Below are 71,485 nucleotides of genomic sequence, written 5' to 3'. Positions count from 1 at the left end.
GAGGACAATGGCCCCGGTCCGCGGGACTCGCTCGCCTCGAGCCTCGCGCACCGGGCTGCAGTTGGTGGCATCCGGTGACGCGCGCGCTCCGTGGGGACCGTCGGGGACAGCGGGGATGGCTCCCGGGAAGCGGGCCGGCCTCCTGGGCGTCTGGCTCCGGACAGCCGCCTGGCATCGGGGCCCTGCGTCTTCCGTTCTCTCCCTCGGGTCCCCGAGGGCAGTACCGGTCGCCCGGAGTACCGGGGCCGCCACCGTCTGAGCGAGAAGCTGACTCAGGGGGCAGTGCCGGATACAGCCTGATGCCGGGGAAGGTGGGGGGCGCGGGCCCGGGGACTGGGGGACCCAGGGCTCCAGGGAGGCGGTGGCAGGGGCAGTGCCCGGGGTGCGGGGCGGGGGCTGGGGGCGGGGCGGTGTAGCGGGACACAGTAGCGGGCGCGAGGGCCGCCAGCCGCGTCCTTCCAACCGCCAAGGACGACAGCGGTTATGCCAGGTCCTCGCCGCCGCCCTCGGGGAGCGCAGGGCCTGGGGCCCCGACGTCTGAGAGCCTCTCTGGAGACGTCTGGCCGCCTCCTTGGCGGCCGCCCTGGGAAGGCCGGAGCCCGCAGTAGGAGCAGCGCCCCTGGGCTGGCTGGTTTCCCAGGCAGCACCCCGAGGCTGAGCCCCACATCACCCTTTCCTGGTGGCCAGAGCCTCTTCTCTTAGCTTTACAGATTTGGCCAAACCATATGGGAGGCCTAGAACCTTCCTCAGCTCACACAGGCAGTAGTGGCCCTGCCAGGGCTTGACCCAAGCTGTCTGATTCTACAGATCAGCCTGGACCCACCAGACCCTGGTGATCCCCATCACTTACATCCAGGTAGTTCTTTTTTTTTTTTTTTCCTAGTTCTTAAGGTACTTGGCTAGGGGGCACAACTCCTAAGTGGGCCTTGACCAACGGGGGCCTCAGGCTATGCAAGCATGTGGGCAGGGACCACATCTGTCAGCACATCTCCATGGCAGAGCTCTCTTGTGATTTCTTCTTGCAGCAAACCACACGGCTGGCTGGGAGCTGTCTTCCCCCAGGGCCGGGATGGGGAGGCCCACCAGGTGGGCACAGGATCCCCTGCCCTGAAAACTCTTATGCCCCAAGGGCACCAACATTTCGCAGAATAACCCCATAGATCAGGTTTCAGAGTCCTAGTCAAAATGGACAATTGACCAGTATTAACTTCTCTAGGCCACAAACATGGTATGCATCTCCATATATGAGGTCTTTCTAAGTATCTCTGGGCAATTTTTTGCACTAGCGGCTAACACCGACGCCTCTGGGTGAGATTCAACTCATAGCCTGTTTTTGTAAGATGAGAGAGCGAAGAACCATGCCTTGAATTTCTCATTCTTTTCCCTCTGCAGAGAGTAACAGCGGTCAGCATAGCACCGTCGGGCATTTCTTGTCTCGGGAAGACTTGGCAGCGGACTACACAGCTGTCTGTGAATGATCTCCCAGGTCCAAGGTCAGGAGACACACACCAGGTGGGTGCAGGATCTAGTCTGGCTTAAGAGCTTTACCCAAAGACAACCCACATCCCTTATAATAATTCCACGGCCCATCGTTCAGGGTCCTGACTGAAATGGACAACGTAGCAGTGTGACCTTTTCCCGTGCACAAGTAGGATATATGGATCTGTACATGTATTATACGTATGCATTACACACGTGTTGGTGTTTGGTAGCGCACAGACAGAGCAGTTGCCTTTTGTATATCGACCTTGACACGGGAAACTGGCTCACTTCATTTCTTCCTTCTTGGAGCTTCTTTGTAAACGTGTAGATTGGGTTTTCTACAAGCACAGTCACATTCTCTATAAGAAAGGCACTTTTGTCTGTCTTTGAGTAGTTCCCTTTGCCTTTGACATTAGCTCCAAGATCCAGGAAAATACTGAGTGGAGACAAACGGAGACAAAGGACATCTTTTCCAGTTTCTGATCAGAGGGTAAAAACATTCATTGTGCCGTTAATTGGAGTTTTTTGGTAGATGGGCTTTATCACGCAAGTGAAACTCTCCCATTCCTACCTTGCTGAGCCTTTTCCTCTGAAAGGGGAGTCAGTTTTGTCGATTGCTTTCCCCACAGCCATTGAGAGGATCCTATGACTTTCCCCCTTAGTCTCTTAATATGATGATCGTACATTAATGTATTATTAATCACTCAAACCAACCGTACATTCTTGAGAAAAAGCCCACTTAATCATGCTAGATCATCCTTGTATATTTGGGAGGATTTGACTTCTGAGAAGGTTATCCAAGATTTGTAGGGCCATCAGAGGCCTTCTCCTGTCCTTTTGTTTCTGGTGAGTTTTGGGCTGAGGGGAACTAACACTGGGTTCCCAGAGTGGGTTGGCAAGAGTTGCCTCCTTGTCTATTTTCTGAAAGAATTTGTGTAGCACTGTTAAATAATGTCATTAGAGGTTTTCTAGAGTTCATCAGGGAAAAACACAAAACACTTGGAGGCAGAAATGTCATCCTTGCAAGGGGCTTGTGGTCCTTTGTTACCATTTTCCTGTCTTCCAGTTGGGTTGTCCTAACCCCTCTGATGTTCCTAAAATTTGAATTCTCTTTTTATTTCTCCTTCAGTCACAGTAGGGGTTTGTGAGTTTTATCAATCTTCTAAAAATTCCTCTCTCAGCTTAATTTTCAGTGCTGTGTGATTTCAGTTTCTTATTTTGGATCTTATTTAAACCAATGGCTCTTGTCTAAGGATGGAAACTTGAACCACTATTTTTCATTCATTCTTTTTTTTTAAAGATTTTATTGATTTATTTGACAGACAGAGATCACAAGTAGGCAGAGAGGCAGGCAGAGAGAGAAAGGAGGAAGCAGGCTCCCCGCTGAGCAGAGAGCCCGATGCGGGATCGATCCCAGGACCTCAGGATCATGACCCGAGCTGAAGGCAGAGGCTTTAACTCACTGAGCCACCCAGGCGCCCCTTTTAAATTCTTTCTTATTTTTTCATATAAACACATGAAACTACAAAGTTTCCTGACACACTTCACCTTAGCTGTATCTCACTAATTTTTACTTTCTCGTTTTAATGATCATTTACTTTATTTTCCCAATTTTTTCTTATTCCCCTTTGACTCATTGGTTCTGAAAGAGTATGTTTTGCTTTATTTCTGGGTATTTGAGGGAGTTCTACTTGTCTTATTATTGATTCTACTTTCATCCTATTGTGGTCAGAGAGAATATTCTTCGTGGTGGGCACTGGGTTGTGACTGCTCTTCCCTCCCTGCCTTTTCACGTGGTATTTCCCTGACTTGAAAAGAGCCCTTCTCTCTCAGGCCACTTGGTTCTTCTTCAATGTAATTAAAGTTCCATCCCTCCCACCCTTGGTTTTACGTCCTTCCTACCAGCTTCGAAATCCCCAGCCAAGCTTGAGTGACGTTCTAACTCTTGCAGTTTGACATATCAGAGGGTTCGACGGGAGGAAGGCTTGCTTTGAAAATAGAACCTACCCAGCTGTTGACTGCATTAATGTACAATCACCATATTAAGAGACTAAGGGGGAAAGCCATAGGATCCTCTCTTGGTTGCGGGAAAAACAATTGACAAAATTGACTCCCTTACAGAGGAAAATGCTCAGTCAGATGCTTTAAAGCAGCACGAGAACCATATCTATATATTGATCCTTGACTGAAATTTTTCAAAAGTTACAAAACAGACTCGAGTTTTTCCTTTTCCCCAACAAGCCAGTCCTCCCTGGGTGGCGTGTGAATGTGTGTGTGGATGCTTGGCCTAGTCCAAAGGAACGAGGACACTGAGCTACTTTCCACAGACTACAGTGGTACAGCGTGGTTGGCTTACACAGCAAGGCTGGTGTGGCCTCCACGGAAGCCGGGCAGCCGGGGAGAAGCGCAGGAGGAGGAGGCGAGGGAGAGCCATGCCCTGTGTCCGCCCCCGCACCTCGCTTCCCCCGGGCTGCTGCCCCTGACACAGCAGACTGCAGAGGTCAGCTCCTGCTGCCCTTAGCGGCACTGCCTCCGCAGCCTACTTCCTGGGCCACGGAAGCTTTGCACGGTGAAGTCTGGCTCAACACGTTGCCACTTGTACAGGTCAGTTCTGCTTCCCTCATCGAGTTGAAGAAGCCAAACACGTGAGCAGAGGCCCGAGTAACAAGAACAACGTATGTCCGTGTGTGTTCTGTCTGGGAACGGAAGGTCAGGGCCCAGTGAAGCCAAGAGGGAGGAGGCCCGGGGCAGCTGTAGGCAGCAGTGGGTGTCCTGCCAGTTCTAAGACTAGAGGAAAACCGGCCTAGAGCTCGAGTCTTCCAGGCCAAGAGTGGAAAGCAGAGTGTTGCACGGTTGGTATTTACGGATCTCTCCCTTCTCTCCACAGTGCACCGAAAGGTGCAAGCCAGTGTGACCTCCGACCAGTGCCATCGGACCCACAGGCACGGAAACGTGCACAAACACCCCGAGCTGTTGGGCCTCCGGCTTGCTCTAGGAAAACAGAAAACAGCTTAGGTTTGTTTGACGGAACTAGACGCACCTGAGCCTGTGTCCATGCGAGCAAACACATGAGTGAGGGCCCGTGAGTGCCGCCATGTGCAGAGGAGGCTTTTGCTTCCTAGTGGCCGAGATCCTGGTTCTTGCAGGAGAAGATGACCAGCGTGTTGGTGGTCCCACCCTCGTGTCCACAAAGAGTCCCCGCACAGATGACAAGGCTGCCGCAAGGCAAGGCTGCTCCTTGCTGGACCCGCTGAAGAGGCACCTGTGACCTGGTTGACGGGAGGGGAACGAGGCCCCGAAGCTCAGGTATTTTCTCAGTCGTGTGGGCTCCTACAAAGTCAAGGGGGACATCCCAGGCCGGAAGGCCCCAGTGGACTGAATGAAGGCCAGGCCCCAGGTGTCATCCTAAAAGTGACGTTGTCCCATCTGACTGCAGCCACGTGCTCTGGCCATGAGCCTCCCCAGCCGCTGCGAATGCTGGTGGAGCGGGAAGTGTGCCCAACCACAGCTCACGTGGTGTCGCCTCCCACGGCGCTCCCTGTCCCCTGCCCGCACGGACCCCAGGTGCCCAGAATGTGTTCACGGACAGTCTCTTCTCCAGCCACACCCGTGGTGCCAGCCCCTCTGACGGCAACAGAGGTGCCCTGGCCCGGTGGCCCGGAGGCGTCTGGCAGAAGCATGAAGGACGGTGTCCTCAGGCCCAGCTTTTCCCCTTTTGTGGTAGCTTTTCTACCTGGAACAGTTTGGCTCTGGCCAGACAGGTCCCCAGCAGACATAGAAAGGGAACGCAGCTTCTCCACCCCAGTTCTCGTCCTGGCCCCTCTCACTGGAACTCTCCCTGTGCCCTGGACGAGTGGAGGGCGGGGGCCGGGCTGCAGGTGGGCAGAGACGGAGCTCCGAGCACAGGTGTGGTGTGGCCGCTCTCACTGCGGCTGAGGGGAGTCGGCCGATGGCTTCCAGGTGGCGGGAACTCGAGGACCAGCGCAAATGTCTTCTGTCGTGTCTGTTGTCAGCGATGATTTCTCTGCTGGAGGGACCAGTGTGCTTGGCCTGGGGATTCCCGCTGGTGTGACTTTGGACAGGAAGGACTGTGTCTCCCAGGGGAAGTTCTCTGTCTCCAGGTGGAACGGAGGCTCTGCAGGCTGGCAGGACTCTGGGGTTCAGGTCTCAGCCTCCCCTGGCATGAGCTTAGGTCTGGAGTGTCCCCCTCGGCCCTGCACGAAGGCAGAGTGCTTCAGTCCTGGAGCTGGGGCCTGGGGGGACACCCTGGCCCTAGAACAGTCTTTACCCAAAGGACCCCCAGATGCCTTGAAAGCAAATGGTCTGGAGTCATGTTAGCAAAGCCGAGCCTTGCCTAGTGCCGGGCACCCCGATGATGGCCCCACTTCTGCAGATGAGGCTGGCTGCCGAGATGCTAAAGGTGGGACGTGGCAGTGTCCCATGTGCGGAAACTGACCGAGCTCTGCTCCCCCTGGGTGCCTGGGTTTCCGCAGAGGTTCAGACTGCCGCTTGTGCTGCGAGGCCAGGTTTCCCAAAGGGTGAGAGGTAGCAAAGCAGCCGGGTGCGGGGGGCCGTCAGGAGGAGCCTGGGAAGGGGCCTGGTAGCCATATCAATTTCATCAGAGGCAAAGTCAGGCCTGGATGCCCAGTTGGCTGCCATTCTGCCGGCCGGAAAGCAGGCTCCTGCAACGGCAGGGAGGGACCAGCTAGTAAAGTCGGGGGCACTGGGGAGGGTGACTCTGCTCCTGCCCATCAGGGACCCCACATGTGACGGAAGCGTGGCTCCCGGACTCAGGCAGAGGTTCAGAGTTGGGGTCGGGCTCCTGATTCTACGGCAGATGGACTGGTGGAGACTGGACAGGTTTCACACTGGCGGGTCCCGGTTAATGAGGAGGTAACAACAGTGGATCCTTGGGCAAAGCAGAAGGCAAAAGCCTGGGAATGGGGAGCTGAGCCCATGTGGTGACACCCAGTTCCAGAACACGCGGGGAGGTCACCTGTACGGAGGTGCTGACTGCCCCAGAGTAAGAGATGGGAAGCAGGGATGGTTGGGCCAGTGAAAACGGAGGCACTGGTGGAAGTGGAGGAGGGACACGGGTCCGGATGATCGGGTGGATGACCCCGGCTTGGGGGAAGGAGCTGGTCAGGAAGGGAAGCTTGCTTTACATTGCCCATGAAGAGCTGTGTTTGCCCTCTGATCCCGGGCACCCGGTATGTTGTTTGGACGTGCCACTGAGTGCCTACTCTTCCCCGGAAACCTGCGCTGTGGAGTCGGATGCTTGTGACTCATCACTGGAATGTGTGACAGGAGAGGACTGTCCAGTAAAGAGGAGGAAGCAAGGGCACCAGAGGGCAAAGCGTGGGGCTGATGGCCCTTCTCCAGTCCCTTTGGGATTTCTGCCCCTGGTTGTAGGGCTTGGGGACTGGCCTTACTCCCCCCCTCCCCACCCCTCCCCACCCCTTCCCTCCCCCCCTCCCCTCCTGCATGTGGGCACACTCAGGACTGCTGATGCTTGTTGCCACCAGCAGGGGGACCACTGGGGCTCCGGGTCTGCAGTCTCCTCTGCACCTGGCCTGGGGCTGTAGGTGACATACTCTGTGCCTCTTAGGTCCACTAGCCATTGCTCCCGGAGTCAGAGGAAGCAGAGCCAGGCCCCAGAGCACCCCACATCTGGATGGTCTGGGGGCCTGGCTCGCTCTAGGTCAGTGTGCGAGAAACGCCACTGGACAGGTTGAGGTTGGTCCCTGTTTCTGACGGGGACAGGTGCACCCAGAATCTGGGGATGGCTTCGCTGGATGGGTGCTAAGGGGGACAAGGTGTGACCCAGCAACACAGGGAGTGATTTTTCCGGGCCTCTTCCCTTCAGGCGGCCACCACAGGCAACACCCATTTCCCCTCACATCCTACCTTTCCCCCGTGATGGTGGGTCTGGTTTCTGGAACATCTGCTTACAAGGGAGCTGTCTGTGGTCTGTTCTAGTCCTGGAGCAAGACAAGGACAGCCTTGTTGCGGCCCTGGAAAGTGTGAGTCCCAAGCGTCGCCACCTGGGCTGTAATGTTTTCTGCAATGGGGGCCATTGGGGTGCCCTAGCCTGCCCAGGTGCTGTACCCCACCACATCCCTCTAGGCAGCTGGCTTCTCTTCACTTCCTTTTACACATTTGACAAATGACAAACAGCACGAACCCTTGGGGTCTTCAGGAGGTCCCACGTGGGAGGGAAGGCGGGGTCTGAAGCTGGTCTGTCTGATTCCAGAGCTCACGCATGCACCCCCCGACTGGAGCCCCCTCATCATGCAGGCATCATGGATGACCATTGCTCCAGTCCCGATGCCCAGCTCCCCGGCTCCCTGTGAGGATCCCACGCCGCGCACTGGGTCTGAGTTGGCTGCTCTCCCAAGGCCCATACAGGCCACCCTGGGCTCCAGGCTGCTCAGAAGGTGGAGGACAGAGGCCGTAGTCGCCTGAATCATCCTATGATGCATGTGTTGTAGCCTGTGGCCAACCACACAGCTGGCTCGTGGGAACTCTTCTCCCAGATGCAAGGACACGAGAGGCGCTGCAGCTGGGGGCAGATCCGCTCAGCTCTTACGGCCTCAGGTCCCAAGCGCAACCTCTCCTGGTCACTTAACCTTGCTCTGCCTTCGGGAGAAGGAAATTGCCTCCAATTCCTACTTTACCAGAGACCTTTTGGAAAGTTGTGGTCAACTTCATCAATTACTTCCCCTACAGCTTTGAGAATGCAGATGGCTTTTCTCCTTTAGTCTCTTACTAGGGTAAATTGCACTGACTGCTTTTACACAGGAAACCAACCTTGTAGTTTCTGTTGCAAATTCCACTTGGTCATTCTAGAGGATCTTTTAAAATTTGGTTAGGATTGATTTTCTAGTATGTTAATGATAGCCATATCTGTGTTTATGACGTATAGTAATCCGTACATTTATTATTATATTTTGGTAGGAAGGTCGTGTTAACCTCATAGAATGGATTTGGAGAATGTGCCTCTATTGTCTGAGAGTTTGTAGGACCCTGGTAACATATCTTCTATGTGTGGTGAAATTCACCAGGAGAAATCTTTGAACCTGCAATTTTCTTCCTAAAAAGGTGTTTAAAATCACCTTATCCTTTGAATGTCTTCTAATCTGTAGCAATGTCCTCCCTTTTTCCGGATATTGATAATTTGAAATTTCACTTTTTATTTCTTGATTAATCTTAGTAGACATTTATCAATTGTATCCGTCTTCTACAAATCTCACTTTTGCTTTGTTAATTTTCTGTGCTGTCTATTTTCATTTCCATACCTGTATTTGTTATCTATTTCTATTTTGTAACTAATGTGCTTTCACTTCTCTGTTTTTAGGATGGAAACTTAAATTCCTGTTTTTAGATCTTTCTTATTTTTTAATCTAAACACTTAAAGATGCAACATTCTTTTACAACTGCTTTAACCACATTCTATAAATTTTGATTTATAGACACTGGGTGGCTCAGTCTGTTAAGCATCTGCCTTCAGCTCAGGTCATGATCCTGGGGTCCTGGGATCAAGCCCAGAGTCAGATTTGGACTCCCTACTCAGTGAGGAGTGTGCTTCTCCCTCTACCTGCCGCTCCCCCTGCTTGTGCTCTCTCTCTCAGTCAAATAAATGAATAAAATCTTTTAAAAATTTTTTATTTGCTCTGTTTCAGTTATCATTCAGTTTAAATTATTTCTAACTTTTTATTGTTCCTTCTTTGACCCATTGGTTATGTGAACATATGTTTTCCTTTATTTCTAAATATTTGCAGATTTTCTAGATATTTTAGTTATTGAGTTTCTGCTTTAATCCTGTCATGTTCAGAGAAAAGGCTATGTATGATGCTCAACTTTGGAAATTTGTCGAGACATCATTTTTGACCCAATAAATGCCTAACTCATGAACATTCCAGATTCACTTAAGAAAGAAGTACGTTCAACCCAGCAGTTGCACTACAAGGTATTTATCCAAAGGATATAAACATAGTGATCTGAAGGGGCACATGCACCCCAATGTTTATAGCAGCAATGTCCACAGTAGCCATACTATGGATACTATGTCCATACTATGGACATACAGATGTCCATCAACGGAGGAACGGATAAAGAAGAGGTGGTATATATACACAATGGAATAATATCCAGCCATCAAAAAGAATGAAATCTAGCTATTTGCAATGACGTGGATGGACCTAGAGGGTATTACACTAAGCGAAATAAGTCAGAGAAAGACGAGTACTATATGATTTCACCCCTATGGGAAATTAAAGAACTAAACCACATGAACATAGGGGGAAGGGAAGGAAAACTAAAATAAGATAAAAACAAAGAGGGGGTGCCTGGGTGGCTCAGTGGGTTAAGCCTCTGCCTTTGGCTCAGGTCATGATCTTAGGGTCCTGGGATCGAGCCCCACATCGGGCTCTCTGCTCAGCGGGGAGCCTGCTTCCCCCTCTCTCTCTGCCTGCCTCTCTGCCTACTTGTGATCTCTCTATCAAATAAATAAATAAAAATCTTTAAAAAGAAAAGAAAAAAGAAAAAATCTGCTCCAGAACCCATACATAGGCATAGATATTTGGATATAAATAAACTGGTAAAAGGGAACATGGTGGACTGAAATTTGGAACCCATTACTGGGTGTGACTACCATGAATACGTGGTTTAGGAGACTTTGTGTATGTAAGCAAAGTTACTAACCAGTTGATCTTCAAATAGGATAATCCTGAACTATCTGGGTGGATCTAGTCTACTCTCAGGAACCCTTAGATGCAGATTAATTTCTTTGGCTGGTTTGTAAAAAGGAAGGAGAAGCACTCAACCCACTGTCACTGGGTCAAAAGTCAAGGAGGACACATGGAAATCGTAAGCAGGAAATGAATTCTGAAAAAATACAAAACCAAAATCAAACTGATTATAAAAGAGGGCCCAGCGCTCCAGATGAAAACTGTAACCCTGGCCAATACCTTTGAGTTTGTCCCTGCAGATTTTTTATTCAGAACACCCAGCAGAGCCCTCGAACTTTTGATCTGAAGTTCAAGTGTTAACGGAACCTGGCAGCACTCGGAGACTTTAGAGGATTGGAGGTTTATTTAACACCAGCGGGCTCAGAGGAGAGTGATCTCCAAAGGTCTGAGCCCCGAGCATAATCAGGGAGGGTAACTTATACCCTTCTACTTCCGCATACTTGGTACTTTTGGCACATGTGGGGAAACGAGGTAGGGAAGAAGAACCTGGAAGGGTTTTGAGAAGGGGACTGGAATTCCCTTGCTGGTTTGGTCTGCCATCTAAAATACAGTTTTTCCCTTATCACAAGGGCTCAGGGACTTCAAGATGATAAATCAGTTATGGTTTTCAACCAGTGATATTGTTTTCAACCAGTGATTTTTTTAGAGCACTGATAGAAAACAAATACAGGGACAGACATGCAAGAAGAGGAAAGAATTGAGACAGAAAAATGTCTGATACAGGGTGGGATCAACGTGGATAAGGAAACTGCTTCACTTTCTGTGGCTTCTTTATATACATTAGGCGGAATCAGGTTAAGTAAGGTATCATTTATACATGATGCCTCATTATAATATCGCTCAGTTGTGAACTAGGCCAGCTACAACATCAACACATAGCCAATAATCTATACCATAGCCAGCATCCTGGCATTAAGACGCTTTTCTTTCAGCCCATATATTTTTGGTTAGTGTATGGGTTTGCTGCAGACTTCTGTACCTATCACTGAACAGTGGGACTCTGGGTGTTTCTAGTACACGGGACTTTCAGGGCTAAAACCAAGACAGTCTGGTCAAACTGGTGAGGGAGGCTTCTGCAGGGTGTCGGCTTGTGCTTTGTCTTCAGCTGGACTTCTGCTCCCTCATCAGATGGGACCGAGAACTTGCATTTTTAACAAATTCTCAGGTGATCCTAAAGTTCTACATGAGTACTTAGATGACGGTGATGATGACATGAAAAAGTTTCATACCGTTTTGGCCATGGAGTTATTAGATTTTCACAGACATACACAACAGATGAATTTATTACCTATAAAGCATGACCATTCTTAACTATTCACTAAGTGGAATTGGATCAGCATAAAGGACTCCATCCTCATCGTCTTCATTCTGAGTGGGATGAGGAGAGGAGAAGGAAGAGGAGAGGGAAGGTCTCGCTGGCCCAGGGGCGGCAGACATGGAAAAGGTGGACGGGGAGGCAGGAGAGACAGGCACACTTGATAGAACTTTGTGGAACTACATCATAATTTTTGTGTGACTTTTTTGGTTTCTCATTTCTCTGAAAATGTTTCTACACCAATCCTTCTTCCCATTTGCTTTGGTTTCATTGCCCATATCATAGAAGAGTCCCTGTCAGAAAGGAAGTCAAAAGCGTCTTGCATAAGGCTTCTGCCTGATTTGAGTGTATTATGTAAAAATTTTAAATGCTATTTAGGAGGCTCCTTATTGGGTCAAAGCATTATATATTTTGACAAATGTCCCCAATGTCTCCGCAAACAAGTATCAGACTTCCTGTATCACAGGAGTGTATGCCAGATCCTCGGATGACATTGCCAGTGATACTAACGTAAAATAATAATCATAACCATAATGATGGCCCTAGCTCTTCTGTACTTACCATTATGTTCCAGGTCTGCTACTAAGCTCTTTTTAGTCATCTCCCACAAAAGAGGTGGTTTTAGCTCATCTATTCACTGGATTTTAAAGAGGCTGGTCCTCACCTGTTTTGGAGCATTAAAATCCTCTGGAGGGCTTATTAAAGCAAAGACGTGGGGCCCTAGCCCAGAGTTCCTGATTCAGTAGGAGTGAAGGGAGGCCTGTACTTGTAACAAATTCCCAGGCAATGCTGTACTGGTCTGCAGGTTGGAAACTGCTGATTGGAGGAACTTTAAAAATCACTACATTCAAGAATTATCTTCATTTTTCATTGTGAATACTGGCTCGGAAAGAAGAAGTGAGTTATCCCACTCCCCTACACAGGGAGGAAGGTCAAGGTATGCGTCACCTGTTTGAGGTGAAGGGTTGCTTGAAGAGCCACTGAAATCTGTGAGCTTCTCCTTGGAACTCTTAAAAGCCACACCCCTGTCTTTGGAACTTTAACACCAGGTGTCTCAGAGAACAGAACGCGTGCTGCCTAGATGCAGTCAGAAACTACATTACCCAGAAAGCGTCCGACGTCGGTGGACGCTCAGCCAATGACAGAGAGCGGAGAGGGGTATTTCCGCCGCACGGTGGACCGGCCTTCTAGCGTCTTCCTTGCGGCGACTTTTGGTCCGAACGGGGCTGTGTAGAGTCGCGCTTCTGCTTCCAGCGCTGCGGAGAGGCCGCTCTCAGAAGGGCCTTCCAGACTGAGCAAAGGACAGTGAGAAGGATAGGACCTAAATCCACGGTTTTGTATGAGCCCGACAGCACCTGTAACGGGGCTGTTCCCCTCGCCTGTCCGGCGCCTCGGCACTAGCCCTTCGTTCCCGAGGCACCCGCTGGGGACCCTGTTGAGGCTTTGCACAGCGGAGACCGAGGTGCCTGGTCACCGGGCCCAGGGCTGGGGTGAAGGGTCGGCTGAGCCCGCTGGATGCGCTTTAGTCCCTGCTTCTCGCGGTCTCGCTCCGCCCGTGGGCCTCATGGCGGCGCCGGCGCTGGTGAGTGGAGGGTCGCGCAGGCTCACGCGCTGGGGTCCTCACGGTTCAGCCCGCAGTGATATTGACCCTGGGACTCTCTGATGAAGTTTTAGAATATAAATTAGGTTCGGTGGGGGTGGGGTCCAGAGCCAACCACGAAGAAAGAATTCTTGAGACATCTTTGGTGCAAAATGGGGGTTTGTTAAAGCACAGGGACAGGACCTGTGGGCAGAAAGAGCTGTTGCCCCGGGGTTGTGAGGGGTGACAGGTTTTATTTGATGGGGTTGTGGGACGTAAGGAAAAAGGGAGGTTTCAATAAAACTTTCATGCTCAAAGGACTTACAGTATACCTGAGGCCTTGAGGCCTTCCCATTGTCTGGTTAAGGTTGTTTTTCCTCTCTAGCAAGGTATTTATAGAAGGTTGGGAGATTCCTGGAAGAATGTCACACATGTCCCACCCAGAAGTGAGGGGTGGGAGGGAGGTTGCAGGGTGTCAGCTTCTGCTTTGTCCTCAGCTTGCTTTCTCTTCCCTCATCATCTTCACCATTCCTTCTTAGTGCTCTTGGATTTGAAGGTTATGGAGGAATACAGTGGTGGGGGGAGGGGGTAGATTTAATCACTTCTAACCCAGGGTTCTGAACCCTGGCCAGAGGTTAGAAGGGGAGGCCTGCATTTCTGCCTCTGACCTCAGCTTGCCTTTTCACGGCCATTGACCTCTATTCCTCTGGGTCTAAAATTGGAATACTGTGTGTATTAACGATTATTCTCTCAGTTGAGGGAACCAGAGAGGGTATGTGTGTGACATGTGTCCTTCATTGCTCAGAGAGCAATCACCCTGGGTGCGATTCTGAGAGGGACCAAGCTGGTCCTGCTCTGCTCTTAGGCTCACACCAGGGACAGTCTGGCCTTTGGGCCTCCTTGCCACAGACCTCTACCCAGCTGGAAGCTGGGAGAGGGGATGGGAGCTGCGTTTTTTGAATTGCTGCTTCTCCGATTGGTGTAGAAGGGTCCTAGGTCAAGTGGGGGACACAAGACAGGCACCGATTTGAAGTTTGCAGTTGCCATCTCTGTATTACAAGTGAAGCTGGTTTCCAGCTTGCAGCAGTGAATCCATTTTCCTGTAGAACACATTTTCTTACTCAGGTTCCCCCACTTTCCAAAGGTTTGGATTTTGCCACTAGCTTTTAGGAGAGACTACATTAGTAAGTATAAACAAAAACCCTCTTGGAGTTTCTTTTGGTTGGTGAGAACAGGTGCTAATGTAAGTTTTTCCTAAAAGCAAAGTTAGCAGTAAGAAGGACCTTGAGAAAGTTGGGGGATACTTTTCACTTTACTGCATTTTGTCTTAGGGAAGTTTTCCTAGGAACGCTGTGCTTTCAGATAGTAGGGGAGACCTGTGCTTGAAGAGTGAGTCCAATATTCATTAGTGACAATATACAGGAATGCTGTGTCTCTTGGGTTGTAAACACAACAGGCCTGAAGTTACTCTCTAGCAAGTCCTCCCGTTCACTTGTCCTAGCTCCGACCACCTTTGGGACTTATGTTAGTTATTGATCTTTCCTTGCCTGGCCTGCTCCCCAACTTCACTCCAGCCTCATTCCAGTGTCCCCTGAGAGAGGCCTTCCCTGGTTGCCCCAGCTAAAGTCCCCTAATGTTCGCAAGCATTTCATTCTCTTTTGTTGTTTTTCGAGGTCTTAGGGCCATATGAGTTGATCTTGGTCATTTCTTTAATTTCTTGTCGGGGACCCTTCCCCAGCCCCAGAGTGTGAGCTTTTGTTCTCTGCGCCATCTCCAGGCCTCGAACAGTGCTGGACCTGACCAGTGCCCAATAAGGGATTGAAGAATGAAAGATTTTTCCCTCTGGGACAATGTCATACTTAGATTAAATCTAAACCCCCCACCATGGCTGGACCCAAGGGACTGTGTTCAAATCTTGCCCCTTCTCATGAGACATACAACTCTGTTCCACTTGGCTTTGAGCCTCTGTTTGCTACTTGTGAATGGAGATGATGGCGCTTACCTCATGGGCTTCCTCTCTGCTCCTTACCGCCTACATGAGGCGATCACGGTTTTGTGTCTTTCTCCAGTGGCTTCCTGCACAGGAGGCTTTGCTCTCCCACATCTTTTATTCTGTCAGAGGCACCATGTGCCTCCCTCCTGAGCTTAGCACAGAGCTAGGTTCTCAGGAGATACTCGGGGGTTCAGGCCTCAGGTCTTTCTGGACTTCTGCCGGAGGCCAACCAATAGGTTCTCATCTCATCTAATAATGTCTGGCCACCCACCATCTCTGTTTGATGTTCCAGGCTTTGGTGTCCTTCCAAGACGTGGCCGTGACCTTCACTGGGGAGGAATGGAGACATCTGGACCTGGCTCAGGGGACCTTATACCGGGAGGTGATGTTGGAGACTTGTGGGCTCCTGGTCTCACTGGGTAAGGATTCAGTGCTCTCCTGAGTGGTACCTACAGGCTTTCATTCCATTTTTTCTCTCTTAGCATGGTTGATGAAGGTCTCTGGGACCCACCTTCTTATCTCCCCACAGCCTCAGCATATTCTGTTCTAACCTCTTATTGGCCTCCCTGTGTGTGCAACAGGGATTATTGTATAAGAAACATAATTCTCAACATTTTTACCCAAGTGTCCAGCATAAGCTGGCCTCAATCTGATGTCCTTATTCCAAATCTCCATAAGAGCTAAAGTGATTAGTTCAGTTTGGTTGGGTCAAATGTCCTCACAGCCCAGTTAGGACCTGTGGGTAATGGGAGGTTCTCCAAGAAGTGGGTGAATCAGACAAACAGGAAGATATTTGACATCAGTGCTCATGGTATTTTTCTAAGTGGCACAATCTCAGCTAAATGACTTTGGCCCTTGGTACCTGCACAATTGTCCCTTATTTTCTAAGGTCTGCGCCTTGCTTCTCTGCTGCTGAGGGAGATCATTTTAGAGGGTGTACAGACATGTCATCAGATGGTGTTGATGGGCATCTAAGAAAGCTCTTCCTTTTTCCTTCCTCTTTCCTGTCTTCTGATTGTTGTTGGAAGAGTCTGGGCTTGGTGCTGCATCTTTAGCTCTCCTGTGTCTGTTGGGTCGTGCGGGTGAATAGCCAGTGCGCTTATACCGTTGTGTTTTTCACTTTCAGTGCAGTATTCAATACATGCATGAGATATCCAACACTTTATTATGAAATAGTCTGTGTTTGATGATTTTGCCCAGCTGTAGGCTAATGTAAGTGTATGGAGCACGTTTCAGGTGGTTCAGGCTAAGCTCTGTCGTGGGGTGGCTTAGGTGTACTAAACGCATTTGATGGATTTATCAGGATGGAACCCCCCCCGTCATAAGTCAAGGAAGAGCTGTAGTCCTATCCACTCACACATATACCTCACTTCCATTCACGTTCCATTGATAAGAACTGGGCATTAGCCTGCATGTTGTGTCAAACTGGGAAATGAATCAGTTTTAGCAGTTTTTTAGTGGAGTCTCTCGGGTTTTCTGTAGTATCATGGTATCTGCAAATAGTGAAAGTTTTCCTTCTACCTTACTGACTTGGATTCTTTTCATTTCTTTTGTTATCTGATTACTGTGGCTAGGACTTCCAGTCTATGTTGAATGAAAGTGGTGAGAGTGGACATCCCTGCCGTGTTCCTGACATTAGAGGAAAAGTTCTCAGTTTTTCCCCCATAAAGGATGATATTAGCTCTGGTTTCTTATAGACGACCTTTATTGTGTTGAGGTATGTTCCCTCTAAATATATTTTGTTGAGGGTTTTTATCAAGAATAGGTGGTGTACTTTGTCAAAGGCTTTTTCTGTCTCTATTGAAATGATCATACGCTTCTCATCCTTTCTCTTATTGATGTGATGTATCAGTGTGATCATTGAACCAAGTAAGAGAAAAGCTCTAAATGCTTGGCCACTTCCCATCACATTGATTGATTTACAAATGTTGAATGACTCTTGCAACCTAGGAATAAATCCCACTTAATCATGGTGTTTTTTTTTAAATGAGAAATTGAATTAGTAATTTATTTTTTAATCTTTTTTTCTTCCACGTTTTTATTTAAATTCCAGTTAATCTAGAGTGTAATATTAGTTTCAGGTGTAGAATTTAGTGATTCATCACTTTACATACAACACCCAGTGCTCATCACAAGTGCCCGTTGGTTTTTTGGTTTTGGGTTTTTTATTTTATTTTATTTTTATTTATTTATTTGACAGAGAGAGAGATCACAAGCAGGCAGAGAGGCAGGCAGAGAGAGAGGAGGAAGCAGGCTCCCTGCTGAGCAGAGAGCCTGATATGGGGCTCGATCCCAGGACCCTGAGACCATGACCTGAGCCAAAGGCAGAGGCTTAGCCCACTGAGCCACCCAGGCGCCCCCAAAGTACCCTTTGTAATACCCATCCCCTATTTAACCCATTCTTACGGCCCACCTCCCTTCCAGTAACCATCCATTTGTTCTCTATAGCTAAGAGTCTGCTTCTTGGTGTTCCTTCTTTTCCCCCCATGCTCATTTGTCTTGTTTCTTAAATTCCACATGAGTGAAATCATATGGTATTTGTCTTTCTCTGACTAGTTCACTTAGCATTATACTCTCTAGCTCCATCCATGTCATTGCAAATGGCAAGATTTCATTCTTTTTTATGGTTGAGTAAAATTCCGTTGCATATATACACCACATCTTCTTTATCTATTCCTCAGGTAATGGACATACAGGTTCTTTCCATAATTTGGCTGTTGTCGTCCCCTGCCAGTGTTGTGTTATTATTGATTAGTTCCTTTATGATTGTTACGAACTGTTTCGTGTGTTTGGGTGCTCCTATGTTGATTGCATAAGCATTTACGATTGTTACATTTTCTTCTTGGACTGTCCCCCTTGTTATTATATAGTGTCCATCTTTGTCATACGTTAGTCTTTGTTTTAACGTGTCCAAAATAAGTATTGCTGCTCCGGCTTTCCTTTGACATCCATTGGTATGATAGATGTTTCTCTGTCCTCTCATTTTCTCTTCTTCCTCCCTCCCTTTCTTTCTTTCATTCTCTCCTTCTTTCTTTTTCTCCTTCCTTCCTTCTCACTTCTTTCCTCTCTCTCTCTTTCTCTCTCTCTCTTTCTTTAATGTAGGCTCCACACCAAGGGCAGAGCCCACTATGGGACTTGACCTCATGACCCTGAGATCAAGAACTGAGCTGAGATCAAGAGTTGGAGGCTTCGGGGTACCTGGGTGGCTCAGTGGGTTAGGCCTCTGCTTTCGGCTCGGGTCATGATCTCAGGGTCCTGGGATCGAGTCCCGCATCAGGCTTTCTGCTCAGTGGAGAGCCTGCTTCCTCCTCTCTCTCTCTCTCTGCCTGCCTCTCTGCCTACTTGTGATCTCTCTCTGTCAAATAAATAAATAAAAGCTTTAAAAAAAATAAAAAAAAAATTTAAAAAAAAAAGAGTTGGAGGCTTCTAGGGGCGCCTGGGTGGCTCAGTGGGTTAAAGCCTCTGCCTTCAGCTCAGGTCATGATTTCAGGGTCCTGGGATCGAGCCCCACATTGGGCTCTCAGCTCAGCGGGAAGCCTGCTTCCCTTTCTCTCTCTGCCTGCCTCTCTGCCTACTTATGATCTCTCACTTTCTATCAAATAAATAAATAAAATCTTAGAAACCTCCAACTTTTTCTTTTTTTTTAACAGACATATGAAAAAATGCTAAACATCACTCCACATCAGGGAAATACAAATCAAAACCACAATGAGATACCACCTCCACCAGTCAGAATGGCTAAAATTAACTCAGGAAACAGGAGATGTTGGCAAGGATGTAGAGAAAGGGGAACATGCTTACACTGTTAGTGGGAATACAAACTGGCAGCCACTCTGGAAAACAGTATGGAGGTTCCTCAAAAAGTTAAAAATAGAGCTACTCTATGACTCAGCAATTGCACTGCTAGGTATATAGCCAAAGGATACAAACATAGTATCCAAAGGATACAAACATGAAGGGGCACATGCACCCCAATGTTTATAGCAGCAGTGTCTACAGTAGCCAAACTATGGAGAGAGCCCAGATGTCCACTGACAGGTAAATAGATAAAGAAGATGTGGTGTAAACACACACACAGAGGATTACTTGGCCATCAAAAAGAATGAAATCATGGGGCACCTGGGTGGCTCACTGGGTTAAACCTCTGCCTTCGGCTCAGGTCGTGGTCTCAGGGTCCTGGGATCAAGCCCCACATTGGGCTCTCAGCTCAGCAGGGAGCTTGCTTCCCCCCACCCCCCGCCCCTGCCTGCCTCTCTGCCTGCTTGTGATCTCTGTCTGTCAAATAAATAAATAAAATCTTTGGGGCACCTGGGTGGCTCAGTGGGTTAAAGCCTCTGCCTTCGGCTTGGGTCATGGTCTCAGGGTCCTGGGATTGCACCCTGCATCGGGCTCTCTGCTCAGCAGGGAGCCTGCTTCCTCCTCTCTCTCTGTCTGACTCTGCCTACTTGTGATCTCCGTCTGTCAAATAAATAAATAAAATCTTAAAAAAAAAATGAAATCTTGCTATTCGCAACAACGTGGATGGAACTAAAGGGTATTATGCTAAGCAAAAGGTAAATACCATATGATTTCATTCATATGTGGAGTTTAAGAAACAAAACAGATAAACATAGGGGAAGGGAAGGAATAAAGTAAGATAAAAACAGAGAGGGAGGCAAACTGTAAGGGACTCTTAACTATAGGAAACAACCTGAGGGTTCCTGGAGGGGAGGTTGGTGAGGGGAAGGGGTAATTGGGTGATGGGTATTAAGGAGGGCACTTGATGTAATGCGCAATGGGTATTGTATGCAACTGATGAATCACTACACTCTACCCCTGAAACTAATAATACACTGTACTTTAACTAAATTGAATTTAAGTAAAAAATTTTAAGTGTCGGAGGCTTAACCAACTGAGCCATGCAGGCATCCCTCTATCCTATCGCTTTCAATCTGCAGGTATCTTTTGGTCTAAAACGGGTCTCGTGTAGGCAGCGTATAGATGGGTCTTGTTTTTATATCCATTCTTTCACCCTATAACTTTTGATTGGAGCATTTAGTCCATTTGCGTTCAGAGTAATTATTGATGGATATATATTTACTACTATTTTATTACTCATTTTTTGGTTGTTTTTCTATAGAGTGTCTCTGATCCTTTTTGTCTTTTGCGCTTTCACATTTTGCTGATTTTCTTTAGTGATATATTTGGATTTCTTTCTCTTTATTCCTTGCATATTTATTCGTGCTTTTTGATACATGGTTACCACCAGGTTTATATATCACCTCTTCTGAATATAATAATCTATATTAAGTTGATGGTCATTTAAATTCAAACCTTTTCTCCTCATGTTTTAGATATATGTTATTATATTTTATAACCTTTTTTTTTGTGATTTCCCTGACTGATTTTCTTACAGAAATATTCATTTTTACTGTTTTTGTGGGTTTTTTTGTTTTTTTTTTTTAATAAACATATAATGTATTTTTATCCCCAGGGGTACAGGTCTGTGAATCGTCAGGTTTACACATTTCACAGCACTCATCATAGCCCATACCCTCCCCAATGTCCATTTCCCCACCACCCTCTCCCGTCCCCCCTCCCCCCCGCAACCCTCAGTCTGTTTCTTGAGATTGAGTCTTTTATGGTTTGTCTCCCTCCCAATCCCATCTTTTCATTTTTTCTTTTCCTACCTCCCCCTAACCCCCCCCTCCTTGCATCTCCACTTCCTCATATCAAAGAGATCATATGATAGTTGTCTTTCTCCGATTGACTTATTTCGCTAAGCGTGATACCCTCTAGTTCCATCCACGTCGTCGCAAATGGCAAGATTTCATGTCTTTTGATGGCTGCATAGTATTCCATTGTGTATATATACCACATCTTCTTTATCCATTCATCTGTTGATGGACATCTAGGCTCTTTCCACAGTTTGGCTATTGTGGACATTGCTGCTATAAACATTTGGGTGCACGTGCCCCTTCGGAGCACCACGTTTGTATCTTTAGGATATATACCCAGGAGTGCAATTGCTGGGTCGTAGGGTAGCTCTATTTTCAGTTTTTTGAGGAACCTCCACACTGTTTTCCAGAGTGGTTGCACCAGCTTGCATTCCCACCAGCAGTGTAGGAGGGTTCCCCTCTCTCCGCATCCTCGCCAGCATCTGTCATTTCTTGACTTGTTCATTTTAGCCATTCTGACTGGTGTGAGGTGGTATCTCATTGTGGTTTTGATTTGTATTTCCCTGATGCCGAGTGATGTGGAGCATTTTTTCATGTGTCTGTTGGCCATCTGGATGTCTTCTTTGCAGAAATGTCTGTTCATGTCCTCTGCCCATTTCTTGACCGGATTATTTGTTCTTTGGGTATTGAGTTTGATAAGCTCTTTATAGGTTTTGGATACTAGCCCTTTATCTGATATGTCGTTTGCAAATATCTTCTCCCATTCTGTCAGTTGTCTTTTGGTTTTGTTAACTGTTTCCTTTGCTGTGCAAAAGCTTTTGATCTTGATGAAATCCCAATAGTTCATTTTTGCCCTTGCTTCTGTTGCCTTTGGCGATGTTCCTAGGAAGAAGTTGCTGCGGTTGAGGTCAAAGAGGTTGCTGCCTGCATTGTCCTCAAGGATTTTGATAGATTCCTTTCGCACATTGAGGTCCTTCATCCATTTTGAGTCTATTTTCGTGTGTGGTGTAAGGAAATAGTCCAATTTCATTTTTCTGCATGTGGCTGTCCAATTTTCCCAGCACCATTTGTTGAAGAGGCTGTCTTTTTTCCATTGGATATTCTTTCCTGCTTTGTCGAAGATTAGTTGACCGTAGAGTTGGGGGTCTATTTCTGGGCTCTCTATTCTGTTCCATTGGTCTATATGTCTGTTTTTGTGCCAGTACCATACTGTCTTGATGATGACAGCTTTGTAATAGAGCTTGAAGTCTGGAATTGTGATACCACCGACTTTGGCTTTCTTTTTCAATATTCCTTTGGCTATTCGAGGTCTTTTCTGGTTCCATATAAATTTTAGGATTATTTGTTCTATTTCTTTAAAAAAATGGATGGGATTTTGATAGGGATTGCATTAAATGTGTAGATTGCTTTAGGTAGAATAGACATTTTCACAATATTTGTTCTTCCAATCCATGAGCATGGAATATTTTTCCATTTCTTTGTGTCTTCCTCAATTTCTTTCATGAGTATTTTATAGTTTTCTGAGTATAGATTCTTTGCCTCTTTGGTTAGATTTATTCCTAGGTATCTTATGGTTTTGGGTACGATTGTAAATGGGACTGACTCCTCAATTTCTCTTTCTTCTGTCTTGTTGTTAGTGTAAAGAAATGCGACTGATTTCTGTGCATTGACTTTATATCCTGACACTTTACTGAATTCCTGTATAAGTTCTAGCAGTTTTGGAGTGGAGCCTTTTGGGTTTTCCACATATAGTATCATATCATCTGCAAAGAGTGATAGTTTGACTTCTTCTTTGCCGATTTGGATGCCTTTAATTTCTTTTTGTTGTCTGATTGCTGAGGCTAGGACTTCTAGTACTATATTGAACAGCAGTGGTGATAATGGACATCCCTGCCGTGTTCCTGACCTTAGCGGAAAAGCTTTCAGTTTTTCTCCATTGAGAATGATATTTGCGGTGGGTTTTTCATAGATGGCTTTGATAATATTGAGGTATGTGCCTTCTATCCCTACACTTGGAAGAGTTTTAATCAGGAAGGGATGCTGCACTTTGTCAAATGCTTTTTCAGCATCTATTGAGAGTATCATATGGTTCTTACTCTTTCTTTTATTAATGTATTGTATCACATTGATGGATTTGCGGATGTTGAACCAACCTTGCAGCCCTGGAATAAATCCCACTTGGTCGTGGTGAATAATCCTTTTAATGTACTGTTGGATCCTATTGGCCAGTATTTTGGTGAGAATTTTTGCATCTGTGTTCATCAAGGATATTGGTCTGTAATTCTCTTTTTTGGTCGGATCCTTGTCTGGTTTTGGGATCAAGGTGATGCTGGCCTCATAGAATGAGTTTGGAAGTTTTCCTTCCATTTCTATTTTTTGGAACAGTTTCAGGAGAATAGGAATTAATTCTTCTTTAAATGTTTGGTAGAATTCCCCTGGGAAGCCGTCTGGTCCTGGACTTTTGTTTGTTTGGAGATTTTTGATGACTGTTTCAATCTCCTTACTGGTTATGGGTCTGTTCAGGTTATCTATTTCTTCCTGGTTCAGTTGTGGTAGTTTATACATCTCTAGAAATGTATCCATTTCTTCCAGATTGTCAAATTTGTTGCCATAGAGTTGCTCGTAGTATGTTCTTATAATTGTTTGTATTTCTTTGGTGTTGGTGGTGATCTCTCCTCTTTCATTCATGATTTTATTTATTTGCGTCCTTTCTCTTTTCTTTTTGATAAGTCTGGCCAGGGGCTTATCGATCTTATTAATTCTTTCAAAGAACCAGCTCCTAGTTTTGTTGATTTGTCCTATTGTTTTTTTAGTTTCTATTTCATTGACTTCTGCTCTGATCTTTATGATTTCTCTTCTCCTGCTGGGTTTAGGCTTTCTTTGTTGTTCTCTCTCCAGCTCCTTTAGGTGTAGGGTTAGGTTGTGTATTTGAGACCTTTCTTGTTTCTTGAGAAAGGCTTGCACCGCTATATATTTTCCTCTCAGGACTGCCTTTGTTGTGTCCCACAGATTTTGAACTGTTGTGTTTTCATTATCATTTGTTTCCATGAATTTTTTCAATTCTTCTTTAATTTCCTGGTTGACCCATTCATTTTTTAGAAGGATGCTGTTTAGTCTCCATGTATTTGCGTTCTTTCCAAATTTCCTCTTGTGATTGAGTTCGAGCTTCAGAGCATTGTGGTCTGAAAATATGCAGGGAATGATCTCGATCTTTTGGTACCGATTGAGACCTGATTTATGACCCAGGATGTGGTCTATTCTGGAGAATGTTCCATGTGCACTAGAGAAGAATGTATATTCTGTTGCTTTGGGATGGAATGTTCTGAATATATCTGTGATGTCCATCTGGTCCAGTGTGTCATTTAAGGCCTTTATTTCCTTGTTGATCTTTTGCTTAGATGATCTGTCCATTTCAGTGAGGGGAGTGTTAAAGTCCCCTGCTATTATTGTATTACTGTCGATGTATTTCTTTGATTTTGTTATTAATTGGTTTATATAGTTGGCTGCTCCCATGTTAGGGGCATAGATATTTAAGATTGTTAGATCTTCTTGTTGGACAGACCCTTTGAGTATGATATAGTGTCCTTCCTCATCTCTTATTATAGTCTTTGGCTTAAAATCTAATTGATCTGATATAAGGATTGCCACCCCAGCTTTCTTCTGATGTCCATTAGCATGGTACATTGTTTTCCACCCCCTCACTTTAAATCTGGAGGTGTCTTCGGGTCTAAAATGAGTTTCTTGTAGGCAGCATATTGATGGGTTTTGTTTTTTTATCCATTCTGATACCCTGTGTCTTTTGATTGGGGCATTTAGCCCATTAACATTCAGGGTAACTATTGAGAGATAGGAATTTAGTGCCATTGTATTGCCTGTAAGGTGACTGTTACTGTATATTGTCTCTGTTTCTTTCTGATCTACTACTTTTAGGGTCTCTCTTTGCTTAGAGGACCCCTTTCAATATTTCCTGTAGAGCTGGTTTGGTGTTTGCAAATTCTTTCAGCTTTTGTTTGTCCTGGAAGCTCTTTATCTCTCCTTCTATTTTCAATGATAGCCTAGCCGGATATAGTATTCTTGGCTGCATGTTTTTCTCATTTAGTGCTCTGAATATATCATGCCAGTTCTTTCTGGCCTGCCAGGTCTCTGTGGATAGGTCTGCTGCCAATCTAATGTTTTTACCCTTGTATGTTACAGACTTCTTTTCCCGGGCTGCTTTCAGGATTTTCTCTTTGTCGCTAAGACTTGTAAATTTTACTATCAGGTGACGAGGTGTGGACCTATTTTTATTGATTTTGAGGGGCGTTCTTAGCATTTCCTGGATTTTGATGTTTGTTCCCTTTGCCATATTAGGGAAATTCTCTCCAATAATTGTCTCCAATATACCTTCTGCTCCCCTCTCTCTTTCTTTTTCTTCTGGAATCCCAATTATTCTAATGTTGTGTCGTCTTATGGTGTCACTTATCTCTCGAATTCTCTCCTCGTGGTCCAGTATTTGTTTGTCTCTCTTTTGCTCAGCTTCTTTATTCTCTATCATTTGGTCTTCTATGTCACTAATTCTTTCTTCTGCCTCATTTATCCTGGCAGTGAGAGCTTCCATTTTTGATTGCACCTCATGAATAGCTTTTTTGATTTCAACTTGGTTAGCTTTTAGTTCTTTTATTTCTCCAGAAAGGGCTTTTATCTCTCCGGAGAGGGTTTCTCTAATATCTTCTATGCCTTTTTCGAGCCCGGCTAGAACCTTGAGAATTGTCATTCTGAACTCTAGATCTGTCATGTTACCTATGTCCGTATTGATTAGGTCTCCAGCCTTCGGTACGGCCTCTTGTTCTTTTTTTTGAGGTGAGTTTTTCCGCCTTGTCATTTTGTCCAGATAAGATTTGCTTTCTCCTGCTGTGGAATTCCGCTGTTCTTGGTGAGCGAAGTTGGTTTTGGATGGGTTTCTTGTTGATCTTCTGGGGGAGGGGCCTGTTGTAGTGATTCTCAAGTGTCTTTGCCGCAGGCGGAATTGCACCGCCCTTGCCAGGGGCCGGGCTAAGGAATCCGCTCCGGTTTGCTTTCGGGCGCTTTTGTTCCCTGAGCGCTTTCCGTAGAGTTCCGGAGGACGGGAATGAAGATGGCGGCCTCCCAGTCTCTCGGCCCGGAGGAGCCGAGAGCTTGGGGTTCCGCTCCTCAGTGCACTCTCAGAGCAAAGCGCCCAACAGCCCCGCCTCCCTGGCTTGCGGTCGCGCCTCGAGGAAAGCAGTCAATTGCTGGCGCTGGAGAAAAGCACCGGGTCGCTTTTGTCTCCGCGGCCTCCGGCTGCGCTCCGAGCCCACCCAGCCTGCGACCGGCACAAGGTAACCCTGGGCTTAGAGCTCACTCCTCGGCTTTGTCGCTGTAGCTGGCTTCCCCGCTCTAATACCTGCGAGCTCTGCGGCACTCAGACACCCCCAGTCCTTCTGTGACCCCGCGGGACCTGGGTTTATGCTGACCCCACCTGGGTTTCCCCCCATTTTAGCCTCTGGAGCGATGTCTCCCAGTGAAGCCGACTTTTAAAAGTCCCGATTTTGTGCTCCGTCGCTCCGCCGCTTGCCGGGTGCCGGCCCCTCCCTCCTGTTTTTATGTTTTTTACCTCAATACTGTCACTTTTGGTCTGCCCTTTCCCTGAAAGCGTCCCTTTTAATATTTCTTGCAGAGCTGATTTGGTGGTCATAAACTCCTCTAGTTTGCGGGAAGCTCTTTATCTTCCTTCTATTCTGAATGATAGCCATGCTGGATAGAGTATTTCTTGGCTGCAGGTTTTTCCCATTCAGCACTTTGAATATATCCTGCCACTTTCTTCTGGCTTGCAAAGTTCTTCTGAAAAAATCCCCTGCTAGCCTTATGGGATTTCCTTTGTAAATTAATGACTCCCTTTTTTTTTTATCACTATCACATTTTTTTCTTTAACAGTATATCTTGCATTTAATTTTACGGTATGTTTTGTTGTGCATCTGCTTCCCCCAGATTAAAGAAGTTTCCAGCTATGATTTCTTCATATAGGTTTTCTGCTCTCCTTTCTCTCTTCTTCTTCTTTTTCTTCTTCTTCAGGGACTCCTGTAAGACAAATACTATGTTTGATAGAGCAACTGAGTTCCCTAAGTCTGTTCTCGCTTTGCATTATTTTTTTCTCTCTTCTATTCAGCTTGATTACTTTCCATTACTCTGCCTCCTAGTTCAGTAATTCGTTCCTCTGCTTCTTCCATCTTGCTGCTCATTCCATCAAGTGTGTCTCTCACGGGGCACCTGGGTGGCTCAGTTAAGCGTCTGCCTTCAGCTCAGGTCATGATCTCAGGAGTCGAGCCCCACACCCCACTCCCTGCTCAGAGAGGGAGTCTGCTTCTCCCTCTCACTCTCCCTCTGTGCTCTCAAATAAGTAAATAAAATCTTTTTTAAAAAAAAGTGTTTCTCTCATTTCGTTTGTCATGTCCTTTATCTCACTGTGCTATTCTTTGTCTCTGTATTAAGGGTCTCATGCATGTCTTCCACTCTTTTCTTAAGTCCAGTGAGTATCCTTATGATCATTGCTTTAAGTTCTCTGTCAGGCACGTTACTTAATATCTTTTTGCTTAGATCTCTGGCTGTAGCCATGTCCTGTTCTTTCATCGGAGATAGATTTTTCTGTCTCCTCACTTTGCTTCTCTATGTCTGTTTCTGTGTGTTAAGAAAGTCAGCTTAAAAAAAAAAAATCAGCTGTGTCTTCGGCTCTTGAAAGTAGTGACTCTATGGAGAAGTCCTGGAGTGCCCTGCAGTGCGATGTCCCCTGTTCGGAACCTTGGCCCTTCACGAGAGTATCCGATGTGTGTTGCTTACGTCCTGCTGCTGTGTCGGAGTCACTTTTCCTTTCAGTGCTATTGTCCACACTGACTCTGCCTCTTGTAGGCTATGCTTGTTCTGTGTGGTGTTAGTGGGACCCAGGCAGGCCAGCTCCTGGGAGTAGTGCCCACCTGGGAACTCAGGAGCAGCGTGGCCATATTAGCTAGATTGGCCCTAGGCCACTAGTCCTGTGAGGATCTCCTGAGGTCCTGCGGTGGCTGGGGGCACAAGGCTGAGCACGGCACACAACGTTGGCTGGAGCAGGCTGCTGTGCACAGTGCAGTGGTTGGGGTGTCTTGGTGGCTAGGTGTAGCGCATGGCAGCAGCTAGGCACTCGGTGGCTGGGCACAGTGTCCGCTGATGATGGGGAGTGTGTGGCTGGTCATGGCCCGTGAAGGTGGCTGGTGGGAGTGACCGGGCAGGGTGTGCAATGGCACCTGTGGGTGTCTGGCTAGGCAGAGCTTGCAGTGCTGGCTGGGGGGGGCGTGGCTGGGTAGAACACAAGCATGGCTAGGGGCACACAACTGGGTGTGGCACGGCAGATGTGTGTGGCGTGCATGGTGGCAGCTGTGTTCTCCATGGCTGGGCTGGGTGCTAGAGGCTTTTACAAATTTGCCCTGAGCCCAGGGCCTAGGCTGGCAGGCTTGGAATGGGCAAGTCCTCAAGAGAACTCATGGGTGTGGCACACTGCTAGTGGGTCAGGTAGCAAGGGTCTATGTAGCCCTAACCCCACAGGTGGCTCTGTGCTTATGCAGGGGTGGGAGGTGGGGTAGAAAATGGCATCTGCTAGCTCTCTTGTTTTTGGAGAAGTCCCCCAACATGCTCTGAAATCAGCATGAACAGATCCATCTCCTGTTTGCCCCCAGTGTTGTGTGAACTGCCATTTTAACGTTGCCTCTCCATGCAGTCTGTTGTTTTTTTAAGGGCAGGGACCCAGGTGTCGCTTTTCTTCCTGGCTCCTCTAGTGCTGAGTCAGCTGACCTCCAAAGCTCCAGGTTTCAAGTCCCACTGATTTTACAAACTCACAGAAATCAGCCCCTCTGGTTTTTATTTGTTTGTTTGTTTATTTTAAGATTGTATTTATTCATTAGACAGAGAGAGAGTGCACGTGAGAGGGGAAGGTCAGAGGGAGAAGCAGACTCCTGGCCAAGCAAGGAGCCTGATGTGGGACCCCAATTCTGGGACTCCAGGATCGTGACCTGAGCCAGAGGCAGTCACCCAACCAACTGAACCACCCAGGCACCTGCCCTTTCAGTTTTTAAAGCCAAATGCTACAGGGCTTAGTTTTCCCTTGTGAGGTTCCTGGGGTGAGGGCCTGTTTCTCCACTCTCTCTGCAAACACAGCTCCCTCCCTCCTTTAGACAGCCTCCCTGTGTCTTCCTGGCCTTCCTAACCTTTCAGATGCAGCTTCTTGTCTGTATTTACTTGTGGCATTTGTTCTGCCGGTCTTTAGCTCGCTCTATGGCTTAGTGACTTGCGCATGGATGCTGTCTCGTCGGAAACATGGGACAGGGTGAGCTCAGCACCCTCCTAGTCCACCATCTTCCCAAGCTCCAGCCTTGGTGAAGTTTTCTTATACTACGTCGTTCTGTAGGTTCATAGTTCCCAACAATTTGGAAATGTTTCAGGCATTATTTCTTGATTTTCTGTCCCTCTACCTCTCTTTCAGCACCTTCAGTGTTTTAATTCCTTTGAAATTGTCTCACTGCTCATTGATAATTTTTTTTTTCTCTCAGTTTCATTTCAAATAGTTTCTACTGCTCCATCACCCGGGTTCCTCAGCTTTTCTTCTGCAAGAGTTCCTGCAACTTTTCTTTGCCCTTAGTCCCATCCAGTGTATTTCACACCATAAATGTTAGCTTTCATCTCTTCTAGTTAGACTGGGGTCTTCCTTAGGTCTTTCGTGTTCCTACTTAACATGTTCAGTCTTTTCCATATGTCTAAGAAGCAAGGACATACATTATTCTGTTTTAATGTCTTCTTCTTTTACTTGTATTCTGTTCCTATTTTAAGTGATTGGTTTTTCTTCTGATTTAGGTTATATTCTCTTGTTTCTGTATATCACCATTTATTTTTAATTAGATGTCAGACATGATATCTTATAAATATTTCAGTGGGGAGACTGGTATTCTTGCAAAAAGTACATAAACAAATGTAAACTGACTGCTTTAGCACTGCCTGTGAAAGGTGGGGTCCTCAGAAGGGCCATCAAGACTGCTCTCAATTCTCTGCATTTAGGCACCTGTGAATCTGTCTTCTGGTATGTCTGCTGGGGGCTCAAGTGATTGCTGATTACCTTTCACGTTTTAGTAAAAGGAAACCTTTTCAAAACGTACAGTGTTTGAATAGTCATGAGTAGTAGTCATCTGTGCATACTCCTGTTTGCGTTGGGTGTATGTTGTGTCTGATACATGGAAGTGTAACTAAATGGCTTACAGAACCGAGACCCTCAGCTCTCTCTCCAACCTGGTACTTCTTGGGTATCTACCTTCAGCCTAAAGGCATTGGTTGAGGGTCCCCAAAATGTTTGTAAAACAAAACAAAACAACAATAAAAAAGTGCCACCACAGAGAATCTGAACAATTTTAAAATAGCTCTGGGCCTTTGCTCCTGGGGAGAAACTAGAAGACCCTGCTGTAGAGGCTGGATTCCTACAAGGTGCCTTCTAGAGGTGGTCCCTTCTGTAGTACCACAGCCTTGCCCAGCATTTGTTCCCTTATTAATGACCCAGTTTGTCCCGGGGGCATAAAGAAGGTGCTCCTTTGTTTCCACATTCCCTGTTGCTCTTAGGATGAAATCCAAACCCCTAATACATCAGGAAAGATACCTTGGGCTCCACCCCCTCCCGTCTCTGCCTTGATGTATGTTCCCCCAACCCCCCAAACTACCTTAACACAACAGAACTTCTTTCCCTCCCTATAACCCAGCCTCTCCAGCTACCAGGCCTTTGTTCAGATGTTCCTCTCTGCCAGGGACAATGTCCTGACAATCTGCGTTTATCCCAGGTTTCAGGGTGCTGATGTTGCTGGTCCAAGAACCACACTGCAAACTACTGATTACTCCATTATTGTAAGAATTCACATGTTCTCTGAGCATTTCCTGCATCTATGTCTTGGGCCTTTCAGTGTCTCAATTCTAAGATTTACAATGAGGAAATGGGTGTGTGTGTTCCATATCAGTTCCAGAACGTAAGTCATTATATAATTAGCAACCTACAGTCATCAACAGATGGTTTTTTTTTCTCTCATAACTACTGACTAATTATCAATGAGTAATCCTGTATGTGACTATTATTCTTACAAAAATAATTTTAAAGGAGAAATAAAACCACAAATAATTAAGCAGTTTGTTTACATGTCAGGGCCTGCCATCCTTCCAAAAATCAGGTTCTTCTCAGTGTAATTGGTGAGTACTTACTCACATTGTCCTGTCTTTTCTTGACATGTGCCATTCTAGTCTTAGTGTGTAATTTCCATTAACTTGTCGACTGGTGGGTTCCAACAGAGATAAGACAGCTCAGTTCCAAGAGACGAAAGCTAGAAGGTGTGGTTTGTAGCACTCTGAAAATTACCATGAAATAGATACTATCTTATATGAGATTTGGATAATTTGCATGGGTTTCTCCCTTTTGTCTTCCTTCTGTTAGAAACAAAGACATAACATCCAATTTCCCTAGAATAAGAAGGCTATGTGTTGTGTATTGAGGTTTTTGTTCTTTTTATTGTAGGATATATATAATAAAAAGTTTACCATTTTAACAATTTTTAAATGTACGGTAGTATTAAGTACAGTCACACTGCTGTGCATCCCTCAGCACCATCCATTTCTAGAAATTTTTCATCATCGCAAACAACTGTTCAATTAAACAATAGTTCCTCCTTCCACCCTGCCAGCAGTACCTTCTTATTCTACTTCATGTCTATGAATTTCCCAACTCTAGGTGCCCCATATAAATGGAATCGTACATTTATCCTTTTGTGTATGGCTTATCTCATTTCTGTAATGTTTCTGAGGTTCATAAACATTATAGTATGTATCAGAATTCTATTCCTTTCAAGGCTGAATAATATTCCATTATATGTATATGCCACATTTTGTTTATCAGTTCATGTGTTGATGGATATTTGATTGTTTTTCATCATTTTTGGCTATTGTGAATAATGCTGTCGCCATAAATGTTGGTGATCAATTACCTGTTTGAGTTCCTGCTTTCAATTCTTTTGAAGTGGAACTGCTGAAAAATATGGTAGTTCTATATTTAACCTCTTGAAGTATCAAAATACTGGTTTCCACAAGGGCTGTCCTATTTTACATTCCCATAAGCATTTCACAAAGCATTCATTTTCTCCACAGTGTCACTGACATTTATTTTTCCTTCTTAAAATTTCCCTGTTACAGCCATATCCACAGTGATCCCACTGTGGTTTTGATTTGCATTTCTGATGACCAATTATGTTGACCATTTTTCATGTGTTTATTACCCATTTATATATCTTCTTTGGGGAAATGTCTGTTGCTAGTCTTTGCAGAATGTTTGCATCCTTTCATAAGGGATACTGGTTTTTAGTTTGTTTTGTTTTTCTTTCTTGGGGTATCTGTGTCTGATTTTAGTATTAGGGCAATTCAATAAAATGAGTTAGGAAATGTTGCATTCTTCCCCTTAAATGGTCTTGGTGTCCTTGTTGAAAATTAATTGACCGTATATGTGAGGGTTTATTTCTAGGCTCTCTCTTCTATTCCATTGGTCCGTATGTATGTCCTTATGTCACTGCCATACTATTACAACTAATGTAGCACTGTAACAAATTGTGAAGTTGGGCAACATGAGTCTTCCAACTTTATTCTTAGCATTGTTTTGGCTATTTGAGGCCCTTATGAATTTAGGGATCAGCTTTCCTACTTCTGGAAAAAAAAAAAAGATGTTGGAATTTTAATTGCATTGAATCTGTGTATCTCTTTGGGTATACTGACATCTTAACAATGTTAAGGCTTTCTGTTTTCTTTTGAACATGGGTAATCTTTCCATTTATTTAGGTCATCTTTAATTTTCTCCAGCAGTGTGTTTTAGTTTTCAGCATACAAATATTTCACCTTGGTTAGATTTATTACCAAATATTTTCCCCTTGTGTTACTACTGTAAATGGAAGGAATTTCCTCCTTTCCTATTTGGATTGTTCATTTCTGTTCCATAGATACACAGTGGTTTTTATCATTGGCCTTACTGGTTTTTCTGAATTTTTTTGTGAATCCTTTTAAATATAGGATCATGTCAGCTGCAAAAACATAGTTTTACAAGTTCCTCTCCATTGTGGATGTTCTTTATTTTCTTTTCTTGCCTTATAGCTCTGGGATAGAATTTCAAGTACAGTGCTGAACGGTAACTGTGAAAGCAAGTCTTCTCTGTCTTTTTCGGACTTCAGAGGAAAAGCTTTCAGTCTTTAACCACTGAAGATAATGTTAACTGTAGTTTTTTTCATATATACCTTTATCATGTTGAGGAATTCCCCCTCTGTCCCTAGTTTTCTGAGCATTTTTATCATGAAAGTTACTGGATTTTGTTAAATACCTTTTCTACATAAATTAAGATGATCATGTGAGTTTTTTCATTTTAATAATGGGATGGATTACATTGGTTGATTTCCTTCTCACTCTTGGATTCCTGGGGTAAATTCTACTTGGTCATGGTGAACAATTTAATACACTGTTGGTTTCTATTTGCTAATATTTTGTTGAAGACTTTTGCATCTATATTCACAAAGAACATTGACCTATAATTTTCTTTTGATTTGTGATTTAGTATCCGAATAATGTTGGCCTCATACAATAAGTTAGGGAGTGTTTCTTCCTCTTAATTTTGGAAGCTTGAGAAGGATTCCTGTTAATTCTTCATTAAATGGTTAATGGAATTCACTTGTACAGTGATCTGGTCTAGGGCTTTCTTTGTTGGGAGGTTTTTGTTGTTGTTGTTGTTGTTGTTGGGAGGTTTTTGATTATTGATTCAGTCTCCTTTTTTTTTTTTTTTTAAGATTTTATTTATTTATTTGACAGACGGAGATCACAAGCAGGCAGAGAGGCAGGCAGAGAGAGAGAGGAGGAAGCAGGCTCCCTGCGGAGCAGACAGCCCGATGTGGGGCTCGATCCCAGGACCCTGGGATCATGACCCGAGCCGAAGGCAGAGGCTTTAACCCACTGAGCCACCCAGGCGCCCCTAGTCTCCTTACTTTTTGTAGATCTGTTGAAATATTCTATTTCTATGAGTCAACTTAGGTAGGTTCTGTGTTGCAAGGATTTTGTCCATTTCTGTTTCGTTTTCTAATTTGTTGGTGTACTAATATTACACTCTATGTTAACTGACTGGAATTTAAATAAAAATTTGGAGAAAAAAATAATTTGTTGGTGTACAGATGGGTTTTTTTGTTTTTGTTTTTGTTTTTTTGAGAGAGCATACACAAATGATGGGGGAGGGGTTGAAGGAGAGAGAGAGAATCTCCATGCCGGGCATGGAGCCTGACAAGGGGCTTGAGATCATGACTTGAGCCAAAATTAGATAGACACTTAACCAGCTGAGTAACCCAGGCGCCCCTACTGTTGTTCTTAATATTGTCTTATGTTTTTACCTCTGTAAGGTTGGTAGTAATATCTCCATTTTCAATTCTGGTTTTAGTTATTTGTGTTTTCCTTTTTCTCTTTGTCAGGTAAAGGTCTGACAATTCTGTTGATCTTTTCAAAGAGCCAACTTGTGGTTTCATTGATTTTTCTCTGCGTCTGTCTATTTTTTATTTGATTTATCTCAACTTTGTTTTCTTTATTATTTCCTTCTTCTATACCTTTTTGTTTAATTTGTCCTTTTTTTTTAGTTCCTGAGGGTGTAAAGTTAGGTTATTGATTCAAGATATTTTTTCATGTAGGCAATTTATGTTACAAGTTTACCCCTTCTAGCTCTGTTTTTTTCTATATGCCATTTTAGTATGCTGTGTTTTCATTAGTCTTTTCTGATTAATATTTTCTGATTTGTGATTTAGTCTTTGGCCCAGTGATTGTTTTCTTAGTCCATACAGGCTGCTATAACAAAATACCAGAGATAAGCTACCCAGTAGCTTATAAGCAGCATAAATTTATTTTTCATAGTTCTTGAGGGTGGAAGTCTGAGATCAGGGTGCCAGGATTGTCAGGCTCTCTTTCAGGTTGCAGACTGCTTTTGTATCCTCACAGGGCAGAAGGGGCTAAAGAGTTCTGTGGGATCTCTTTTATACGAGCAGTAATCCCTGGGGCAGTGGGTTAAAGCCTCTGCCTTCTGCTCGGGTCATGATCTCAGGGTCCTGGGATCGAGCCCCACATCGGGCTCTCTGCTCAGCGGGGAGCCTGCTTCCTCCTCTCTCCCTGCGGGCTTCTCTGCTTACTTGTGATCTCTGTCAAATAAATAAATAAAATCTTTAAAAAGAAAAAAAAAAAGAGCACTAATCCCATTCATGAGGGTTCCACCATTGTGACCTAAGCACCTCTCAAAAGACCCACCTTTTTTTTTTTTTTTAAAGATTTTTGTTTATTTATTTGACAGACAGAGATCACAAGTAGACAGAGAAGCAGGCAGAGAGGAGGAAGCAGGCTCCCCGCAGAGCAGAGAGCCCAATGCGGGGCTTGATCCCAGGACCCTGAGATCATGACCTGAGCCGAAGGCAGAGGCTTTACCCACTGAGCCACTCAGGCGCCCAAGACCCACCTTTTAATACCATCACAGTGGGTAGTAGGACTTCAACGTAGGAACTTGGAGAGGACACATTCAGGCCATAGCAGTTGTTTAAGAGTGCCTAGTTTAATTTCTGCATGTTTGTCCACTTTGCCTTATTAATTTCTAACTTCCTCCTGCTATGGTCAAGGAAGTTGCTTTGTATGATATCTGTTAAATCTATTGATACTTGTTTTATGGGCTAATAAATAAATCCATCATGAAAAATGTGCTGTGTGCAATTGAGAAGAATGTGTATTTTGCAGTTTTGAGGTGGAATATTGTTATTTGTCTGTTAGATGTAGTTGGTTTGTTATGTTGTTCGATTCTTTTATTCCTTTATATATCGCCAGTGTTGTCGTATCTTTTTCCTATGAACACTTTATTAGTATATAATAACCTTGTCATTTGTAACCTTTCAGATTTAAAGTCTGTTTTGTCTGATATTAATATTGGAGGCACCACAGCTCTGTTCTGATTACTGTTTGCATAAAAGAGCTTTTCCACTCTTTGACTTTTAACTTATTTGTGTCTTTGGATCTACTGGGACTCACTTGTAGACAGCATTTGCTTGGATCATTTTTAAATCCATTCTGCCAATCTTTTATTGGAGAATTTAATCCATTTACATTAAAAATAATTACAGGAAAGGAGGAATTTCTGCCTTTTTGCTCTTGATTTTCTGTATGCCTTACAGCTTTTTGAGTCCTCATTTCCTCCATCGGTGTCTGAGGAAGCCTGGGTGACAACAAAAGGGAACTTTGTAAGGTGGGCAGTAGTCCCTCTGCAGATGAGCTCGGTAATAACATTCTAGGCTGAAGGAACAGCATGCCAAAGGGAGTATTTTTTGTTCAAAGAGGCATAAGAGAACCTGTGTCATTGCCAAAAGAAACCTTAATCTTCTGAGACACAATATTGTCATGGGGCAGTTGTATGGTCTTTTACTGGGTGTTCAGATCTAGCCTGTGTTGTTGAGATGTGTGACTCTGGGAAGCTTGCTAGAATTGAGTCTCAGAGTGTTGACAACGCCAGGGAAATGATTGTGACATTTACCTTGTAGTCAGCGGGAGGATTAATAAAAGTAAGAAAAACACACCAAGCAACGCATATGTGCCAAGCACTCTGTTGTTTGCTTTATGAATATTTTCTCTCTCACAACCACCTAGAAAAACAAGAATTAATTTTATTTTGATGTAGAAATCAAAGCTTGAGAGATGAAGAGACTTCCCCCCGCTTATATAGGCGTACCTCATTTTCTTGTACTTCACTTTATTGTGATTTGCATTTTTTACAAAGTGATGAAGGTTTATGGCAATGTTGCATCAAACAAATCTGTTGACATCATTTTTCCAACAGCATTTGCTTGCTTTGTGTCTCTGTCACATTCTGGTAATTTTCAAAATATTAAAACCTTTTCTTTATTATTATATTTGTTGTGGTGATCTGTGATCAGTGATCTTTTTGATGTCACTGTTGTCATTGTGTGGGATGCCAGGAACTGCACTCGTATAAGACCATGAACTTAATAGTGTGTTCAGACTGTTCCACTCACCTCCTGTTCCCCCATCTCTCTCTTCTCCTCAGGCCTCCTTATTCCCTGAGACACAATATTGAAACTAGGCCAGATGATATCCCTACAATGGCCTCTAAGTGTTCAGGCGAAAGGAAGAGTCACACATCTCTCACTTTAAATCAAAAGCTAGAAATGATTCAGCTTAGCGAGCAAGGCATTCAAAAGCCAAAAGAGGCTGAAAGCTAGGTCTCTTGCACCAGACAGCCAAGTTGTGAAGGCAAAGGCAAAGTTCTTGAGGAAAATTAAAAGTGCTACTCCAGTGAACACACAGATGTGTGAACACCAGCCACGACATTCCCATAAACCGAAGCCTAATCCAGAGCAAGGCCCTAACTCTTCAGTTCTAGGTAGGCTGAGAGAGGTGAAGAAGCTGCAAAAGAGAAGCTGGAAACTAGCAGAGGTTGATTCATGCAGTTTAAGAAGCCATCTCTCGAACGGAAAAGTACAAGGCGAAGCTCAGAGTGCTGATGGTAGGAGCTGCGGCAAGTTCTCCAGAAGATCTAACTAAAATAATTCATTGAAGGTGGCTACACTAAACAACAGATTTTCAATGTAGATGAAACACCTTCCATTGGGAAAGATGTCATCTAGGACTTTCATAGCTAGAGAGAAGCCAGTGCCTGGCTTAAAGCTTCAAAGTACATGACGACTCTGCTTAGGGGCAAACGCAGCTGATGACTTTAAGTGGAAACCAGTGTCCACTGACCATTCTGAAAATCCAAGGACCCTTAAGAATTATGCTAATTCTGTTCTGCCTGTGCTCTGTGAATGAAAGAAAAGAGCCTGGATGACAGCACATCTGCTTACAGCTTGGCTTATTGAATATTTTAGGCCCACTGTTAAGACCTAGTGCTCAGAAAAAAAAGATCCTTTTTAAAAATATATGGTCTAGGGGCGCCTGGGTGGCTCAGTGGGTTAAAGCCTCTGCCTTCGGCTCAGGTCATGGTCTCAGGGTCCTGGGATCAAGCCCCGCATCGCGCTCTCTGCTCAGCAGGGAGCCTGCTTCCTCCTCTCTCTCTCTGCCTGCCTCTCTGACTACTTGTGATCTGTCTGTCAAATAAATAAAAATTAAAAAAAAATAAATAAAAATATATGGTCTAATTGACAATGCACTGGTCACCCAAGAGCTCTGGTAGAGAAATGTACAATGAGATTAATGTTTTCATGACTGCTAACACATCAATTTTGCAGCCCATGAACCAAGAAGTAATTTTGCCTTTCAAGTCTTTTTAAGAAAAACATTTTGTAAGACTATAGCTGCCGTAGATAGTGATTCCTCTGATGGATCTGGGCAAAGTCAGTAAAAATCTTCTGGAAGAATTCATCCTTCTAGATGCCATTCGTGATTCATGATTCATGGAAAGAGGTCAAATTATCAACATGAACAGGAGTTTGAAGAAGTTGATCCAACCCTTGTGGATGACTTTGAGGGATTTAAGACTTGAGCAGAGGAAATTACTGCAGATGTGGCAGAAAGAGTAAGTGAATTCGAATTACAAGTGGAAGCTGAGGATGTGACTGAATTGCTGCGATCTCATTCAGCCAAAGGGATGAGGAGCTGCTCTTTACAGATGAGCAAAGAACGTAGTTTCTTAAAACGGAGTCTACTCCTGGGGGAGATGGGTAAGATTGCTGAAATGACAGCAGAGCACTTATAATGTTACCTAAGTTAGTTGATAAAGCAGCAACAAAGTTTGGGAAGATTGACTCCAGTTTTGTTTTGTTTTTTTAATTTTTTATTTTTTAGATTTTATTTATTTATTTATTTGACAGACAGAGATCACAAGTAGGCAGAGAGGCAGGCAGAGAGAGAGGAGGAAGTGGGCTCCCCGCTGAGCAGAGAGCCCAATGCGGGACTTGATCCCAGGACCCTGGGATCATGACCTGAGCCGAAGGCAGAGGCTTTAACCCACTGAGCCTCCCAGGTGCCCCATGACTCCAGTTTTTAAACGGGTAAAATGCTATCAAACAGCACGTCATGATAGAGAAATCATTCTTGAAAGGAAAAGTCAACCGATGCGGCAAACTTCATTGCTGTCTTATTTTAAGAAACTGCCACAGCCACCCCAGCCTTCAGCAACTGCCACCCTGATCAGTCAGCAGCCATCAACAAAAGACTCCCTCCTCCACCAGCAAAAAGATTATGACTTAGAGAAGCTCAGATTATGTTGAGCAATAAAGTATTTTTCAATTAAGGAATGTACTTTTGTATGAACATAAGGAAAAAATCCACCGGACTCACTTCATTGCAGCACTTGTTTATTACAGTGTTTAGCACAGTGGTCTGTAACAAATCTGTGCTCGCTCTCTCAAGTAGGACTGTGTAGAAGGCAGCTGCCAGTCTCGAGAGGCTGATTCAGCCCCAGGAATGTGGGTGCAGCACTGGAGACATTTAGTTGTTTGAATGCTGCATCTAAAACCCTTAGCTGAAAGTTCAGGTTACATCACACAGTTGAGGGGCATGGCCAGCCCTGAGGCTCAGCTGCTGCCACTAAGGATATTGCTTATCATTGCAATCCTCCTCCTATTCACCTTTAATGCCAGAGCGCTTACTTTCTGTGCCTCTGAAGGCGCACAGCCTTGTCATTCTTTGATCAGTGGCTTCTTCATCAGCAATTTCTCCCCCAACACAACTGCTTAAAATCCTATTTAAGGTGTCTGACTTCCCTTTGATGCTGAGCACAGAGATAGACTCCTAGGAAGTGCCCAGTGGTGCGTGCCTTGGTTCTTTCAGGATCTGTACCAGTGACTGCACGATAGGTTCTAATCACATCTGACTAATCCAAACTAATGAAGCTACTCTCACTTTACAGGCATCGATGAGCTTCAATAACTTGGTCATAACTTGACCGTGAGGGCAGCTGCACTCAGCCCAGAGGACTTGTACTGAGAGGTGATACGGAAGGCTGTTTTTGGGCTTCGGATCTCACTGGGTAAAGCCTGACCTCTCCTCCATGATGCCTGCTTCATTCTGCCTTTTCTCCAAAACACATCTTTAGGGCACACTTCCTTCTTCCTGCAGCCCAGGTGGGTTTTCTCACCTTCTCCTATCTGGTGCTCTTTGTGTCTCCTTGGAATATATGGGGAAATAAATATACTTCCCCTGAAAATGGCTCAAATGCCAAAGGAGGACTTGTTGGAAGAAAATGGGTGTGTCTTGTAAGAACCTCCATAAAGTGAAACAGTAAGTAGATAAGAGGTGATTAGGAAGACTCATTAGATGTGACCAGCATGATGAAGCAGCCGTGTGAAGATGATGATGATGATGAAATTAATAGCTAATATTCACTGAATGCTTTTGAGGTATCAGGCACTGTAAACATTTTATACCAATTAACTCATTTAGCTTCATAATAATCCTGTGAGGTGTTACTGTCCATTTATAAATGGTGAAGTAATTTGTCCAAAGTCATATAAAGACAGTATACATGCAACTTGGATTTACATCCAGGTAACATGATTTCTGGGCACATACTCTTCATGCGCGCGCGCGCACACACACATACACACACACACTTGAGCTCTTGAAAGGCAGAGTGTGTCTTATTCATCTGACTCACAGTAGATGCTCAAGAAGTGGTTAACAGAAGTGACTGAGTGTGATTCTCCATCAGTGACGTTGTAACATCATGATCTTAGCCCAACCTTCCAATAAGGTAACATACTCTTACTGCTCTAAGTCCTTCACTATATTTAACCTTGTCTTTCTTTTCCTAGTTCAGTATCACTGTAAAATGTTATCATGTGCATGCTCATGCTTAATTGACAAAGTATGAATATTTGGATGAATCCTCTCATAACAGACTAACAAAATAACCTAAAACTATGCGTAGTGGAAGCAAATAAAACCTAGGGGTTGAAGTAATTCTTTGTCTTTATGGTACCACTGCTTGGAAGAGCGGGGGAAGCACAGAGTGGGAGAACAGAAAGCTTGCCATTATCCTACAACTGGATATATTCAGCGGCCAATCTGTCCATAATCACAACGGTTCTTAATCCTTGTTTGGTACCATTCTGTGCTTCCTTATGTCTCTCAAAGATCCTTCAACATTCCTTAGAATCTCATAAATAAAATTAAATCAAAGGAAAGATAAATCTCTTTTTAAAAAATCACCACCCCATTCCAAACACGTACTAGAGCAGAGTATTTTGTCTTAAGTTGGAAACCTTATCACTCATCCCACATCAGAATTATGTCAGTGATATAATACTCCTTTTTAAAATAATTTACTTACATCAGATACCATAGAGAACATAACCTGAAATATAAGCGGTAGAAGTGCCCTTTATTTCCAAGTGTCCAGACTGTTCTGATGATTACTACTTATCACCTGTCTAGTCACAAGACAGGAAACCAGGGGGCCAGTCAGACTATTTATCTGAAACTATTTGAGCCAGGATCTGTACAAACCATGAGTATCTCTCAGTGTTTGGTAGAGAAAATAAAAACTGTCTTATTTCAAGAAGACTTACAAGTAAATGTTTTCAAAACTGGTAGGCAGGCTGGAGTAATGGGGACAGCTCTGGACTATTAATTTCAATGTAAATGCTCGTAACTATGATCCAGCATGGAGAAAGGATTGTTGCTGTTACCAGTAATGCTGCCAGCAGTGATAGCACAGTGCCACAGGACCTGACACTAGACACTGGATCGTGGCATCTAGATGCAGAAGACGTGACGGAACAGGCTTGTGTACTTGGCATAGAATGACTCGCAGAGAACGTGGCCCGCACTCAGCTGTGCAATTAATGCTCATCCCTTAGTATTTGGATTGCAAACCACATCCACCATTAAGCCTGCTCTGATCTCTCCTGCTAGTTTGTTGTTTCTTGGTTATGTTCTCACTGCACTTGTAAAAATTAAAATGTGTGAAACTGACACCAAAATAATATTCTTAGCACAGAGATCAGGCCATTTTTCTCTAGCTTAGCTAGTCTCCCCTAAAGGCTATAGTAAGGCTTAATTTTTCAAAAGGGAAGTAGAAAATCTGGTAAGAAATATCTGTCACAGTGAAAAGAGTTCATTATATACAAACTGATTTTATTAGAGACCAAAAACTTTATTCACACCAACTTTTGCTGCTTCTGCAGCTTTAATTTTTAACTTTAAAACATTTTCTGGATCCACTGGGTGACTAATATCTTCACATGCCCATTAGCTAAAGAAACTTCTATGTAGGACTTGAGTAAAATGGCATGCTACTGCTGTTAAGAAAGGCATATTCATTTATAATCTACTTGTTTGCTCTCCTGTAGAACTGCTTACAAACAGCATCATTGCAAAGAAAGATTTACACAGAATTCCTACATCCGTCAGGCTGTTCTTGGATTTATCTTCTGATGTCTAGCAAGGTAAGAACTCGTAGTGGACAGTTTGCTACATTTCTCATACAAGCTCTCTCCAGTGTGAATTGATACAGAATAAGGGGTACACCTTAACGAAGAACTTCCTACCATTTTTATATTCCTATTCCTTCTCTCTTGTGTGTACTCAGTAAGAAATTCATATTCCCTAATGTCTTCCCCATGTTACATATATAGGGTTTTTCTCCAGTGTGGACTTACGTCAATTAAGGGATTAATACTGGCTAAGGGCTTTCTCACATTTATTGCCTATGAATTATTGCCTTCATAGGCAATAAATGGTCTCTCTACAGTGTGAAGTGTGATGGACAGTGGGCTTGTACCCCTGCTAAAGGCCTTCCCATATTCACTACATTCATGAGACTTTTTTTCCAGTAAAAATTTTCAGGAAAGATCTATGGCTAAAGCGTATTATGACAAATATTCTATTCATATAGTTTCTCTCTCATGTGATTTCTCACATGTATAATCATTCATATGGCCTAAAGGCTTTTCTACACTTATTGCACTACTGGGTTTCTCTCCATTATGTATTCTCTGATGGGCAGTAAGATTTGAGCCTTTGCTAAAAGCCTTCCCACACTCGTTACATTTATATGGCTTTTCTCCAGTATGAATTCTCTGATGTACAGTAAGGTTCGAACTACAGCTGAAGGTCTTCCCACATTTAATACATTCATAGGGCTTCTCTCCAGTATGAATTCTGTGATGTTGAAGCAGGGACGACCTATGACTGAAGGCTTTCCCACATATATTGCATTCATAAGGTTTCAATCTGGTGTGATTTCTTAAATGCATATTCAGTGATTCTGGCTGGTTGAAGGATTTCCTGCATTTCTGACATTCAAAAGGCTTTTCTTCATTATGAATACTCTGATGCTGAATAAGAAATGACAAGCTGCTGAAGACTTTCAGACATTTGTTGCATTCGAATTGTTTCTCTATAGTGTGGATTCTTTGATGTCGAGTAAGGTGGGAGCTACAGCAAAAGGCTTTTCCACATTCACTGCATTCATAAGGTTTCTCTCCGGTGTGAGTTTTCTGATGGTGAATGAGAGATGACCTATGAATGAAGGCTTTCTCACATATTCGACACTCATAGAGTTTTTCTTGAGTATGAATTCTCAGATGTTCAATAAGATGCGAAACACGACTGAACGACTTCCCACAGTTCATACATTCATATGGCTTCTCTCCAGTGTGAGTACGCTGATGATTAGTGAGTGAGGACACATGGCTAAAGGCCTTCCCACATTCAATACATTTGTAAGGTTTCTGTCCACTGTGACTTATCTGATGTCGAGTTAGGGATGAGCCATGGCTAAAAGTCTTCCCACATTCATGACATTCATATGGTTTCTCTCCTGTATGAATTCTCCAATGGCGATTAAGGATTGATTGTTTGCCAAAGGCTTTCCCACATTCATTGCATGTATAGATTTTCTCTCTATTAGAAGTCTGATTAAGGGTAAGAGATTTGCTCTGGCTGAAGGCTGACACGCTTCCTTTAGAATCCAAAAGTTTCTTCCCACCATTGATCTCCTCATTTTTTATAACAGACTCTTTTGGTAAGCTCTTCTTACATATATCATGTTTATGTGATTTCCCTTCAGCAGAAATTCTCTGTGGTTCAGAAAGAACAGACTTTAAAGAGAAGATGCTTCTAAATGTATTGTATTTGTAAACATTTTCCCCAGTAGGACCTTCTCTAAAGGTGAGGGTCACTGGTCTGAAATGTTCTACCTGATTTTCATGCTTCCCTTCCAACTTCTCTATATATTCCCAGTCCTTGTTAAAATTGGAAAATTCATGACTGTGTTTTATCCTTTTTTCTATTATTACCGTTTGGGGTGAATCTTCGTCATAAATATCCTTCTTTGTTACTAATTCCTTGTTTTCCCATCTTGATTCCCAATCTGAAATATATCAAAGAGTAAAACACTGCTTTTTCTGTACTTCTTGAAAAGAAACTACTATGGTAGAAATAAGAGATAAGAAACAGAGCACATCTCTACCCCCAGAAAGTGCAGGACTGAATTCTCATTCAATGATTTTTTTTTTTTACAGACAGAGATCACAAGTAGGCAGAGAGGCTGGCAGAGAGAGAGAGGAGGAAGCAGGCTCCCTGCAGAGCAGAGAGCCCGATATGGGGCTTGATCCCAAGACCCTGGGATCATGACCTGAGCCGAAGGCAGAGGCTTTAACCCACTGAGCCACCCAGGCACCCCTCATTTAATGATTTCTGAACGACGTTCAAATGGAGCAGAGAATAGAGATAGCTCGCAAAGATGGAAATGGAGTGTAGTAAGGGAAATCAGTTAAAAACAGGCAATGAGTATGTGGAATAAAAGTGAAATTACCAGGAAAAAATGCACAAAGTCTCTAGATTCCAAGCCAACATTCTGTTTTGTACCTACATTTTTGTGGAAGACCACATTTTGTCTCACAGCCCTGGTTCTCCAACTTTCAATTAATCTCAATTTGCTGTCAGATTAGTATGCTTAAAATGCACAATTTATAGTAGTATATTAAAAAGTTAACAGTGGGCGCCTGAGTGCCTCAGTAGGTTAAAGCCTCTGCCTTCGGCTCGGGTCATGATCCCAGCGTCCTGGGATCGAGCCCTGCATCGGGCTCTCTGCCTGCCTCTCTGCCTACTTGTGATCTGTCAAATAAATAAATCCTTAAAAAAAAAAAAAAAGTTAACAATGAACAAAATATTCTTCATCATTCAGATTTAGGCTTTAAGATTTGTATGAAATCATTATGTTATTGGACACCAGAAAATACTGTTCCTAGAAACCTTTTTATACATTCTTTACTTCCTCTAACAGTTACGTTCATATTTGACCTTTGAAGCTCAGCATTATGGGCAAAGTGATTTCCCATCTTACTGACAACCTTTCTTCACCTAAAACCATTGGTATATTTTTCCATAGGTGGTCTTAAAGAGAACAACTTGCTTTATTTTGTTTCAAATAAAATAACAATTTGAATTATTATGATGGCAAAACCTTCACTTCTGATTAGATAACTTAATACAGAAAGATAATTTGGGATGGAAAAATGACTGTTTTAAAATTCAAGCTAAGAATGAATGAATAAATAAATAAATAAATAAATAAAATCTAAGCTAAAGATCCCTCAATTGGTTATCTTTGGGCTCTCTGAAGACAGTATCCTTAAAATACCCTAAATGCCTCCAACTTTCTACAAGCATGTGTAACAAAGACCTCTTTTACCTTATTCTCCACGACTTATCTAGAAACATACCTTTTTTCTCCACCATCCAAGGTTCTTTCCCATCCTCCAGTAAGCTGATCACATATGGCTTAGGTATGGAAAGACCTGCTTACAGGAAAAATACAGAACCTGTTTAAACTATGGTTCTCATGGATAAAAGGAACCAAAGGCTTTTGAAGGATGGTCATTGAAAGGGGAAGATAAACTTCAGGGAGGGCACAACAGAGCCCTACACCTCTTCGGGAACATGAAACAAAATCTCAGCCATTTACTTAGGAGAATCCCCAGCAATTCTGGGGTGAAGAACTGTGAAAAACTGGGGTGAAGAGGGAGATATGCTTACCTAGAGAAACCAGGTTCTCATAATTCTGGACCATCACATCCTTGTATAAATCCCTCTGAGCAGAATCTAGCCGTCCCCACTCTTCATGCGAGAAGTCTATGGCCACATCACTAAATGTCACCTGAAATAGCAAACGTATTTAGGCTCAGTCATAGCCAAGGCCACTTCCGTCACCGGTAAAGGAGTAAAATTACCCTGGCTGTAGAAAAAAGGGAACAAGATTCAGTTGTGGCAATAACCAGGAATCTGATCTAACTTAAATAGTAATTGGATAATTATGTGTTTGGCATTGTTTTACAATAAGAGTAAGAGACGAGGGTCTGCCTGGGTGGCCCAGTCGTTAAGCGTCTGCCTTCAGCTCACGTCATGATCCCAGGGTCCTGATCAAGCCCCATATCCGGGCTCCCTGCTTGGCGGGAGGCCTGCTTCTCCCCCTCACTCCCTCTGCTTGTAGTCCCTCTCTTGCTGTCTTTCTGGCAAATAAATAAAATCTTAAAAAAAAAAAAATAGACAAATATAAGAGCTTTGCTTCAGGACAGTTAATTTTTTTTTTTTTAAGATTTTATTTATTTATTTGACACAGAGAGAGAGATCACAAGTAGGCAGAGAGGGAGGCAGAGAGAGACAGGGAAGCAGGCTCCCTGCTGAGCAGAGAGCCTGATGCGGGGCTTGATCCCAGGACCCTGAGATCATGACCTGAGCCGAAGGCAGAGGATTAACCCACTGAGCCACCCAGGCGCCCCAGGACAGTTAATTCTTGTCAAAAGTAAAAGAATTCTAAAATTGTTTTAAATCAGCGTCCAACATTTGACAGCATATAGTCAAGTGCTTAGTTATGTTTTTTGTTGCTTACTTGATAGGTAAATAAAAATGATGGTCCACTAAGGTTTAAAAAATCCAATAAATTCAGAAAAAGACATCCTTGAAAGATAGACATATACATAACTAATTTATAAACAAAAACCATTTATGGTATATAATTAAGCCCCGTATTGATAATCTATAATTAAAATAATTTGACACCGCTGGGCAAGAAGACTAAAGAATAGTTTATGCCATAGGCAGTTCATGAATTGGACTGTAAATAAGGGCAAAGAATTAGAAGACACATTTCAAGGAAAATATGCTAAGGAAACAGTACTCATTCATGTATTTTTTTAAAGTAGCAGAACTTTAGAAAAAGCTCAAATGTTTAGTGAGAGTTTGTTAGTCAATTATAGCAAAAAAATGTATGCATTTTGGGTCACCTGGGTGGCTCAGTGGGTTAAAGCCTCTGCCTTCGGCTCAGGTCATGATCTCGGGGTCCTGGGATCAAGCCCCACATCGGGCTCTCTGCTCAGCGGGGAGCCTGCTTTCTCCTCTCTCTGCCTGCCTCTCTGCCTACTTGTGATCTCTGTCTGTCAAATAAATAAATAAAAAATCTTTGGAAAAAAAAAAAAAGGAAAGACTTTACTGACTTGAAAAATTGGTAGAGGCTTATGTAGCTTTGAAAAAGATATACAGGCATCTCAAAGGGACAGGGAAAGGACTTATAATTACAGGTTTTTCTCAAAGGAAATACTCTCAAAAAGGGAGGGGGGGGCGCCCAGGTGGCCCAGTGGGTTAAGCCTCTACCTTCGGCTCAGGTCATGATCTCAGGGTCCTGGGATCGAACCCTGCATCGGGCTCTCTGCTCAGCAGGGAGCCTGCTTCCCTTCCTCTCTCTCTGCCTGCCTCCCTGCCTACTTGTGATCTCTGTCAAATAAATAAAATCTTTAAAAAAAAAGGAGGAGGGAAGGATCTCTTTCCCTTTTGGAACCAGGGAAGATTCCTTTTTCATTTGTATTTATCCTTACCCAGGTATTAGGGTTATGCTAGCCTTATCATATGAATCAAAAAGTTTCCCATCTTTTCCTACTTTCCACAGTGTTTTTTGTTTGTTTGTTTTGTGTTTTAGATTTTTTTTTTTTGACAGAGATCACAAGTAGGCAGAGAGGCAGGTGGGGGGGAAACAGGCCAGCTGCTGAGCAGAGAGCCCGAAGTGAGGCTCGATCCCAGGACCCTGGGATCATGACCTGAGGTGAAAGCAGAGGCTTTAACCCACTGAGCCACCCAGGCGCCCCTCCACAGTGGTTTTAAATGATTGGCTCTTACAAACCCCTCTTGATAAACCAAATTTAAAAATCAATACTAGGGGCACCTGGGTCGCTAAGTCAATCAAGCATCCAACAATTTTGGGGCGCCTGGGTGGATCAGTGGGTTAAAGCCTCTGCCTTCAGCTCAGGTCATGATCCCAGGGTCCTGGGATCGAGCCCCACATCAGGCTCTCTGCTCCGCAGGGAGCCTGCTTCCCTCTCTCTCTCTGCCTGCCTCTCTGCCTACTTGTGATTTCTGTCAAATAAATAAATAAAATCTTAAAAAAAAAAAAAGCATCCAACAATTTCAACTCAGGACATGATCTTAGGATGGTGAGACTGAATCCCATATCAGGCTCCATGCTTAGCAGTGAGTCTGCTTGGGGATTCTCTCTCTCTCTCTCCCTATGTCCCCTCCCCCCTGCACAACACACTCTCTAAAATAAATACATAAATCTTCCAAAAAATCAATACTAAATTAATGCACAGATACTATGTTTTATTCCACTAATACAAAGATATTTCTTTTTTTTTTTTTAAGATTTTATTTATTTATTTGAGAGAGCATGAGAGGGGAGGTCAGAGGGAGAAGCAGACTCCCCATGGAGCAGGGAGCCCGACGCAGAACTCGATCCTGGGACTCCAGGATCATGACCTGAGCAGAAGGCACTCACTTAACCAACTGAGCCACCCAGGCACCCAAGATATTTCATATTTTAAGTTTTGAACACACATTAATGAACGTCATTGTATTGAGTCTACAAAAGAAAACTCACATAATCTTATTAACAGATACCCTTTGTTCTTTCTTTTTTTTAAGATTTTATTTATTTATTTGACAGAGATCACAAGCCTGCAGAGAGGCAGGCAGAGAGAGAGGAGGAAGCAGGTCCCTGCCAAGCAGAGAGCCTGACTCGGGGCTCGATCCCAGGACTACGGAATCATGACCTGAGCCGAAGGCAGAGGCTTTAACCCACTGAGCCACCCACGTACCCTTGTTCTTTATTTAGATGAGAGTTTCACAACCTTGGCACTACTGATATTTTAAGCTAGATAATTCTTTGTCATGGGAGCTGTCCTGTGCATTGCAGAGTATTTAGTAAGTAGCATCCCTAGCCTCTACCCATTAGATACTAGTAGCAATTCCCCTCTGCCCCTCTAGAATTATTCTTAGAAAATGAATTGTAAACCCTAAGGGGTGATTGTGGAAGCAAGTGTCAGCAGCGTTCCCAGTCTCAGGCTACTGAATGCTAATGAACAGGATCCCATTATCCCCTGGGGCAGGGCACAGGTTTAGAGCTATGGAGGCCTCAGCCCCCTTCCTGCACCTGGCGATTGCTAACAGAAACATCCTGCTTCTCCCTTATCCCAAGACTGCCTCCCTGTGTGCTGGCAAGCAGGGGAGGATGCAAGCCTGCTTTATGGCTTCAAGATAGTTGCCATCCTTTTGTACTCCTCTCCCACCCTTTGATGCACCCGTCCTTGTTTTTCTGATAAAGAAAAAAGCTTTGTGCAGAATTCAGCTGCACATAGCTGCTGTTTCCCTTGCAGAGGCAGTCCTGCACGGCCGCTCAGATCAGTGTCTGAGAATTTTATTTCAGTGCATGATGACACCCCCCCCCCAGGCTGTGACAACCAAAAATGTCTCCAGAGATTATCAAATGTCCCTATGGGTAGGGCTAAGGGGGACAAAGTCACCCCTTTTGAGAACCACCACTTTAGAAAATGTCTACAGTTCCCTGAAAGTCTCCGCCCTGTCTACCTGTGCTCAAGGTGTTCCTCAGTTTGGTGTAACTTCACTTATCTCTGCCTCCCTGGTACCATGGGCCACCAAAACCAGTTCCAGCCCTGCTTCCCCAGGAATCCTTCAACGTGCTCTCCCCCTTCAATTGCCTGGGCAGCCTAGGATGTTCACTCATCTTTGCCCCCAGAAGCACTGAGGATGTTTGTTCCAGCACCCATCTTAATGTTTTCTGCTTTCTTTCTTTCTTACTTTCTTACCAGCCCTGTACTGCTCAATACAGCCACTAGCCACATTTGGCTCTGTAAGTTTAAATTAATAAAAGTTAAGTAAGGGGCACCTGGGTGGCTCAGTGGGTTAAAGCCTCTGCCTTTAGCTCAGGTCATGATCCCAGGGTCCTGGGATCGAGCCCCACATCGGGCTCTCTGCTCAGCGGCAAGCCTGCTTCCCTTCCTCTCTCTCTGCCTACTTGTGATCTCTGTCAAATAAATAAATAAAAATCTTTAAAAAAAAAAAAAAAGTAAAATTTAAAATTCTGTTTCTGGGTCACTTTAGTCATACTTCAAGCACTCAATAGTTACAGGGGGCTGGTGGCCACCATATTGGACAGCACACAGAACATTTCCACCACTGTAGAAAGTTCTCTTAGTGTTACACTAGATATCACATGTCACTGTACACTCGGATCCATGTACAGTTCTTCCTAACAGCTACTTCATATGTTTATAAAATGAATCAAGGTGGCTCAGTCAGTTAAGCATCAAACTCCTCATTTTGGCTCAGATCATGATCTCAGGGTCCTGGGATCAAGCCCTGTGTCAGGCTCCATGCTCAATGGGGAGTCTGCTGGAGATTCTCTCTCTCCCTCTCCCCCTCCTCCCCAATCTTGCTTGCATGTGCTCTCTTTAAATTAAATAAATCTTTAAAAATGAATCAATGAATGATTTTGGCAGCTAGTTCACTTTAGCTTTTACTTTAAAAAAGAACAGTTTTTCGGGGTGCCTGGGTGGCTCAGTTAAGCATCTGCCTTGGACTCAGGTTGTGATCCCAGGGTCCTGGGATTGAGCCCAACACTGGGTTTCCTGCTCAGCAGAGAGCCTACTTCTCCCTCTCCCTCTGCTGCTCCCCGTTTGTACTCTCTCTCTCTGTGTAACATAAATAAATTAAAAAAAAAGTTTTTCGGGGCGCCTGGGTGGCTCAGTGTAAGGTTAAGCCTCTGCCTTCGGCTCAGGTCATGATCTCCAGTCCTGGGATCGAGCCCCGCAGCGGGTTCTCTGCTCAGCGGGGAACCTGCTTCCCCCTCTCTCTGCCTGGCTCTTTGCCTACTTGTGATCTCTGTCTGTCAAATAAATTTTTAAAATCTTAAAAAAAAGAAAAGTTTTTCAGTTCTAGTTATCTAATATTCCCAAGAAACCAGACTCTGCCCAACGTGCACATATGCCACTAATACCTTCCATGCAGGTTTCACCTGGCACTCCATGATTCTACTCTACCATTTCATTTTTTCAAAGCTTAGTCACTCAACCACTACCTACTAAGCCTCTGTTTTGTACCTGATACCACTCTGGGTACTGAAAACAGTCAATGAAAAAAACAAAACAAAACAAAAATCCCTCCGGGAGTGAGGAGACGAATAATGAGCATATGCATTTAGTAAACGAAGTGCGTATTCTCTAGTGAGTGATAATCCCTATGGAAATCAAGCAGTGAGGAGAACTGATTGTTAGAAAAGTTGACCGGAAGTGTTCAGGGAAGCTTTAGTGAGAAAGTAACCACCGAGCAGAGAGATGAAGGAGGTAAGAACGCAAGTCTGTACATATCTGGGGAAAGAGGATTCCGAGCAGATGGCACAGCAATTTCCAAGGCCTGGAAGCTGTAGCCAGTGGCTAGAGCTCACAGGGAACAAGGAGACAAGAGAAGTAAGATGAGATCAAAGGGCTAAAAGCCTAAGTGCACAAAGCTTTTTAAGTCACTGTAGTACTCTGGCATCTGAGTTAGGGTCACTGAAGAGTTTTAAGCTGAGCAATGACAGGATGGTGGCAGTGGTGGTGGGTGTGACGTGTAACCATTGGTCAGGGTCTGTGGATCTCCTGTGTGTGTTTTAGATCCAACTAGAGCGTCTGAAGGTCAGTTGTAAGAAAAAGGAAAGAATCACGATGACTCCAAACATCTCTTGACTTAGAACTGAAAGGACTGATAATATCATTGAGACCACATAATAGTACTTTTACAACCATAAAGCAAATAACGCCAAATTCCAAACTCGAATTTTGAATTGTAATAAAAAACAAACAAAAAGTTTTGCTCAAGACTACAGAGACTTTGAACAAAAATGGTAGAGAAGAGGAGCACTGAGAGAAGAGAGTACTTTGGAGTTCTGTGGGCTCCATCCTTTGCTACGATGAAAGGAAACATAGATCCGGTCCCTAAAAGGACTTTGTTAGGTAGGAGCTCTTAAGCAAAGCAAACACTCAAGAGTTCTGGTAAGGTGGTTCAGGAAGATCTGGGGACATCACCGACTTACCTGGAACATGACTTGTCAACACAGTCCTCTTTCCAGCTTCCCGTCTTAAAGAAGAGTAGTGTCCTGAGAAAGCAGGTCAAGAACACAAAAAAGGACCCATGAAAAACGAGACGTGTCTCACAGCGCTGTGACACATCTACAAGTAAACACTGAGAATCACTTTCTAGGGCTTCATTCTTTCCCTAAACTAGCAGAGCGTTCCTTGGCATGGGGTAGCCATTCCCCCGCTGCTACAGGCATGTAAATCAGCTACTACGTATTTTTTTAGACTCACAAAACAACAGTAACAACGTTAAGAGCTCATTCAGTCTTCACAACCATGCAAGACAGACATTCACATTATTCCACATTTCTTTTCTAAACGATGAGAAAACAAACCCAGCGATGCTGAACCAATGCGTTGAAGGCTGCATAAGTGGGAAGCGTCACTGGGTTGCCTAAAAACCATCGCGAAGGGCGTTTTCTCTCAGTACGTAGGATGCACAACCACTCGCCCGTTTCCTTCTTGCAGCAACTCTGAGGTAAACGACACCCCTTGTACAGAGCAGACAGGCCCAGGAAGTTAAGGCCCTGCCGGGGCTCACCCCGCAGTATAGACTCGGCAGCAGCGAGGCTGTGGCCGCTGTGCCCGGCGCCCGGTCGCACTGCCGGGACCCACACTTGCCTGAGTCCCTGCGGGCCCTCCCTGGCCCCGAAGCCCGGGCCCGGGAATCCAGAGCCCCGCACCTCCTTGTACTCGACGCGGAGAGCGGACCACGGCCGCTGCCGTGGAAAAGAACTACACCGCCCTGTGAGGATACCGCCGCCTGCCTGAGATTACCGCGAGGCGGACGAAGGACGGAACCCACACCGGAACAGCATTTCCCAGCTTCCTCCGCGTCAGCGGCAAGTTACCTGTGCCTCGCGCGTCGCCCCATAAAACCACACTTCCCAGAAGGCTGCGCGTTCGCGCACACTTTAGGCGCCCCGCGAGAAGGCCGAAGCTTGCCACAGACTGCATGCTTTGTGGCGGAGCTGGTCCTCTAGGACGCGCACAGCAAGTGTGGAGAGGACAGCGGGACCGCCCCTTGCGTGCTTCTTAAGTACAGTGGCCCGGGAAGCACAAAACTCCCCTTCCCAGAAAATGATGCGGCCGCGGAAAGTCCTCCCGGTCGCGGGTCGGTCCGAGCGACCGCCCTCCTGCCCGGAGGTGGGCAGCCTTGCTGGTGCCTGTGGAGAGGGGTGGTCCACAGTGGAAGGTCTCAAGTGAAATCCTGGGCCGCTCCGGCCAGCTCGGGTGGGCTCTGAGGGTTTGGCGCCGGCTTGCCCAGGTCTGTGGTTCCTAAAATGCCCTGTGTCCGGGCTGTCATGGCAACAGTTGTCAGCGAACAGACGACACTTGGAAATTCGTGCGGTCGCGTCAGGGCTGTGACACTGACTGCCACTGTCCTGTGTACAGGTCCTCGAAGGACTCAGAAACGGCGGCCTCAGGTGAGCGCTTTAAGGAAAAAGGCCTTCAGTCCTGGAACCCATAGAGCCTGACCCACTACTATCCCCAGAATCGCTGTCCTTGCCTCCCACCCCCGACGCCCGCTGGCGGTAGACATACGTAGGACAAAGCAGTCTACTGCGGGTATATATTTGGGCTGTTTCCTTTACTTTCTTTTTAAGTTTACTTTTACTTATAACTGTTCATTTTTTATTTTTAGATCCTATTTGTTGAGAGAGAGAGTACAAGTAGGGAGAGCGGCAGGCAGAAGGAGAAGCAGGCTCGCCACTGAGCAAGGAGCCCCATGCGCTCCATCCAGGGACGCTGGGATCAAGACCCGAGCTGAAAGCAGATGCTTAACCCACTGAGCTTCCCAGGCGCCCCTGTTCATTTCATTTTAATTATGTTTATTTTTAAATTGCAGTGTGACTATGAATTTTCTTGGCTATGTCAAGTACTTAAGTGCATAAGATTCATTAGACAATGCTTCCAGCTTGGTATATATCTCGTGGCTGTGGTATTTAATTCCTGTAGCAAGAGTAGTTGGTAAAAACCCTGGCATCAACTAGATTCTCCTCAAGGCTTACAGAAGGTAACAGGATTTGCCAGTGCAAAGTATATTCCCCTCCCTGTCTTCATTATACAATGACAAATTGTTTTCCAAAATTGTACCAATTTGCACTCTTGCGGTGGTTTATAATTATTTTGGTTGCTAGTTATTACGGCCAGTACTGGATTTTGTGAAATTTTCAAATTTTGCCGATCTGCTAAGTGTGAAATTGTGACTCTATGTGGCTTAAGTTTGCATTTCTTTTATTGTTGATAAGAGAATCTTTTCATGTGTCTGTTGGCTTTAATATTTCCTTCTCTAAGAATTGCATATCTTTTGGTCAATGTTGTTTTAGAGCAAAGGCCTTTTTGATATTAAAATACAAGTCATATAGAAAAATGCAAGATTTTAGGGGCACCTGGGTGGCTCAGTTGGTTAGGTGGCTGCTGATCCCAGGGTCCTGGATGGAGTCCTGCATCTGGCTCCTTGCCCCACGGAGAGCCCGCTTCTCCCTCTCCCCCTGCCTGCTGCTATACCTACTTGTGCTCTCTACCTCTCTGTCAAATAAATAAAAATCTTTTTAAAAAAGAGAAAAATGCAAGATTTTAAAGGGGGAGTGCAGAGACCAGGATACTAGATTTTTCCCCCCTTAGAATCCTGGGTTTGGAACTGGATTCAGTAACCAAATGTGTTTTCTACAGTTTTTGCATGTTTTAGGGTATAAAATTCTTCAATTTTTCTGTTGCAAGGGATTTGCTGAGCAACTTGAATCTGTGAAGTGTTATCTTCCTCTACTCAGCAAATTTTCCTTTCCTTTATATATTGCCTCTTCCCCATTCTTTCTTTTTGTGAACACCAGTTGGTAGGTCTTTCTATTCTGTCCTTCACGGGTCTTAAATCCTCCTCTGTAATTTCCACCTTTCAGTGTCTGTATTGCATTCTGGATAATTTATTCTGCTTTGTCTCCTATTCATAACTCCCTTTCCAGCGAATCCTTTTAAATTTCAATTTGTTAAATACTTTTGGTAATGTGGTAGACACAGTTAACTCATAATATGCATGTCATAATACCAGTAACAAGATTTTATGAATCTCCTTGTAAATTTATTTTTTTAATTCCTCAATTTGCTTTGTTTCCTTTTTTGGTTGGTTGTCTTTGTGTGTCACTTCGTCCCTGAAAAGAGACATTATGGGGCTTCCCAATATCCCTGTTTGAAAGTACCCTTCTTGGGGCGCCTGGATGGCTCAGTGGGTTAAAGCCTCTGCCTTCGGCTCAGGTCATGATCTCAGGGTCCTGGGATCGAGCCCCACATCGGGTTCTCTGCGCAGCGGGGAGCCTGCTTCCTCCTCTCTCTCTCTCTGCCTGCCTCTCTGCCTACTTGTGATCTTTCCTCTGTCAAATAAATAAATAAAATTATTAAAAAAAAAAAAAAAGAAAGTACCCTTCTTTTCTGGAGATTACAGAATTTCATTTTTGGACAAGTTCTGGGATTACTGCTAGTCTGCAACCACTTTAAACTGTATTTAGACATAAAGTCCCTGCTCTGTCCATCCAGTAAACCTTACATAGAGTTGCTTCATTGTTGCTTTTTCTCATAACCTTCCTGGGAGAGTTATAAAGCCTTCTCATTAGGAGTCCTCAGATTTTTGGCACATAAATTAAATTCATGGTGGGGTGAGGGGAGTGGCTAACCTCAAAGGACTAGATGGGAAGCAGGTAGAGGTGAGACGTTTAAATAGAGGGCTAGTCCTTTAGTTTCAATAGCTATTTATGGCCAGCTCTTAAATAACATTGCTTCAAAGCTGAACTCCTAACAGGTGAGTGTTCCAGAAAGGAGAGAAGCACGCCGATGAGGAGAGAATGAGAGGAGAAATCTAGGGGCAGGTGAAGTGGTAACTTTACAAATGCCATTTTCTTGAAAGTAGAGCCAAAAGAATCAGTAAGGAGATAGGAAAACACTTTACATGACATACTGAACCCATTCCTTCCACTACCCAAAGCTGCCTTCTTTACTTTCTCTATTAGGCAATATTTACAGTAAATGATTTTACGGTTGGAATTTTTCTGGTCAAGGGCACATTTTAGAATACGAACTTGGAAGAAGAAAAGCCAGTTCATGTTGATTCTGAAACTGTCCCAAGACTCAGGGCAAAAAGTTAAGTTTGGAACTCTAACTTCCACAGGAATTGGAAAATTGTGCATTTTTGCCATAGAGAGAAATTCCTGCTGACACCTCTGGTAGTGATCTTTGTCCTTGTTACTGGCTCCTCCTCTATCACTTTAAAATGAGCCTACTCATTCCACTATAGGCCAAAGTTTTTTTTTTTGTTTTTGGTGTTTTTTTTTTAAGATTATTTATTTATTCATTTGACAGACGGAGATCACAAGTGGGCAGAGAGGCAGGTAGAGGAGGAAGCAGGCTCCCCACCGAGCAGAGAGCCCGACACGGGCTCGATCCCAGGACCTTCGGATCATGACCTGAGCCAAAGGCAGAAGCTTTAACCCACTGAGCCACCCAGGTGCCCCTAGGCCAAAGTTTTAAATCCAGGAGTCTAGTCTCAGTTCTCCTGTCACTGGTTTGAAGATCTGTCCATTCCAGTCTGGCCCAAGCCTGACCCCAGAATGTCCAGTGTAGAACCCGTGCAGAGCCTCCAACAAAACCTTCATGTTCTCTCCTTCCATCCTTGAGAGAATCAGACATCCTACATCACTGACTATGTCACCAGCATTAGGTTCAGACCAGGCTAGAGGGTGAACCCAGTGGGAAGTGTCAGGTGTGCATACCTTTGACCAGTAGTGTACACCCATTGTTTTGGTAGTTTGGCTGGGTTCCCTGAGGGAAACTAAGGGCTCGTATCAAGGGCCCTATTTGTGGCTATGATGGGGAGAGGGATGCCTTCTCATTTCTTTTCCTCCCTCTTGGATCACGGAGGAATTGGAATAAACCTTGCTTTATTTCCAAAAGAGACTTCATTTAGACCTTAAGCCTGAGAATACTATTCGTCATGGGGTTTACAAGGTAGAAAGCTCAAGTTTTTCCCACTAGCTGACACTGCATGATTTCTCTAAAAAGTGGCTTAGGGAAGATGAACATCAATATGTAGGTTAGTCTGGGAAAATGAGTGAGTGGAAAGTTTTACTCTTTTTTTTTTTTTTAAGTTCAGTGAACACTATAGCAAAATTTAGAGAAATATTTAACGCTACCTTTAGAAGGTGACTTAACATGCTCATCTGTTGAAAGATATTATTAATAAATATAGGCATATTATGTGTATCCTCGTTCTTTTTAACTACTTCAATCCATTGTGAATGTTCTTGCAATATTAGTAACATACAACCTATATAGTCATTAGAATGTCTGCAATGTTCCACATTAGGAATCATAAAAGTAACAGAGTTAAGCAATCTCCCCTTGATGAACTTTTTCTTTGTGCTCAGATTTTTATTTAAATATGTGAAGAATCTCCTTGTACATATGTTGTTGCATATGTATTTGGTTTTTTGTTGTTGTTCATGATAAATCCCTAGATGCTATATTACTGGTCAGAGAATTTCATTTTAGGCCAACAGACACATGAAAAATGTTCATCATCACTAGCCATCAGGGAGATTCAAATCAAAACCGCATTGAGATACCACCTTAAACCAGTTAGAATGGCCAAAATCAACAAGACAGGAAACAACAAGTGTTGGAGAGGATGCGGAGAAAGGGGAACCCTCTTACACTGTTGGTGGGAATGCAAGTTGGTGCAGCCACTTTGGAAAACAGTGTGGAGATTCCTTAAGAAATTCAAAACAGAGCTACCCTATGACCCTGCAATTGCACTACTGGGTATTTACCCCAAAGATACAGATGGAGTGAAAAGAAGGGCCACCTGTACCCCAACGTTCATAGCAGCAATGGCCACAGTTGCCAAACTGTGGAAAGAGCCAAGATGCCCTTCAACAGACAAATGGATAAAGAAGATATGGTCCATATATATAATGGAATATTACACCTCCCACCAAAAAGGATGAATACCCAACTTTTGTATCAACATGGACGAGACTGGAGATTATGCTGAGTGAAATAAGTCAAGCAGAGAAAGTCAGTTATCTTATGGTTTCACTTACTTGTGGAGCGTAAGGAATAACATGGAGGACATTAGGAGAAGGAAAGAAAAAGTGAATGGGGGAAATCGGAGGGGGAGATGAACCATGAGAGACTGTGAACTCTGAGAAATAAACTGAAGGTTTGGGAGGGGAGGGAGATGGGGGAATGGGTGAGCCTGGTGGTGGGTTTTGAGGGCATGTTTTGCATGGAACACTGGGTGTGGTGCATGAACAATGAGTCTTGGAACACTGCAAAAATAAAATAAAAATTTCTTTAAAGTTTTGTCATGAAAGAAGAAAGCAAAAAAGAATTTTTTACATTGAGCAAATTGAGAGCCAGGACAGGGATTTAAAAAGTAGAGAGACAGGACTGAATATTGTCTTCCAAAAATCCATATGTTGGAGTCCCAATCTCCACCAGTAAGAATGTGGCTGTATCTGGAGGTATTTCCAGAGGTAATTAAGTTAAAATGAAGTTATTGGTTGGACCCTAATTCAGTATGACTGTTGTACTTATAAAAGGAGGAAACTGGGACACAGACTCGGATAGAGGAAAGACCCCGTGGAGATGCAAAGAGAAGCCTCAGAAGCCAACCCCGTCGACACATTGGTCCCGAACTTCTAAGGCCCAGAATTTTGAGAAAATAATTATCTGCTGCCACCTAGTCTGTGGTACTTTGTTATAACAGCCTTAGCTAGCTCTTTGGAATATGAACTTTATGAAAATAGCTAAAAGGCTGAGGGAAAAAAAGGGCTATGTGACTATATGTGTGTGTGTATATCTCTCTGTGGATGTTCGCATATGTGTGTGACCATTTGTTCATTTCCATGTAGGCAAATCCTTCGGTGAATGGGACTTATCTTTGCAATTATATACATGTGTACCTTTCCCTGGATGTGCCTGTCCTTGTGTGACTCTGTATATTTTTCTCTCCCTGTGTCCAGAAGTCTCTTTCTGTGGATGTTTCCATGTTCTTCCTTGATGTTTGTGTGCTCGAGTGTGTATCTGTGTGTAGCACTGAATGTGTCTGCATCGGTGCATGCATGTCTTGGGGGGGGGGTTCTTTCTGTTTGCCTGGGTGTATCTGTGAGCATTTTTCTTGGTGTGTATGTGTGGGTGCCTTTGTGTACTGACATCTGTGTATCCTGTGTGTGTTTGTGTCTCACTGTCTTAATGAGTATTTGGCTGTCTACTCCCGCGTTTCTGTAACATGTGTCCTAGAGGCATGTGTGGGGGTGGAATGGAGGTGTGACACTTCCACCTCCAGCTCATAGCAACCCCCTCAACTCCAGACCTGTAGATCTAATCAGATACTCAATGCGCCATCTTGGATGTCTGATGAACATGTCAAATCCAATTTGTCCAAAACACATTGAAGGCAATGAGCTCTTCATTGCCTCCTGCTCCAGAACTGGTCCTCCCTCTGGCTTTCAGATCTCGGGACACAGCAACTGTATTTTTCCAGATGCTCAGAGTAAAAACTTCATTACCATCCTTGACTCCTTTTATTTCTTCCTGTATGCAACTGGTTGGCATATTCTGTCCAATTTACTTTTCAGTGTACCCCAGAGCCACCACTTCTCATCACCACTATTACCATGGTGGGCCCAGCTACCACTGTCTCTCTCCCTCCACTGTACCATCCCCTCACTAGCTTCCCTCCTAACCCCCCAAAGTCTGATCTTACCACAGAAACTAAGGGATCCTCTTAGACCATCTCATTCTCCTGCTGAGAATCCTCAGTGGTTCCCTCTCTTTTCCAAGTCAGAGTCCTCGCAATGGCCTCTCCTCTGTGACCTCTCTGTGATATATCTCCTATTCCTCCCAAATCTCACTCTTCTGTAGCCACACTCCCCTCCTTGATTTTTATTTTTAAGAAACTGTGGAAACATGGAAATGTCCCCCAAAAGGTAACGAATCCTTGGAACCTGTGTGCCTTATATGGCAAAACAGATTTTTGCCAATGTGATCAAATTTTTGAAATTGAAAGATTACCCCAGATTATCTGAGTGGGCCCTAAATGCAATTGCGAGTGTCCTTATAAGATAGAGATAGAAACAGGTCACAGAAAGGAAGGAGAAGACAATGTGACCATGGAGAAGAAATGGAAATGATGTGGCCAAAGCCAAGGAATTCCCACAGCCACCAGCAGCTGAAAGGAACAAAAACCAGATTGTCCCCTTCCTCAGGAGGGAGCACAGCCCTGAAAACACCTTGATTTCAGGCTAGTGAATACAATTTTAGACTTCTGGCCTCCAGAAGTTTGAGATTAAATGTGCATTTTCAGCCAACAGGTTTGTGGTGATTTGTTTCACAGCCTCAGAAATGAGTAGGGACCCCAGTCACACCCCACCTCAGGGCCTTTGTTCATGCTGCTCACTCCGCCTGTGTCCCCCTCCTTCCAAACATCTCTGCCAGTTCCGCCACTTGTCCAGGTCCTCACTCAAATCCCTGCAGCCATGCCATTCAGATCACCACGTTCCCACACATACCTGTCTTCCTTACACTCTACTTTCTTCCTTAGCACTTACAATGTGACTTACTATGAATCTCTTGTTTACTTGTTTTTAGTCTGCCTCCCATTTCTGGAATGTGAACTCTATAAGGCAGGATTTTGGCCTCATCTTTCCATCTTTAATTTTCCTTTGCTTCAGACTGTGTCTGGCACTTAGCAATGGTAATGTCAAGAGTCGTTACTATAAGACGGTCAATTTTCAGAAGGGGAAACTGAGACACAGAGAAATTAAATAATTTGATCAAGGTCAGTCAGGAAACCCAGGCCATTGGGCTGTACCATTTCACCCCCACTGTCCAAGCAAATAACTTAGCATCCTGTCTCCAGCGCAGGATAATCTCTCTGCCTTCACAGCTGTACCCTCTGCCATGCCCTAAGACCATGCACATGCATGCCCCTAAATTCTGCTGTGTCATTTGGGAGGTACAAGGGCTGGATTTCAGGAAGTCTTCAGGAGCCACTGATCATGAAGAAACTGGGGACTGCCCACCATACCTTGAAGGGACAGTTGATAGAAACATGGATATCAAGAACGCTTTGGATGAAGTCTCTGATGGGAATGAGGAACAGCTACTGAAAAGTGGAGGAAAGTTTATCTTTGATATAAAGTGGCAAAGAATTTGCTCAAATCGTATTCTAGTGTTTTGCAAAAAGTTGAACTTGTAATTGATGCACCTGAATGTTTAGTTGAGATTTCTAAGCAAAATGCTAAAGGCAGGGCTGTCTTTCTCCTTGCTGCTTTTGATAAAACACAAGAGGAGAGAGAGAAACTAAAGAAGGAATTGTTAAGCAAAATGTAACCAGGACTGAAGATCTGGGAAAATCTGAGCCTGTCCATTTTGCAGAAAATGAGAGGGAGTGGGGCGCCTGGGTGGCTCAGTGGGTTAAAGCCTCTGCCTTCGGCTCAGGTCATGATCCCAGAGTCCTGGGATCGAGCCCCATATCAGGCTCTCTGCTCGGCAGGGAGCCTGCTTCCTCCTCTCTCTCTCTCTGCTTGCCTCTCTGCTTACTTGTGATCTCTGTCAAATAAATAAATAAAATCTCTAAAAAAAAAAAAAAATGAGAGGGAGTAACGTCAACAAGACGGCAGACGGGAATCTCCAGGCCCTCACTCCCCCATGGAGACACTGAGCAAGCAACATCTGTGAATCAGAATGCCACTGTGAGAAGTCTAGAGACCAGTTATGAACCTGCCACAGGGCTTCCCGAATCCACTGGTTCATTTTTTATCACTTTTGGAGAGCGTTTATCCATTTTCTTTTTGAATGTTGCCTCTCTTCTTTCTCTCAGTTCTTTCTTTGCAGAAACTCAATTTTGCCAGACTGTGACATTTTAACTTTCACATCACTTTTCTGTTTTACTTAATTTTTCCTTTTCCCTGTGCATTAAATGCAATGCTGATGACTGGAACCTTAAGAAGCAATCACAGCCCAAACCGGCCCCCACTGGAACAAGACTATCCCGAAGAAGAAGTGACACATACAGGCTGTTCAAGGACCACAGGTTTCTGGAGGACTTGGGAAATTCATGCTGGAGCTTTCTCACCAATAAAGCAGAATCCTTTCCCCTGGCCTTCCCTCCCCTTCCACATTTCCCAGCCTCCACATGGTGGTGATGCTTGTTTTTAAAAACTCTCATCAAGGGGCGCCTGGGTGGCTCAGTGGGTTAAAGCCTCTGCCTTCGGCTCGGGTCATGATCCCAAGTCCTGGGATCAAGCCCCGCATCAGCCTCTCTGCTCAGCAGGGAGCCTGCTTCCTCCTCTCTCTCTCTGCCTGCCTCTCTGCCTACTTGTGATCTCTGTCTGTCAAATAAATAAAAAAAATTTAAAAAATAAAAAATAAAATAAAAAAAAAAACCTCTCATCAACAAAAACTTAGATGTAAAAAAAATTAAAAAGTAAAATGGGCCAAGGACTTGAATAGACATGTTTCCAGAGAAGATACACAAATAACCAATAATCACAGTAAAAGATACTCAGTGTCCTTAATCATTAGGAAATGCAAATCAAAACCATGAGATTTCACTTCACAGTTCATAACACTAGAATGGTATAAAAGAAAAAATGGAAAATAATAAGTATTGGTAAGGTTGTAGAGAAATGGGTACCCTCATACATTGCTGCTGGTATAGCTAATGAGGGAAAGTTTGACCACTCCTCAAAAAGTTAAACACAGAATTACCATAGGGTCTAGTGGTTCCTTTCCTGAGAGGACACCCAAAAGGATTCAAAACAGGTGTCCAAAAAAATAAAAATAAAAATAAAAAACAGGTGGGGGCACCTGAGTGGCTCAGTGGGTTAAGCCTCTCCCTTCAGGTTGGGTCATGATCTCAGGGTCCTGGGATCGAGCCCCGCATCAGGCTCTCTGCTCAGCGGGGAGCCTGCTTCCCTTCCTCTCTCTCTGCCTACTTCTCTGCCTACTTGTGATCTCTGTCAAATAAATAAATAAAATCTTTTTAAAATAAATAAATAACAGGTGTCCAAACAAGAATGTTCATACAAATGTTCGTAGCAGTACTGTTCCCAATGGCCAAAAGCTGGAACAACCCAAATGTATATCAGCTGATGAAGGAATAAACAAATGGTCCTATATCCATAAAATGGAATATTATTAAGCCATAAAACAGAGTTGTTAGATATCCTAGAAAATAGATGAACCTTGAAAAAGTGCTAGTGAGAGAAGCAGACATAATACTGTAAGATATCCATACTGTATGATATCCAGAATAGGCAAACCCATCAGGACAGAAAGCATATTAGTAGTTTCCAGACACTGGGGGTGGGAATGATGGGGAAGAAGTGCCAAATGGGTGATGGGTTTTATTTTGTGGGTAATGTCAATGTTCTGGAACTAGGTAGTGGTGGTGGGGGCACAGCATTGTGAATGCATCAAATACCATTGATTGTACACCTTAAATCTGGTTAAAACAGATTCCTAGGATAAACAGCAGAGTAGGGAGATCCTAAGCTCACCTTGTCCCACGGACACACCTAGACAACCACCACATAAGTGTAACACAGAAGAGAGCTGAAGATGGGCAGAGCAGACTTCCCACAGTTAATCACAGACAGGAGACCCCATCAAAAAGGGTAAGAGGGGTAGAGATATGGTCAGGAACCACAAACAAGAGGGACACTACAAGCACAGGGTAGGGAGAGAGAGAGACCCCACAGCAGGCAACCCCCAGATACCACAGACCTGCACTGGGAAGAGAAGTACCCACAACATTTGACTTTGAAACCCAGTGGGGCTTAACTTTACTAAGGGTTTTTACAATCAGCAGGGCTTAACTCCTGGTACTTTAAAAATCAGCAGACTGGGCTTTGGGAGGGCTGGAGGGCATAGGAAACAGTCCCTACCCTTAAAGAGACCACATAACAAACAACGCCTCTGAGATAAAGCAGTTAGTAAAGGGCCTGGGGTATAATTGGAGGAGATTTATACGAATCCCAGAATGTGTGCTGGAGGGGCAGGGATCCGTAGGAGACTGAGTTCTCAAAGAACAAAAGAGCTGGCAGTCACCTTTTCTTTGCCAGTTACCTTTTCTCCACCTCTTATCTCAGGGTAGGTAGGCAGACTCCTGCAGGAACCAGCACGAAGACCTTGCTAACACTATGCACCCCGCCCCACATTCTCCCCTGAATCTGCCCCCATCCAACCCGTGCCACTTGGCTGGAATGCTTCCGAAATGGCTCCTGCCACATCACGGCCTGCAAGCAGTTGGGGCAAGGAGCAGCACCACTCCAGAGTGACTCCTGCCCTGGGGAGAGCGGAAGGTGTGTAATCACACACCAGTTTAACTATAGCCCCAACATACAGACTGAAGGCAGACATCTGACCCGCCAGCCCTGCCCACCGGTGAAAACTGGTGGCAGGGGGCAGCACAGATGGGCTGAGGGCAGGCATAGGGTCTGACTGTTTATATCACCAAATTTCAAACCCATGGCCTGAGACGGGACACTTAACAGCACAGGGACCAAACCTGGCCACAACAGGCAAAGTGGAAAACTGTAGCCAGTTGGACTGAAGGCAAATGCAGCTCAGCCACAGTGAACAGAATGGACATAGGAGATACCCCTGAAGTGCCAGGTTCTAGTGAACAGGAAACATTGCACCCCAGGGCATTGGAGGACTACTTCTTCATAAACCCACTACTTCCAAGATCAGAAGTTGACTTTCCTGATACCCATAGACAAACACAGCATTGGACAAAAATGAGAAGACAGAGAAATATGTCCCAAATGAAAGAACAGGGCAAACCACAGCAAAAGACCCAAATGAAATGGACATGAATAATATAAAGTAAATAAATAAATAAAATCAGTCAAGAAATTCACAAAATAAAAGAATGAAATTATGCATTCATACACATAAAATATTGAGGAGAGTAAATTTAGTGTTTTTAGAATAAGTTCAAACTTAAGCGACCATCAACTTAATATAGACTGTTACATCCATAAGATATTATATAAAATCTAATCATATACAAACCTAATTATATACAACCTAATAGTAACCATAAATCAACAAACTGTAGTAGGTAAGCACAAAAATTAGGAGAAAGGATTCCAAGCAGATCACTAAAGAAAGTCATAAAAACACAAGGGAAGAGAGCAAGAGAAGAAAGAAACAGAAGAACTACAAACAATCCTAAAACAAGTAACAAAGTGGTACCAAGCACATACTTCTCAATAATCAATTTGAGTGACAGTGGACTAAATGCTCCAATCAACACGTATAATGTGACTGAACGGATGAAGAAGCAAGACGCATCCATACGCTGCCTAGTAAGAAACTCGCTGTAGACCTAAAGACACAAGCAGGTGAAAGTGAAGGGATGGAGAAGCATTTACCCACACTATTAAAAGTGAAAAGAAAACTGAAGTAGCAATACTTAGATAAAATAGACTTTAAAACAAAGACCGTGACAAGAGACAAAGAAGGACACTACATAACGATAAAGGGAATAATCCAGCAAGAGAATATGACAATTGTAAAAATTCAGGCACCCAACAGGGGAGCACCTAAATGCATAAACCAACTATTATGAGACACAAAGGAAGAAACTGACAATATTACGTTACTAGCAGAGGACTTTAGCACCCCACCTACATTAATAGATAGATCATGCAGACAGAAAGTCAACAAAGAAACAGTGGATTTGAGTGACACCTTGGGCCAGATGGATCTAATATATATTCATAATATTCCATCCAAAAACAGCAGAATACACCTGCTGAGGGCAGCTAACCTAGACACCGGGTTTTTGCTGTGCTTTACTGTAAACCCCAAGCTCCCGTGCCTTGGTGTGACTGCCCTACTGGGACAAACCTCCACCAGCCCCAGTGTGGCAAGACACCACCACCCCCTGCAGTGGACGAGTACAAGTCTGCACCATGCCACATCCCTAAAGATTGGAGTTTTGAGGGGTGCCTGGGTGGCTCAGTCATTAAGTGTCTGCCTTTGGCTCAGGTCGTGATCCCAGGGTCTTGGAATCAAGCCCCACATCAGGCTCCCTGCTCTGTGGGAAGCCGCTTCTCCTTCTCCCACTCCCTGTGCTTGTGTTCCCTCTCTTGTGGTCTCTCTCTGTCAAATAAATAAATAAAATCTTTTTAAAAAAATATATATATATATATGTTACAAGCAACTATACACCAGCAAATTTGACAATCTGAAAGAAATTGATGTGTTCCTAGAGACATATAAACTACCAAAACTGAACCAGGAAGAAATAGAAAACATGAACAGTCCCATAACCAGTAAGGAGTTTGAAGCAGTCATCAAAAATCTCCCAAAAAATAGGAGCCCAGGGCCAGACAGCTTCCCAGCGGAATTCTACCAAACATTTAAAGAAGAATTAGTACCTATTCTCCTGAAACTGTTCCAAAAAATAGAAATGGAAGGAAAACTTCCAAACTCATTTTATGAGGCCAGCATTACCTTGATCCCAAAACCAGACAAAGACCCGATCAAAAAGGAGAATTACAGACCAACATCCCTGATGAATATGGACGCAAAAATTCTCACAATACAAGCCAATAGGATCCAACAGTACATTAAAAGGATTATTCACCACGACCAAGTGGGATTTATTCCTGGGCTGCAAGTTTGGTTCAACATCTGCAAATCAATCAATGTGATACAATACATTAATAGAAGAAAGAACATGGGGCACCTCGGTGGCTCAGACATTAAACCTTTGGCTCAGGTCATGATCCCAGGGTCCTGGGATCGAGCCCTGCATGGGGATTCCTGCTCAGTGGGAAGTCTGCTTCTCCCTCTCCCTCTCCTACTCCCCCTGCTTCTGTTCCCTCTCTCGCTGTGTCTCTGTCACATAAATAAATAAAATCTTTAAAAAGAAAAGAACAGAAAGAACAAGAACCATATGATATTCTCAATTGATGCTAAAAAAGCATTTGACAAAGTACAGCATCCTTTCTTGATCAAAACTCTTCACAGTGTAGGGATAGAGGGTATGTACCTCAATATCATCAAAGCCATCTATGAAAAACCCACAGTGAATATTCTCAATGGGGAAAAACTGAGAGCTTTTCCGCTAAGGTCAGGAACACAGCAGGGATGTCCATTATCACCACTGCTATTCAACATAGTACTAGAAGTCCTAGCCTCAGCAACCAGACAACAAAAAGAAATAAAAGGTGTCCAAATCAGCAAAGAAGAAGTCAAAATCTCACTCTTTGCAGATGATATGATACTTTATGTGGAAAATCCAGAAGACTCCACTCCAAAACTGCTAGAACTTGTACAGGAATTCAATAAAGTGTCAGGTTATAAAATCAATGCACAGAAATCAGTTGCATTTCTATACACCAACAGCAAGACAGAAGAAAGAAATTAAGAAGTCAATCAAATTTACAATTACACCCAAAACCATAGGATACCTAGGAATAAACCTAACCAAAGAGGCAAAGAATCTGTACTCAGAAAACTATAAAGTACTCACGGAAGAAATTGAGGAAGACACAAAGAAATGAAAAAACGTTCCATGCTCATGGATTGGAAGAACAAATATTGTGAAAATGTCTATGCTACCTAGAGAAATCTACATGTTTAATGCAATCCTTATCAAAATACCATCAACTTTTTTCAAACAAATGGGACAAATAATCTTAAAATTTATATGGAACCAGAAAAGACCCCAAATAGTCAGAGGAATGTTGAAAAAGAAAACCAAAGTTGGTGGCTTCACAATTCCAGACTTCAAGCTCTATTACAATGCTGTAATCATCAAGACAGTATGTTACTGGCACAAAAACAGACACACAGATCAAGGGAACAGAATAGAGACCCCAGAAATGGACCCTCAACTTTATGATCAACTAATCTTTGACAAAGCAGGAAAGAATGTCCAATGGAAAAAAGACAGTCTCTTTGACAAATGGTGTTGGGAAAATTGGACAGCTACATGCAGAAGATAGAGACTGAACCATTTCCTTACACCACACACAAAAATAGACTCAAAATGGGTGAAAGACCTCAGTGTGAGACAGGAATCCATCAAAAATCCTTGAGGGGAACACAGGCAGCAACCTCTTTGACCTCAGCCACAACAACTTCCTAGAAACATCACCAAAGGCAAAGGAAGCAAGGGCAAAAAGGAACTATTGAGACTTCATCGGGGCGCCTGGGTGGCTCAGTGGGTTAAAGCCTCTGCTTTCGGCTCGGGTCGTGATCCCAGGGTCCTGGGATCGAGCCCCGCGTCGGGCTCTCTGCTCAGCAGGTGAGCCTGCTTCCTCCTCTCTCTCTCTGCTTCCTCTCTGCCTGCTTGTCATCTCTGTCTGTCAAATAAATAAATAAAACCTTTAAAAAAAAAAAAAAAGAGACTTCATCAAAATCAAAAGCTTTTTGCGCACCAAAGGAAACAGTCAACAAAACCAAAAGACAGCTGACAGAATCGGAAAAGATATTTATTTGCAAATGACTTATCAGATAAAGGGTTAGTATCCAAAACCTATAAAGAACCTATCAAACTCAACACCCAAAGAACAAATAATCCAGTCAAGAAATGGACCGAAGACATGAACAGACATTTCTGCAAAAAAAGACATCCAAATGGCCAAAAGACACATGAAGAAGTGCTCAACATCACTTGGCATCAAGGAAATACAAATCAAAACCACAGTGAGATACCACCGCACACCAGTCAGAATGGCTAAAATTAACAAGTCAGGAAATGACAGATGCTGGTGATGATGCAGAGAAAGGGGAACCCTCCTACACTGTTGATGGGAATGCAAGCTGGTCCAACCACTCTGGAAAACAGGATGAAGGTTCCTCAAAAAGTTGAAAATAGAGCTACCCCACGACCCAGCAATTGCACTACTGGGTATTTACCCTAAAGATACAAATGTAGTGATCCAAAGGGACACATGCACCCGAATGTTTCTAGCAGCAATGTCCACAATAGCCAAACTATGGAAAGAACCTAGATGTCCATCAACAGAGATGAATGGATAAAGATGTGGTGTATATATACAATTCCATTAAAAAAAAAAACACACACACACAAAATCTTGCCATTTGCAACGATGTGGATGGAACTAGAGTGCATTATGCTGAGTGAAATAAGTCAATCAAAGAAAAACAATTATCATATGATATCTCTGATATGAGGAATTTGAGAGGCAGGGTGGGGGTCGGGGGAAGGGAGGGAAAAATGAAACAAGATGGGACAAGGGAGGGAGACAAACCATAAGAGACTCTTAATCTCAGGAAACAAACTGGGGGTTGCTGGGGGAGGGGGATAGGATGGCTGGGTGATGGACATGGGGGAGGGTATGTGCTATGGTGAGTGCTGTGAAGTGTGTAAGCCTGATGATTCACAGACCTGTGCCCCTGAAACAAACAATACATTATATGTTATTAAAAAATAAACACTTAAAAGGCAACCTACCCGATGAGAAAAAATATCTGCAAATCGTGTAAGAGGCTCATCTCCAAAATATACAAAACACTCTTTCAAATCCAAACAAAAACTGAATAAAAACAAGGGAGAATATGTGAATAGATACGTTCCAAAGGTGGCATCAATCTGGCCAACAGACACAGAAAAAGTTGTTCAACATTACTAGTCGTCATTAGGGAAACATAAAACCATAATCAGCTACCACCTCACAACTGTTGGAATAGCAATCATCCCAGAGACAGACACCAGGTGTGGTCAAGGGCATGCAGACGATGGGACCCTGTGCACTGTTGATGGGAATGGAAACTGGCACAGCCACTGCAACGAACACTATGGAGGTTCCTAAAAAAATAAATACAACTACCACATGGCCCAGTAATTACTCTACTGAGTATTTATTTGGAGAACACAAAAACACTCCCTCAAAAAGAGAGATGCGCTCCCATGTTCACGGCAGCATTATTCACAATAACCAGACTGGAAACACAGACCGTGGGAGCATCATGCTAAGTCACTCAGACACAGAAAGACAAAGGCCAGATGCTCTCATGGACATTCCACATGGGAAAAAAAAAAAAGTGAACACATAGATAATAACAGATTGGATTGGTGGTCGCCAGATTCGGGAATGGTTGGGGGAAACGGGTGCGGGTGCTCAAAGGTGGCATGTTTGAGTGATAAAATCTAGTCATGGAATGTTCTGCACAGCATGGAGATGAAAGCTAACCCTACAGGATGGGGTACAGGCTCCCCCACAATCTGAAAGTACAGCGATCCTAGGAAACCTCTCACAGCAGAAATGGTGTAAACTGAAGGAGGAATTACCATTCACTTCCAAAGAAAAATGAGTGAGCATGCTCAGATTCCAAAAGTTCCTTCTCTTTGGCTTCTCTTAGTTGTCAGGATACAACATCCTAAGGATGCCCAAAATAAATGGAGATAAAGCACAGCAGGTGCTCAATTCAGGCACAATTCAAAGTGCTGGTGGCTGGACACAGAGAGCGGTGCCTGGGAAGGGGCTGGTTGGGGTGCACGCCGCCTCTGTAGTGGTTCCCCACAAAACAGATGCTGAACATGATGCCCACTTTTTGACTTTTTTCATTAGAGGGAAATTCTCTTCAGGTTTCTTCCTGTGACTGAAGCTAGGTAATAATGTAGATCTTTTCCAAAACCCAAGTGTCTTACCATGAACTTCAAAAATTGGGGGAGACTTGGACTTGAAAGTTGCGGAGGGGGTAGAAGTTCAGAGTTCTTCTGGACACAAACATCAGCAGGTCCACTGTGAAAGGCACCTTCCTTGGCAGGTAGAACACAGACTACCTCCTTCCCCCGGGAACCTTCTCCTTCCCCTCCCTTGGGACAGCCAACAAGAGCTGGGAGTTACCTCAACTGCTCCTTTCTTCCATTCCCAATATGGAACCCATCAGCAAATCCTGTGAGCTCCATCTTCAACAGGTACCCAGAATAGGACCAACCACTCCTTCCAAGGCCACCTGTCTGGTCCACACTAGAGCCCATCTCTTGCCTGAGTTCCTGGAAAAGCTTCATCGTTGACCTCCCTTGCCCATCCTCAACCCTGTGTCATCTGTTCTCAACACTGTAGCCAGGATGGCCCAGTGAAACAGGATCCCATGGGGTCACAGCCCTCCAATGGCTTTCTGTCACCCTACTGTCATTTCCCTGAGGTCTTGTCCTAAG

At 44.1% G+C, this 71,485-nt stretch overlaps 1 protein-coding gene and 1 long non-coding RNA gene across 5 annotated transcripts; one reads left to right on the top strand and one right to left on the bottom strand.

Moving 5' to 3' along the window:
- The first annotated feature begins 12,728 nt into the window (after positions 1-12,728).
- On the top strand, positions 12,729-40,975 carry LOC308358491. Its single transcript, XR_013968318.1, has 3 exons — positions 12,729-13,129; positions 15,412-15,538; positions 39,723-40,975. It is a non-coding gene; the product is annotated as an uncharacterized lncRNA (long non-coding RNA).
- Positions 40,976-41,931: 956 nt separating this feature from the next.
- On the bottom strand, positions 41,932-53,110 carry ZNF181 (zinc finger protein 181). Of its 4 annotated transcripts, XM_080828671.1 has the most exons (6): positions 52,820-53,025; positions 52,236-52,298; positions 45,857-45,977; positions 45,544-45,618; positions 44,116-44,189; positions 41,938-43,896 (listed from the first exon to the last, which is right to left on the bottom strand). In XM_080828671.1, exons 2-6 carry the CDS (start codon positions 52,242-52,244, stop codon positions 42,703-42,705), a joined length of 1,473 nt encoding a protein of 490 aa, XP_080684797.1. In that variant the 5' UTR covers positions 52,245-52,298; positions 52,820-53,025; the 3' UTR covers positions 41,938-42,702. The 4 variants fall into 4 exon arrangements, with proteins under 4 accessions (XP_080684796.1, XP_080684795.1, XP_080684794.1 ...); XM_080828670.1 differs by having other exon boundaries at positions 41,932-44,189; positions 52,900-53,110; XM_080828669.1 differs by having other exon boundaries at positions 41,932-44,189.
- Positions 53,111-71,485: the final 18,375 nt, after the last annotated feature.

The sequence above is a fragment of the Martes martes genome, assembly GCF_963455335.1.
Source record: "Martes martes genome assembly, chromosome: 17".
NCBI classification, from domain to species: Eukaryota; Metazoa; Chordata; class Mammalia; order Carnivora; family Mustelidae; genus Martes; species Martes martes.
This window is presented reverse-complemented; position numbering and strand designations above follow the sequence as displayed.

Bases quoted from the DNA above. Each gene is read 5' to 3' on its own strand.
- ZNF181 (XM_080828670.1), bottom strand. The intron at 45,619-45,856 runs GTAAGCATATCT...TCCTGTAAGCAG, and splicing joins TGAGAACCTGGTTTCTCTAG to GTCTTTCCATACCTAAGCCA. The intron at 44,190-45,543 runs GTATGTTTCTAG...GATATATTTCAG, and splicing joins TTGGATGGTGGAGAAAAAAG to ATTGGGAATCAAGATGGGAA.